Source organism: Lygodium microphyllum, chromosome 16 (genome assembly GCF_053477565.2).
Source record: "Lygodium microphyllum isolate KBCC chromosome 16, Lygodium_microphyllum_v1.1.10, whole genome shotgun sequence".
NCBI classification, from domain to species: domain Eukaryota; kingdom Viridiplantae; phylum Streptophyta; class Polypodiopsida; order Schizaeales; family Lygodiaceae; genus Lygodium; species Lygodium microphyllum.
Genome location: NC_141150.1, coordinates 136376368 through 136448456, shown reverse-complemented (window position 1 = coordinate 136448456; position 72089 = coordinate 136376368). Strand labels below are relative to the sequence as shown.

At 41.5% G+C, this 72089-nt stretch overlaps 1 protein-coding gene and 1 long non-coding RNA gene across 3 annotated transcripts; one reads left to right on the top strand and one right to left on the bottom strand.

Annotated features, from left to right (window-relative positions):
* Positions 1-20801: 20801 nt before the first annotated feature.
* On the top strand, positions 20802-69830 carry LOC148023477 (triacylglycerol lipase 1-like). 2 transcript variants are annotated; one of them, XM_087696464.1, is made up of 9 exons: positions 20810-21504; positions 21593-21694; positions 21801-21941; positions 24087-24197; positions 24520-24669; positions 24760-24800; positions 24909-24994; positions 69215-69310; positions 69446-69830. In XM_087696464.1, the coding sequence occupies exons 1-9, from the start codon at positions 21289-21291 to the stop codon at positions 69751-69753; spliced, it is 1251 nt and encodes a 416-aa protein (XP_087552590.1). In that variant the 5' UTR covers positions 20810-21288; the 3' UTR covers positions 69754-69830. The 2 variants fall into 2 exon arrangements, with proteins under 2 accessions (XP_087552591.1, XP_087552590.1); XM_087696465.1 differs by lacking the exon at positions 69215-69310 and having other exon boundaries at positions 20802-21504.
* LOC148023476 (uncharacterized) lies at positions 24664-71039 on the bottom strand. Its single transcript, XR_015693652.1, has 3 exons — positions 70268-71039; positions 70039-70181; positions 24664-25030 (listed from the first exon to the last, which is right to left on the bottom strand). It is a non-coding gene; the product is annotated as an uncharacterized LOC148023476 (long non-coding RNA).
* Between the last annotated feature and the right edge of the window lie 1050 nt (positions 71040-72089).

The following is a 72089-nucleotide window of genomic DNA, read 5'->3' as shown; positions in this document are numbered from 1 at the left end:
TGCATCTTGGTGGAAAATTGTTTGGGAACAAACTGAAGAGCAAAAACCAAGAGAATGACCATCCATGGAAGATTTGGCATTCATTGAGAAGTTTCCAGACATCATCAAGTGGGAGATTGTGAAGAAGCTTCAGGACTCGTGGTCTGTGGAGGTTCACGAAAACAAGAAGGAAAAGAGTTGGAATTTGTTCGTGGATGCTCAACAGCAAGATACGTGGGATGCTTGGTGCACTAACAATCTTCTGTTTGTCCAATTAGCAACCCACTGGAAGTTGGTAGACATAGTGTTTTTCACAACATACACTGTTGAAACCCTTAGAAGCTGGCATTATTATAATGGCACAACAACGATCCTAAGAAGAATGAGTTTTGATACTTCCAGAATGGAATCTTTTCCACTCTGTAGTGATTTGAAAGCTGAATTCAGAGATGTTGAAAAGAAGGAAGTAGAAGAGATGTTGGTCAAAGAATCCCTCAGTGGACTGAAGCCCTCTCTGATACTATCATATTGATTACAGACCAACTGGTTGGAGCCAACCCCCTGATGAATGACTCAATAAAGAAGCAAGTGTTAGAATGAGTCCAGAGGTATGTGAGAAGAGAGAAGGCAAAAATCAAAGCTGAGAACGAGCTTGCAGCAGAAGCCTTCTTTGACGCCCTAAAAGCACTCTTTACAGAAGTCCCCATGGCGACTCAAGGTCCCCTTCCTAGTCAGATTTGTCCTAGAAATATTGATGATAGGCCAGCAAATGTAGTCCCATTACCAGTTTTTAAGGGAGAGTATAATGAAGACCCTGATCTTCATGTAGCAGAGTCCATTGTAGCATGTGTGGGTAACAATGCCAGAACCCCTGAGCATTGGTTAGCAATATTCCCCACCACTTTTAAGTGCACGGCATTTCAGTGGTATGAGAGACAAGCAACATGAACTTTTGGCATATGGGACGACCTGAAATTGGACTTCCTCACTAAATTCAGGCGTGAAGGTTTTGAAGAGCGGATGCGAGAGGAGTTCATGAACCTAAGTCAGTCCTCTGGAGAAAGAGTAGAAGCTTATGTTTCGCGAATGGAATCCATCCTGAAGAGATGGACTAACCATCATTTGGATGAAGGCATCCAGAAAGGAGTGTTTCTCAAAGGCCTACAACCAAAAGTTTGCAAGTTTGTGGAATTGAGAAGACCAGTCAATCTACAAGCTGCAGTGAAAGGTGCAAGATTGTATGACAAAGTTGAAGCAAGGCTATCAATGACTCCAGGAAGAGGAGTCTTACCTCCTCCCCTGCCAGGAATGGTATACCCACCAAATGCAGTCCCAGGGACAGTTCCCTACCCCTATCCCCAAATGCAAACAGTGTCGCAGTATAATGCACCTAATCCAGTGTGGTCACCGCAAACGACAATGCCCCAAATGATGATTCAACCACAACAACAGTGGCCTCAAACAGTTCCTCCAATGGCGACTCAACAACAGTGAAATCCTACAACTTGAATCAATAGCCCCAAGTCTCAATAGGAGCTCTGAATCAGAACCAGAACAGAGGACCTTCTAGATCAACCCAACCAATTTATGCAGTAATTATAGAAGCTTCCCAAAATCCCACTACAAGCACTTCAGGAGGTGAAAATCTGAAGGACTACTTATCCAACTCAATTGCAAGTATTAAGAAAGAGCTTCTGGATGTGATTACAAAGAAGTTACAGACGCTGAAGGTGAATACTGCCAATATATCCACTCCTGCGAGAGCTGGAAGAGATGTGATATGCTCTAATACATGGTGTGAAAAGTGTCATCAAGCGGGACATTTAGCCACTGAATGTACCCGAAAACCAACCATTCTTGGAGCCTTCTGTTCCTACTGTTTGCAGAAAAACCATACAGAGGATATTTGCTCTCTGAAAGAGATGCATGAATGAAGACAAAATGATGAAAATGCAAGATTCAACTTGCTGGAATTCAAAATGACAACACACGATATTGAACCAAAGCCTAGGGAGTTTGGTTCTAATTTCAATCCAAGGAGGTTTCCCTCTCAAAGTTATAGAGGACAACAGTCTGGCAGTGGTCAGAGATCAGAGGTGGAATGTTATAGGTGTGGAGAAAATGGTCATATCTCCCCGAATTGTCCAAACCCTAGATGATCTGTGGATTGCAAGCCCTTATGCAGCCAATGCAAAGAAGAAGGCCACACTGCAAAGGACTGTCCAAGTCCAGCCCCTGTAAAGGCCAATGGCACTGATAGCCAACAGAAGGTACAAGAGCCTGCCTCCAATTTGGTAGAGTTGGAAGTTGCTGTTGTTACGCACACCAAGAAGAAGGAACCAGTTGTTCAGAATGAAAATAATTCTCCTGCCAAGACTGTGAAGTTCAACCTACCCACCACAAAGGGACAGAACAGTACAGAACAGAACAGTGCAGTACAGAGCACTACAGTGCCACAGAGAGTCACAGAGACAGTTCCAGAAACAGGACGAGAGGCCCAGGAGATAGAAGAGCCAGAAGCGCTTCCAGAAATAGAGGAAGTACCGATGTTGCAATTATTAGAAGAAAAAGGAAAAATAAAAATGGATGTAGCCCCATTCCCCAGTAGGCTGGAGAAGCCTGTGGATCCTATCAAATATTATAACTTGGCCAAAGACCTAGACACTTTTAAACCAAACTTAACATTCCGACAGTTACTGATGTTGTCTCCTAGCTGCTGAAAGAGATTCAAAAGCATCTTGACAAGAAGACGTGGATTAAGGATCTCTCCTTCAACAGCAACCAAGACTAATAAGGCCCTTGAGCCTGTAAAGGAAGTAGATGTGGCTAATGCTTTCCTAGATCCTGGAACCCCCGAGATTAGTATATGGATAGAAGTATGCTTCATTTCAGATGCATTGATTGATGGAGGATCATCAATAAACATAATGATGGATGTGACAATGAAGGACTTAGGGTTACAAGGAATTCAACCTACACAGTGGCTTATCAGATTGGTGGACCAAAGCAGAATTAAGCCGTTGGGCATCCTCCCATACGTAAAAACAACCCTTGGAGGAAGAGATTATTGGCTGACATATCTGGTGGTCAAACCAAATTCTTATGGGACCTCATACCCTCTACTGTTGGGAAGACCTTGGCTTTTTGAAGCAAGAGCCAGGACAGACTGGTTCAAAGGAACCCTAACCCTAGGCAGAGGACCCAACAAAGCGGTGTTAAAGCTGTATGGATCGCAAAAGGACAATGGATCCACATCCATCGAAGTCATAATTGACTCCTCCAATGAGGTAACAGATGGTACATTAGGAGATGAAGAGGCTGTTAAGTAGATCTTTCCTAAGAAAATAGAGGCACAGTCCCTAACAGTGGGCAGTGTAAGCCAACTGCCAAGGGAAGCAAAATCCTTGTCCATGGGAGAATACCTCCTGCCTCAACTAGAATTAACTTTTGAAATTACCTCTGATAGTGAAATAGAAGCATGGATGTACTGTTCTCCCTATTACATGACAACCGCAGAGACATAATAGAGGTAGAATAGATACAGAGCAGATACAGAGACAGAGCAGAGATAGTACAGTTACAGAGCAGAGATAGAACAGAGACAGAGCGGATACAGAGACAGTAACAGACACAGAGCCAGAGCCAGAGCTAGAGCCAGAAGCAAAGTCAGAAGCTGTGACAGAAGCAGAAGCAGATGTAGAGGCAGAAGATATGTTCTTCTCTTACAGAGCCTCTACAAAAGCAGAGACTGAGCCTCAAGAGGAAGAGGATGAAAATGATGAGGAAGAAAATGAAGCACGTTATGAGAGTGCAGATGAATAATTTCCTCTGATAGCAGATGATCTTGTTGATGTCCCTACAGAGACCTTAGAGGTCGAAGATCTCAGGGTGCTAGATGGAATGACCATGGTTCCATTTGGGTTGATCAATGGACTACAAAGTATGCAGAATCTATATAAGCAATGGATTAGAAGCATAAAAATTAAGTTCACCAATGGCTCCTGTCACCCTGACCATTCAGTCCAGAGAAAAGACGATGATGATGCCCCCTGCCAACAGAAGCTAGAGCCATCAGAGCCACGGCCCCTAGAAGGTCCGTGCTATGTGACATTCCTGGACACATCCTCTGAATATGAATCCCTAAGTCCAGAAAAAATTACCACTCACACAGAAGCAAACAAAGCTCTGATACCCTTCCAGCAACCTCAACAGGCAAACGAGTCATCTATTCAGAAGGAGGACTCTGGTTCTAGCGGAACATCAGACAAGGATACTACTCGCTTGAAAGAGTCAAACCTCCATCCAAAAGCAATTCGTGGGACATTTATCTGCGAAGTGGAAGGTGAAAGACACGTAACATTCCTGGATACTGACGGTACTGAACGTTACCTAAAAGTGGGTCTCAATCTTCCAGAGGAAGAATTAGTGGTCCTGCGAGGCCTACTCAAGGAGAACTTAGATGTGTTTGCTTGGTCATACAAAGACCTAAAGGGAATTGATCCCACAGTATGTCAACATCACATTGACCTAGAGCCTGATGCCAAACTTGTAAGGCAAAGACAAAGGCGTATAAATCCTAATTATTCTACTCTGGTGAAGGCTGAATTATTGAAACTTCTTGAAGCAGAGTTTATTTATCCCGTGGCTAACAGTGAATGGGTTTCGCCCATTGTGGTAGTACCCAAGAAGAACGAGAAACTTTGAATATGTGTCGATTTTCGGAAGCTCGATTCGAAGACGAAGAAGGATCATTTCCCTATCCCTTTTACAAATCAACTATTGGACACAATGGCAGGCCATGAGCTCTATTCCCTCTTAGATGGATTCAGCGGATATAACCAAGTCCAAATTGCAGAAGAGGACCAATCTAAAACAACCTTCACCACAGAATGGAGGACCTATGCCTATAGAGTGATGCCATTTGGGCTCTGTAATGCTCCTGCCACCTTCCAACGAGTAATGATGGCTGCCTTCCAGAATCATTTGCATGATTTCATTGAGGTGTATCTTGATGACTTTTGTGTCTATAGTTTGATCCGTGAGTACTGGGGACACTTGGAGCAATGTTTTGACAGATGCGGAGAGTATGGGATTTCTCTCAACCCCGACAAATGTATCTTTGGTGTCTCCTCTGGAGTTCTTCTGGGCCATATTGTCTCTGCACAAGGGATTGCAACAGACTTGGCAAAGATTGAGAAGATTGCAGCCTTAACAACACCAACAAACCTCAAGCAATTGAGAGGATTTCTTGGCCATATGGGCTACTACAGAAGATTTATTGCACATTTTGCAACCAAGGCGGCCCCTCTACACAAGCTCCTAAGGAAAGATGCAGATTTTCTCTGGACTGATGACTGTGAAGAAGCCTTTAATACCCTAAAACAGTGCCTTATCCAAGCACCTATTTTGCAACCTCCTGATTGGACGAAGGAGTTCCATGTGCACATAGATGCATCAATTGAAGGGCTAGGTGTTGTCCTATGTCAAAAGGGCCCCTCTAAATTAGATCAACCAATATATTATGCAAGCCGAAAGGTCACTAATAGGGAACGGAACTACACAGTGAACAGAGCTTGAGTGCTTGGCAATGGTGTTTGCACTAGAGAAGTTTCGACACTATTTACTGTCAATGCATTTCAAGTTCTACGTGGATCATGAAGCCCTGTCCTTCTTGATGAACAAAGCAGATGTTAAAGGACGTTTGATGAGATGGTTACTCCTATTCCAGGAGTTCGACTTTGAAGTGGTCACTAAGCATGGCCGTTCCCATGTCCTAGCCAATCATCTGTTATGGATCCCTCAAACAGAAGAAGGGGAACATGATGATCCTGACCTTCCTGATGCTTCTTTGTTTCTAGTTGAAACAGTTACTCCCTGGGGGTATGCAGACATAGCCAATCTCCTGGCAACTCAACAGTATCCTCCTAGAATCTCAAGTCGTGAGAAGAAGTCTACCCCTAGTTAGATGACCCTAACCCTAGTTACCGTATCCTAACTATAGTTAACCTAACTCACCTTAGCTTAGTTAACTTATATTACTTATACTAACCAGGCTAACCTAGTTAACTAGACTAACTTAATTTATCAGACTTAACCTAACCAACTAGACTAACCTAGTTAACTAGACTAACTTAATTTACCAGACTTAACCTAACCAACCAGACTAACCTAGTTAACTAGACTAGCCTAATTTACCAGACTTAACCTAACTAACTAGACTAACCTAGTTAACTAGACTAACTTAATTTACCAAACTTAACCTAACCAACTAGACTAACTTAGTTATCTAGACTTAACCTAATTAACCAGACTAACCTAACTTAACAACTAACCTAACCTAACTAACCTACTTGATTTACTCAACTAAATTAACTTAATCAACTTTCTCCGACTAAGCTAACTTAATTCACTTAATCTACTCAGTTAGCCCCCGTTCGTGCCTTTTCTCTTCCGTTATTTTTCCGTTGTGTACGGGTGTGCTAACGAGCATTCACGTGCGAGGACGCACTTCCAACTTGTCCGTGCGGTGGCGTATTGTAGTCATCTGTTCACACGCAGTCATCCTTCGCTGTTCACACGAAGCCTAGGTACCGCCTTTTCTTTTCCAACCCGCAAATACATAAAAATACATTAAAAAATAAATATAAAATACATAAAAATTCAAAATTTCCAAAATTTTATTTAACATTTAAAAAATTTACCAAAAAATTTCTAAAAATTTTCCAATATTACTGAAATCATTTGGAATACTTTTTAAAGTGGAAATTTAAAAAAATAACTTGCAAAATTTTTAAAATCTGAAAATTCATTCAAAATTACATGTAAAATGAGTAAATTCATTAAAAATTAGTAAAAATTCAAAAATAAATCCCAAAAAATTTAGAAATTTCCACAAATTCCCTTGCCCTTTTTGTTAATAATTTTCCAATTAAAAATATTTCCATAAAAGGGCAGAATATTATTTGTAGCCAAAAATCCAAATTTTAATACTTCACTTTATAAAAATTCATTTTAAATTCTACAAATCTGTTGAAAAATCATGGATGAATTACAACACATTATTGACACCTGCTAGATAGCTGAAATTTTACTCTTACACTTCATAACATATTCATGTGTCATATATCTTGATTTAATTATTTTTAAAAAAGAAAAAAAATAAACTAACAAAACAACTAAACCAAACCAAACAATATACACAAATCAAACACACCTAAAATACAAATGAAAAAAAAACATAAACAAACAAAATACAAGAAAATAAAAATGAGATAAAAATCAACAAAAACACTAAGGTGCTTTATTTTTTTCAGTCAGTGGTGTTTGTTTTTGTTTGACTGGATTCCTTGCATTTAGGGGACTACTCCGTACGCCTTCAGTTTATTGCATACACACCCCTACTAGGTATTTATTTTGTGAGCTTTATTTATATTCACTATCCCTTAACCACAAGTAATTGCTAAAATGAACTATTTTTTTACCTACCTTTTCCATGTGCATTCGCGCTAAACACATAGTTTATAATACTCTAAAATCAACCAGCCATTCACTTTGCACGCGCTACATACGCTTAAGAGGCACCTTAATTTTTAATAAGAATGAACCAGCCATCATAAAAAAGCACGCGCTGGTAAAAAAATGCTCCACATCACTATTAATTTTTAATTAATGAATTTGCATTTAGAGACCCAGTTTGGGAATCGTAGTCCGGGTTTTGATAAAGCACCGTTTCACCCTAATAAATTGTAATTAAAATTTTAAGAAGGAATCATCGTTTTCTTATTAAGGTTTATAACCTAATAAAATGTCACCCATTGTTAATAATTTCTTGAAAAGAACCCTTCATTAAAATAATTCCCCCTCACTGCACTTTTTTTTCCTTTTAATAAACACGCTTGGGTACGTAAAGTCCTCTTAGTTGAAATTGTTGGTCAAGGTTCAGGTTAGGTCCTGATATACATTTTTATGGTATTATGGTTTATTTATGTGCTACGATTATGGGTACGGTTTGTAGTTTTTTCTTTGTTGCTTGCTTGATACAGGGTTTTGGGTGCCTGTTTGTTGCATCACATGAAGTTTTCAGTCGCATATGTGTAGAGGTCATGCCGAATTTTTTCTAGGATGTGGGTTATTTAGGGTGGTAAATTGGTTAGCTACGTATGTATGTGTGTCCTTCTTTGGATTGATTTCTTTTTTATAGCCCTTTGGTTATTTTGCAGGCATTATTTGTGATTGTCGGTGTTCTAGTGTGTGTGTTTTCCATCTGAATGGTGCCTCCTGCTCCTCCTCCTATCTAGTATGTGCCGCTGGTTAGTAAGGATTATTCTTCCCTACTGGCTTTTGAGCCTATAGCGAAAGCAAGACTTGCGACTTTCGTGGCTGCTTCATTCCCCTTGATTCCACATGATCCATCCCTGTGTGATGAGTCCCTTGCATCATATAGCAAGAAGTCGGGCATGGTTCATGGTGCTTCCATGATATTGACACCCCGAGGGTTAGGGAAGGCTTTGTCTCTTCCCTACAAAGGAGAGCCCTTTGTTACAGCTAGACAATTATTCTCCAACGATGAGATTTTCAAGCTATTGCAGAAGCAGACCAAGGAAATTCTGGATGTCAAGAAAGTGATAAATACTTCAGGCGTATCTTTTTCGATGATCACTGATCCTGTTTGGAAGTTAGTCTGCCAATTCCTCCAAGACAGGTTTATGCCTACCAAAACACCATCCCATTACTTGTCCAAAGAGCTCTTCACAACTTCCAGGATGGTGTTAAAAGGGGTGGCTATTGATTGGAGTACTTACCTGCTTACAAAGATGGATCAACATTTTGTCAAAGCAACCAGAGAAAATATCACAAATTTCACCTATAGATCCTACCTGTATGCTTTCTTGACATACTCCAACCTACAAAAGGGTGTGCTTCCACCTCCTCCATCTAATCCAATACCTCCCTCTCCACCTTCAGAAGAGTCAGAACCTATTAATATAGAGGATTTTGATTCCCCTCCTCCATTGGTCATTCAGCCAAAGCGCTTGAAGCGTGTGGCAGATAAAACTCCTTCAGTTCTTCCTTCGATCACAATTCTTGCTACATCTAGCAGTGACCTCCCTGCTTACCTCACATGTAACAATTTGTTCAGGGCACATAGAGAGGGTTCTTTGAACATATCAGTCTCTTCACTGAACAGTTTAGTGTCGGGAGATGCCATTCCATTTCTCTGTAAAGACATCCAGAGTTCGACTGAACTTTCAGTGATAACCTGTGCTCAACAGTTGTATGCTTCTTTTTATGAAGAACTGATGCTGTCCAAAGACCAGTTGCATAAGGCAACTACAGAGTTAGCCTCTGCTAAAGACACACTTGCAGATCTGTTTAAGCAGATGGAGCAGCAAACCCAAATGATTCAGACTCAAAGAGAAGAGATATCTTCTTTGAAGATTCAGTTAATAGAAGCTCAGGCAGAGGTCACTAAAGTCTCAGAGGAGAGGGAGAGAATGCCCAAAGAAACTCACGAGTTTCAGACTCTTTTAGATGCAAAACTCTTAGCCTTACAGACTGCTCATGACACAATGGAATCAAAATCTTCCCAAATCAAGCAATTGCAAGACCAACTGGCACAGTCACGGTCTGTTCTTCCAAGCCCCAATGTTCCTATTATTCCTTCTATCTCTAAGCAGGACTTGGCAGTTCTCCAGAGACAGGCCACCTTGTATCCATTGTTTCAAGATAAAGTGGAAAGATTACAGTCTAGGATGGATTTGTTATGGTCCACATTTGAGCACTTCCAAGAGTATGTTCCTCCAGACCATTCTTTTTTTGTCCACTACCAGTTGCAGAAATTGGCCTTTTATATGAAGCTTTCAACAATGGATTTTCCTCTTCTAGAGGATGGTTGGAGTGGGGCTTGGTCTCCTGAGTTGCTGACAGAAGTGGTCCGTATGGTGTTTCAAGATTCTGTGACGACGGATACCATGTTGCTGTCTTACATGTATCTACGGGAAGATCTGTTGATTCCAGATGAAGTAGATATGGCCTGGTATGTGGGGAATATGGTTTTGCAAGCTGTTTTGTATGTCAACTATTTGGAGTTGCGGATAGATGACATGTTCCAGTGTTACTCCTCAAAAGTGGCTACTTGCCTTGACAATTCTTGGCACTCAATGATTGATTCTATGGTCATGAATCAACGTCAGAACACAGCTTCTACCTATATACAGAGCACTAACCAACTGAGGGTGGATCTCTTAGCTTACCTTTCCAAAAACCATCCATTTGGTTCAACCTTTTTTTATGCCTACCAAAGAAGATCTGTCTTAGGTCCTCTGTTCCTAGCCTATTATACTATCAACAAATGGCTCATCACTATGATACCTATCTTTTCCTTTATCAAACCAATTCAGCAGCAATCTTACCTCTTCTTTTTCAACCTCAATCTTTTCCTCAAATTCCCATATTTACCTTTTGTTCTTTTATCGAAGATAGAGTATTTTCCCCTTCTCCATCTATCCATATACCTTCTACTTTTCTTGTTTATCAATTAACACATTTCCTAACTGATTCCCTTAAATTTTCAGCCACTCCTTCTTTAACTTATTCCTCCTTTTATGATTTTGCCTACCCATCTCTTCATCCTCTTTTACTTATTCCTCTTCCATCTCCTGCCACTTCTATTTCTCAATCCCCTCAGTTGGTTAGTGAATACAAAGGGTTTGATCAGCAGATTCCAAGAAGAAGAGGATGGAGCTCGACTGATTCTCTTACAGGACCACAAATTAACTGGCCAATAATTCCAAGGGATTAGACTACTACTAGTCAAGCATACCAGAAATACCTTCATTTTGCTCACCAATATTCACAATCTCTAGATCCTTCAGTGAGATTGACAGCTCATTTTGCTTGGTATCTAGCATACATGCATAGGCATTCCCATAATGATCAAAAGGCCATTCCAAAGCTTTGTATGAATATCAATGTGAACATTGACTCCCACCAGTTGGATGTCCTGTATTTTCATGTCCTATGTCTACCTAGCAGATACCTTGTTTTGCTAGAAAGGATGTGATGCCTGCAGTTCTTTCAAAATCCTCCAAAGACATTTGTAGATGAATCCTTCTCCATGGATCATTTTCGAAACCACCAAGCATTCAAAAGGGATCACCTTCATTGATGCCGTTGCAATGTATTTTGGATGATTCTTAATGATATATATCTCTCTTTTTAGAGGTATCATTCAGATGGTTGTGTTAGTGTTTATGTGTGTATTGTCATAATTGTATGTGATGAGTTCGTGCTAATTGAGAATAATTTGTTCGAGAGCTCTTTTCAAACTATTGATGGTGATGGTGGATGGAAAACCTATGGTGAAATGCTGAAGAAAAACCTCTTATATCCTTTACAAATTTTTTATGACTTTTAAATGATTATCAAATGAGTTAATGAATAACGAAGTTTTCCTTTAGTAGCTTTTTCTAAAGATACAGGTGATAAGTTGGGGTCGTGGTTTGGAAATATTATTGAAGATCCTACGGAAGATAAAATTGAGCTCTTTAATGAACTTATATTCTTCTTTTCCTTAGGTAGCGATGATGCTTCCTTTCTAAGTGTGGGGATATATTGAGAGTGGAAAAAGATTGAATTTTTAACTGATTTTTGTTGTTTTTGAGGTCTGAATGATTGATTTTTTATGGATTTAGAGTGATGTATGGTTGTTAAATGAAGTATTTGAGAGTGTTTTGGATTATATTGATTATGTTTTGGAAATTCATGATGATTCTCAGTGGAGATATGAAGCTCTATGATGTTCTAATAGGTTCTGATTGGTTCTGTATACCTTCTGTATAGCTTTTGTTTTGTTCTGATTTTCTTCTGTATGAAGCATGGATTGATGATTGATGAAGATTGAGATCTTTTGGAAGCCTATTGAATGTTTTTTGATAGTATGGAATGGTTTGAGTATGAGTTATGAGGTTCTGATGACCTTCTATAAACCTTCTGTAGAGCCTCTGTCTCTGCTCTATCTCTGCTCTATAACTGTACTGTAGTTGCTCTGGTACTGTACTGTAACTGTTCTGTAGACCTTCTATAAGTGTTCTGTAGCATGTATCTGTGACTTTAGGAAAGTTTTCTAACTTTTGGAAAGGATGAATCTAAGTTCAAAAGAGCTAAAACAAGTGGAAAAAATTGTTGCTGAAGACTGAAGAGAAGACTGAGTGACAGTGACAGTAGTGAGCTGTGAAGAGACACTGTAGTGGCTCTAGTGACGCTTCATATTAGACATACCTCTTGGGAGGTGCATCCACGACCTAAGAAGGATTATTGAGAGTTATTATGAGAGTATTATAGTGAGGATATGATGTACTATTGATAGAGAGAGAGAGAGAGAGAGAGCCAAAGATAGTCAATTTTATCAAAACAGTGTAACTGTATATGAGAGATTGAGAGAGAACTATGAAGACATTGAATATGAATACTATGTGACTGATTTCCATTCAAAGATGGTGTATTCTTTTATGTTCCTTGTTCTATTGATAGATTCTATGAAGATGTTGAAGATGATGGCTGATTCTATCAAATCCATGGGAGATATCTACTATGATGCTACGTGAAGAATTGTTGTTTACTTTGTTTTAATGATCAAAAGAATGAAATAAAAGCTTGTTGATGTTACAAGATAGATTTTCTTGTCGTAGAATCCCCTTTTCCTTGGTGTTCCTCTTGGGGCTCCAGTACGCAAGTGCAAACCTGATGTTGTTGGCATCCAAGTGGTAAAACTTAATCAAGCTAGTACACTCTCCTTTTACTTACCTAGCTACATATGCTTTCCTAATATCCATGGAAGAGAGAAGGGAGGACTCTTAGTCTACATGAAGGACAAGCTTTGTGAAAAGCTAGCATGCAATGATGGTAAAGGCAATGTTATGGGCATCAAGTTGTTTGTGGCAAGTGAGACTTTGGATTGCATGTTTGTGTGTGTCCCCAATGTGTCTCGTATGAGAGCAAACATGTGACAAATGGATCAAGTCACATGTGTTGGATGACAACGCAATGCTATTTGGGGATTGAAACATGACTGTTAGTAACGAGGATCACTCACATGGCATAGGAAATATGATTGAGGAGGAAAGAGAATCATGGAATGACATGCAAACCTCTCTTGGCATGGTGGATGTCACCTTGCTACTAGCCGACAATGATGGTAAATGTATCACCTCGCACAGCATAGGCACCATGATGGATCATGGCATGATGCACATCTCAATGATTTTTACCTCAATGATAATGCTATATGGACCTCACTTGACATCAGATGCAATAATTTTGTTGAGTGCTTTGATTGTGGCCATCTCCTTATAATGGTTTCTTTCAATATTATATGTGCAGGTGGTGTCAATAAAGGCCCACTCCCCTTAAGGCTTAGCACCAACCTTTTGGTTGATAAAACATTAGTTCAAAATGCAAAAGAGGCATATTGTTCTTGTGGCTCTGCATCTAGTTCTCTTGCTACACCATCGCATGAAAATGGTTATTATGCATTGCAAGTGGCATGTTAGATATAAGGCTCAAATGGGGTAAAGACCACTCGGCAAAAATGAGCAATGTTAAGACTGTATGCTCTCTACTCTACTATGTGTACCTAAAGACCTCGTGCTACTCCATATCTTGCAAAGGTCCAAGCCATATGTACGCATGGTGTGCCGAGCTGGGGTGCCTCTTGCAGTTCACTACAACACCTTGTGCCACAATGATTGTCTATTTCGACCACTTCCTAAATGGGCCAAGTATTTCTAACCCTGCTCTTGTATATATGTGTCTATGCTATGTCTTAAGTGTGGGGATGTCAGGGTCTCAACATTTACGCATGTATATGTCCTATAGGTCATCATCACCTAATCCGGTAAAGTCATAAGTGTGGGGACGTGTCCCTGCACACCCATCTTGCATAAATCCATGCAAATATTATTTTCATTTGATCGATTGAACATTTTTCTTTTCTAAACCATGTTGGGGTCCTTGCTCCACCAATCCATAATGTCACACCCCACTCCCAAGGGGTTTTCCCTTTCTTTTTGCAATTTTCTTGTTTTGCGCATTTTCCATGTGAATGCACCCTAAGTTTACCAAAACTAGATCTAATGTCATCCTATTTGTCCCTTCAAATTGAACACTTTTTCCTTGTACAACCCTCTAATTTAAGAAATGGTTAATAAGCTATAAATTTTTTAAAGATTTTACTCAAATCACAAAGATTTGATATGGTTGCCTTAACCTTTGCCTTTCTCTAGACATTTTTTCTTTTTACAGCATGTGGTGGTTATTAGTTTTTGCTTATTCGCGGGTAATTTTATTACATGTTTTGGCTATTTTTTCATTTGAACATTGTCTATTCTCATCAGATCTATGTTTTGACGATATGATAGCCCTATGCGGCTCATTATATCAAACATTTTTCTTTTTTTCATGCATCTTGTTCTAGCACACAGATTTCTTGTTATTAATTTTAGATTTGTGTTTTCGTATGCATTTTTGCTTTTTTTCCATGTAGTCATGCTCCATTGCAACCAAGATCGCATGTTCACTTGATAGTCCTATCAAGCGTTTCAACCCCGATATTTTTTCTTTTCACTACACTTTGTTTTGACTCATGAATCTTCTCAAAATAATTTTGATCTTGCTTACGTGTGCATTCTTTTGAGGTTCTTTCATGTGAATCCACCCCTTGCACGTCCGAACTGTGTTTTGACTGAACAATCATGTGCGGCTCATCAAACTATGTATTTCTTCTTTTCACCACACTTTGTTCTAATAGATGTATCTCTCGACATTAATTTTCAAGCATTCGTACGTGTGCCTTTTTTGGCCTATTTTCAATGTGAACGTGCCTTTATATCCATCATGTTTCTCCTGTCACCATGCCTACTTTTCCTTTTTTATGCACTTTAATCCGATGTCAAGTTTGTTTGGCATTTATTTTTCTACACTTTTGCGCATGTCGACTTCTCGTGTTCCCAGTTTTTTGCCTCATATCACGTGTTATCATGTCGGATGCATCATTTACATCCCGTCCTACACTCCGTGTAAAAATACCCTCCACTCATGCGCAAGACAGAGAATCCTTGTTCTTTAAACAAAACAAACAACAACATTAATTAATTTTCCAAAGAAAACCACCCACTCTCCCCTCGCGTGTAACCACCTCCTTTCCCCCTCCCTTCTCTCTCCTTCCCCCTCTCTCTCCTTGCCATCCCCTTTACCCCTCCTTCCTTTTCTACTAGACCTAGATGTCTGCTGAATAGGTTTGAGCTCTCTATGGATTATGTTATGATGAATAGGTTTGAGCTCTCTATGGATTGTGTTGAGATTATCTACTAGACCTAGATGTCTGCCGAATAGGTTTGAGCTCTCTATGGATTATGTTATGATGAAAGATTCTTGTGAGCCCCTCACTTATGATGAGGAGGCCATGTGCAGAGGTGATAGTCACTCTTGGAAGAGGGCCTTGCAGTCAAAGTATGATTCATTACAAAAAAATCATACATGGGATTTGGTTTATTTGCCTAGTTGCAAACATACATTGCCATACAAGTGGATGTATAAGTTGAAGAGTACCCATAGATAGCCCAAGCTCGCATATAAGACAAGATTGGTTTCTAAGGGTTTTAAGCATGAGTATGGTATTGAATTTGATGATAGCTTTTTTACATAGGGACTTACATGAGAATATCTATATGTAGCAGTCTAAGGGCTTTTAAGAAAAGTGCAGAGAACATCTACTGTGCAAGTCAAGAAAGAGCCTTTATGGCTTTAAGCAAGTACCTAGGGAATGGTACCATAAATTTTATGCTTTCATGCATTCATAGGGATACACCCACTGTGATATGGATCCATGTTTATACAAGAAGAAGGATCGTGATGGCAACCTTATTATCTCGATACTCTATGTGGATGATATGTTGATCATTGGAAGAGCTCATATGATGAGCTAGATGCCTTGAAAACTCAACTCAAGAAGAGCTTTGAGATTAAGGTTGGCTATCCTTTGCTTTCTTATATGAAGGTTAGTTAGAATGATTGAGAAAAAGGCCAAGATGGCTAAGATTCCATACGTATCCATAGTGGATACTTTTATGTATACCATGATAGCCACTTATCTTGACATAGCATTTGCAGTAGGAGTTGTGATACACTATATGGCTAAACCTACCAGATGCAGCATTAGGATATCGTAAAGGGTATCATGAGGTACTTGAAGGACACTATAGATATGTTCATATATTATGGTAGCTGTGATACAAAAGTCGTGGGCTACACTAACTTTGATTACGCAAGACATGTAGACATTAGAAAGTCCACCTCTAGCTATGTCTTTATCTTTGCTAGATGTGTTGCTTCTTAGATGTCCAGGTTATAGAAGTGGATGGCCCTATCTAGTATAGAGGCAAAGTATGTTGTAGCCATCAGTTAGCTAAGAATCTGGTCTTCCATGTGAAGATAAAGCACATTGAGATACATTACCACTTTATCAGAGAGGTCATTGAGGACAAGTCTGTTGAGCTTGTCAAGATCTCAACTAACCAAAATCCTACAGATCTACTCATAAAAGTCTCTCAACATAGCATTTTGTCTTCTTTAGGAAGATGATGGGCATTGGATAAGATGGCGTCTATCCCTTATCCTATTGTATTGTATGTACGTGTTGTACTTTTTTCTTTTTATTTTCACTCCTCACTCGAGGTACATTCACCTTTAAGTGGGAGGTTGTTGGGTGTAAAGGCACCTGTGCCTAACCACCCATGTATTTACTACACTACAATGACCGCACACTTGTCCACTACAAGTGGCAAGTGCCCATCACTATCACTTTATTCTTTATTCTTTCAGTGATAATTGATTAAGGGAAGGCCAGTCACACATTGTGAGTGTTAGAGTTCCCATATCCTATGTCTCTCTCACGCTCTCTTGCTCCATCCACCATAGCTTGCATCTTCGTTATCAGAATTTTTATTCCCCAATCAAGGATCATGAGATGCTAGCTTAATCAGATTTAGTGCACCAAAAAGATAACTCTATCCATAAATATGAATTTTTTCTCATGGAATGTCAAGGGTTTCTCCTCTAATTTATGAAAGCAAGTGCCATATGGTCTAGTAAGGAGATGCAAGCTACACTTGCTAGCTCTACAAGAGATTAAATTGGGGGAAGAGGCTTGTAGAGCCTGTTTTATACTGGGTTACATATCCTATTTTGATGTGACATCTAGAGGAAGAGGAGGTACTATGCTTCTAGTTAAAGAGGAATTAAAGCCCTCTCTAAAGTTTACTATTGGGGATTGCTTTGTTGTAGTACTGATGGTCATGATATGTCAGAAGGATTTTGTGGTGTGCTCCATCTACGTGGCAAACTATTTAGCTCAAAGAGCAAAGTAGTGGCTCTATTTGATGCAGTACAAAAAAGGCTCTAATGCTATAATTGGAGGAGATTGGAACATGAAAAATAGGGATGAGGATAGATCACACAACATTGGGACAATGATTATTGAGGAAAGGGAAGCTTGGCATCACTTTGTAACCGCATGTGAGACTGAGGACATTGCCCTGCTAGTCACAACAAATCAAAAGCCCAAATATACTTGGCACAATAAGCACATTAGCACCTCCTGGAGAGGCAAGAGATTGGATAGGTTTTATGCCATAGAGGGAGCATGGTGATCGAATAGCGAGTTGAAGTACTATGCCTTAGAGGATGTTGCTACCTCAGATCATACTCCATTCAAAGTCATCCTCATGGCACTTGTGGCTAGTAATAGTGGTGGTTGCATCCTCTGATTTTAGGTGGCTGATGTGTCATCAAGGCACGAAGGTCCCTCCTCATGTCATCTCTGGGAGACTCTCACCACTGACAAAAGATGGTGCAAGACTAGAAAGCCTTGTTGACATAGGTGTGGGATTGTCTCTCAAAGCTAGTCCTGGATATGCCTTCTTCAATTGGATTATCACTTCAAAGATCTAGGGGGAGTACATGGCCTACTACTAATTGGCAAGATATTATCACTTGCCCTCACTTGTGCATGTTAGATCCCACAATGATGTTTGGCTCAAGCAATGCTCATAAGTTAGCAGAAGTCCCTGGCTTAGTGCTTCTAGTCCTTGAGGTGTAGGAGGTCAAGTGATTCATCATTGACGTGCACTTTTTGGTTCTCTTCCTTCCCTTATGAGCCAAAGGTGGCCCCGCTTCACCAAAACCCCAAGTTGGCAAAGGCATTATGTGCCAAGGGTGTTTCTACTTGGGAGGACTTGCGGGATCTAAAGAAATCCCAAGTCATGCCCTTAGTGTAGATAATTGAATGGTATTGGCTTCTAAACATAATCTTTCTTGCCAAATTATTAGATTTCTTTGGTGGCACGAGAATGTCGTAAAGGGACAAATGTTGCACTAAACTAGGTGCCCACCTCTCACATATAGTGCTTACTTAATTCAATGCTTTAACAACAAAATCAAATCTTTATTATTAAGAAAATGGCATAAGAATGCTTTAACAAGAACCAATGTTGTAGTAAACTAGACACCCACCCTTTGCATACAATGCTTACTTAATTCCTTCATTCACCAACAAAGTTGGATCTTTTGTACTCAGAAAGAAATATGGATATGAGTGATACATGTGACTTCTAAGGACCTTTCTTAACCAAAGGACAAAGTTCTTACATTATTGATTCTTTTCTCATTTTAGCATAGGGATTGTGGAAAAATCAACAATATAAGAGCTTGTTCCTATCCTTGTATAAACTATGGAACGGGTCTTAAGACAATCTAGCCTTTTTAATCAGTCATTGTAATGTTCTATAGAAAATTGGATAATGTAGCTGCTAGCATCTTACCTATCACCCCATTATAATCTATAAGAATCAAAGACTTGGGATACTATAAAGTTGAGGTAGTGTAATGACTTGCTCATGGCCCATTATAGTTGAGAATAAGCACTTTAAGGCTAACTTTATTTCTTTGAATCAAGAGGCTTAGCATTCTTAGAAGATTCAATAGCATAAATACTCCCTCATCATTCTATTATTAAATAGTATGAAGCACTTCAAAACAATCTTTATTTTATAAATTAAAATCTTATGATATTTAAGAATATTTATGCAATTTAATGACTTTCTTGTTGTATATTATGAATGATAAGAAGCATGTAAAAGCAAATGAAACTCTCTCTATAGATGACAATCAAATGAGAATTTCAATAACCCAATCCTAGCTCATGCCTTAGTGGGGCTTATAAGAAGATTAAAGGAATGAATCAATCAATAAAATCAAATTAAATAGAAAGTGATATGTACCTCAAGAGATGGAATAAGAAATGGAGGTTTAGGAAGAAGGATAGGACTCCATGTTGAATGTGATGATGCACATAATTTGTCCTCATTTCTACGCTTTACTAGAGTGCTAACTTCACTCCTTATTCATGATGTAATAAGCACAACTTAGAACTTCGATGGAGTCTATGCATGAGCAAAAAGAACAAATGGGGGGAAAAAACGAGAGCAACATCTAATCTATAGTTTTTCATAAGTAAATTTTAGCATGCACTATTATTCCTAATTTTGGATTATGAGTCAACATTTGACTTGACTATTTGAGAGTGAAACTCTCCAAAAACTTGCATCAAAGGCAACTTGGTCACATATCATCATTAATTTCACATATGAATTACTAGCTTGATCACTTCTTGATCATTCCTATGGACTACTATGACTTGTGGGTGCCTAGATTCCTCATCACTAATCTAATTAGTCAAAACCAAGGGTAAGCATGGCTTACAATCTCCTTGATATTTTTGGTTGTATCTTTGAGTTTTTGGATGTACCCTCATACAACCATTCATCTCTAAAACAATCGACGGAGGACTTGAGATTGCTTTTGGAGAGAGAGTTCAATTCTAGGTATTCTTTTGAACCAACCTCTAATTCTATACACATAATCGTGGGTCAACTCATCTCCATGCCTTGTGTTCGTGAATTTAATTGTGATGTTATCCTCTTGGCCAACGTCATTAGAGAGTTGCTTTATAGAGAGGTCCTTTAGCATGGAGAAACTCCCCATTTCTAGTCAGTCCAAGATGGTGAATCATGTTCTCTACCTTTTGTTCCTAGACATAGGCTTAAGGCCTACACCAACTTGTCTTTTGCCATGAGGTTGTTAGCCTCATAGACCTACTCAAACTCTCTATGAAGCTATAAGAAACAACACCAAATCTATACTTATCTATTTGCTTGCAAATGGGATATTGATTGGTTCACTTAAAATGGTGCCCACTCTAGGATGCAAGCATGCTTATTATCATTCTAATATTGCCTTCTAGAGTTTTATTGCAATTGAGTTTTTTTTTCAATGAGGTTCACGAGATTCAGTCTTAGGACATGCTAGCCACTCTGGCATTTGTCAGCCTTCTAATATTCTCAATTTCATCTATTGGCTTTTGGATAGCTTTTTGATATCTAGTCACCACCTTAACTATGGTCTCAAAACTTTGTTGCTTGAGCACCTCTAGATATATTTCTGCATTTCTAGTTCAAACATCTCAAACAAGTGACCTATTCCAACACTAGAATCTAGTTCAAACGTCTCGTGTGGCACCACTCTAAGAGTTTCATCTATATTTTGTAACTTCAGTCGTAGCTCTCTCGCTTCTCAAAAAACAATCAAGGCAAACGAGGCCAAGGCAGATTTAATGCTGGCCAGTGGCATATGTGGAGCCAAGACGAAAGCTTTTAAAAAGATTACCAATCTATATTTTGCATCTCTTTGACATGGCGAGTCGCGACTCGCGACAAGCAATCTATACATTGATGGGGGGATGTACGGACTGTCGTTATTGTTTGCAGCAATGAAGCGAGGCACTTTGCAGAGAGATCTCTAGCTACGCGCGTTGGAAGTAAATGCAAAGCCTTTGCATCGGCATGACAGCCTTCATTGTGTGTATATGCATGCCACCATACTACACATGACACAGACACGCACTAGAATTCAAGCTTGGCAAAGGACGACAGGTCACAGCTTCTCCCTGCCATGAAACATGCGATATGTTTGCGCTTCCATTACTACCTTGTACCCCAAGAGTACTGTGTATATTCACATTTGAACATGGTTTAATGAGATTCACATCTTCGCGTCGCTCTCTTTCACGAAGGGCGCATATACGTCATATTTCGGACTCATAAACTGCTGCGGCAGCTGGTGGTTGTTTGTGAATATTAGTAGTGCAGCAGGTTTTTTCTTTCTTTTTTTTGGTTCTGTGGCGGTTAGGTAGAGACAATGATTTGGATTACACCGACGCGCTGCACCTTGCGGGGGCTGGGGTTAAGCTCGATGATCATAGGCATTATCAGTATATTAATAATACAATGTGCTATCATGACGGCCGCTGCAGCCGATCAAGTTGTGGGAGCAGGTGTTAGCGTTCCCAATCCCAACGGTATTTGCGCACTGCTGGTTCTGAAACGTGGATTTTATAGCTGCCAAGAATTCAAGGTACTAAATCGTGGCTATGGATATTGATTCTTATGATATAAGTCGCGTGCTCCTGGGATAGGAGTAAGGCATGTGTATAATGGTGCAGGTCCCAACGAGAGACGGGTACGTGCTGGCGATGCAACGGATTTGGAGCAGCAAGCTGAGACCCACGAAGGGACCTGTCTTCCTGTATCACGGGATGATGCAGGTATGATGTAGATCGTGTGCGCTATGGTTCTAATTTTGCAACTACGATGATCAAGCTGGATTAGTGATGTAATATTAACCGCGAGATATGATGGATTGTAAATCAGGGCGGTGATATTTGGGTGCTGAATGGAGCAAAGGAATCGCTGGGATTCATTCTGGCTGATGCGGGCTACGAAGTGTGGCTGGGAAGCACACGATCCTCCAAGTTCAGCTATGGCCACCTCACCTACAAGCCATCCGACCCGGTACCTTCTCTCTCTCTCTCTCTCTCTCTCTCTCTCTCTCTCTCTCTCAGAGAGCCCCACAAGACACGCGCCAATGACTTTTTGAGCTTTCCATCCTGGACCTTTTCAATGGTCCTTGCTCCTGTACTTCATTGAGGGCATTCGTCGTGAGCAATCGCTTGTTTCATTTCATTAAGGTCTTAATGTAATGTAATTAGCAAATTGTTGAAACTAAAAATCAAGAAAAACCCTCCTATTACCCATCCCATTTCGGAGGCTCCTTTAGGCTACTTATTGATTTCTTAAAATAATAACCACGAGCATATACTCCCTCTGACTGTATATGTTCATTCATGGTTGCAATGGGCATTCGTAACCAATGTCTTACCCTTAAAATGGCAAGTCATCAAAACTAGACCTTTAGATCCTTGGTAATGGGGTTACTAGAACTTCCTAGGCTTTCTATCCAATTCAAACCCTCTCACAAACGTTCCTCAACTCTTATCTCATAACATCTTTTCTCCAACCACATGTTAAAGTTGATCGTCAATGTTTGTACTTTGAAAGAGATGGTTCCTCCCAAATTTCTTGCAAATCCCTATTATCAACCCAAGGCTACAAATGTCTCAAGGTTACGATGACAATCAGCTATTGAAGCCAAAAACAAGACATTTGGATAGTTTAAAAATGGTTTATTTGAAAGAAATTATGTTTATTGATCCCTTAGTTCTCTTACTTAGAAGATTCAACATCAATGCATGTAGCACCCATGCAACAAGGCCTTCTTGATGCAATATGCATGTAAGCTTAAGAGAGAGAATAGCCTAAAACAATGCATCAAAGTATATTTCTATCAACCTTCCCTCCTAAAAAATTGTGTAATCTTGTTTTATGGGGAGTTGAAACCTAAATATCCTCCAAGTGGACAAAAATGGTCCAAGATTCATGATATGTTTTCCTAAAGTTTTTGCAACTGAAGTACCCTATGACTAGACCTAGATGTTACTTTCGAGATTTAGTGGAAGATTTTTTGGGATTTCCTCAATTGGCAATGGTGTCATAGCTCAAGTGGTTTCGAGTGTCTATGAGCTAAATTAGTGCTTGGGTTCAAGCATTAACACCTCTAGATATACGTATCCAAAAAAACATGGGCTTTAAAAAGACACAAGTCATTTTTGCAAGTGTTGACAGAAATTAGGCATTGCAAGTGGAAATTTTATGTTACAGTGTACAAACTAAATGTTTTCCTTTTTTTAAATGTTCTTTTCATCAAAAAAGAAGACACAAAGGTCAAGAACTAGAAACTTGGTAGAATACCTACAAAATTCTAACATGTGAAAACAACCTTTGCAAATCGGCTGTCTTTGAACAACTAACCATGTGAAAACAAACTTGTATCTTCCCTTCCTTTCAAGGACAAAAACTACAAGCCCTTTTTCCTTTTAAGATGGCCCCACAATTCACTTTAGAGGTGAAAGTATAGTTGGAGGAAAAAACAACTCTTGGATGTGTGCAATGGAAAGAAGCAGGTTGTGGCATGATGCATCCTCTGTTCTTCTAAACACAGAGAGCTGCAAATTACAAGGCCTTCCAATCCAAATAGGGTGAGTTTACAAATTACACGTTTTAGAATCAAACATTCTAGTGCATAGCAAAATATCCATGAAACAATCACATAAGTTGCGTGCCCTAAAATGAGGCAATTATAACTAATGAACCATAAAGGACAATCATAATTTACGAATCATAAAGGATAATTATAATTAATGAACCATAATAAAGGACTAGGAGTCTATCTTTAAGACATCCTTGAAAACTATGAGAAACTTCAATCTTCTAATAAAGGAGTTCAGGATCTTTGAGGGTGTCAATTAAAAACCTTAGAACAAAAAGGGGGGCTGGAAGAAGCAATTTGGGAAAATCCACCCCTCCAATTACATGCAACTTGCAAGTGATGCCGGCTCACGGGCCCTTCCACTTCCAGTGAGTAAATAGGTAGATAGAGATGTATTGTATGTGTACTGCTGCGGCACATGTGCACGGAGAGGGTATGTATGTACGACCATGGAAAGTTGTAGGTGACAGTGTGTCTTCTATTGAATGGACGCACGCATGCATGCCATGGGCGATGATGGATGGATGGATGGATGGATGGATGGATGGCAGGCGTACTGGAACTGGGGCTTCGACGAACTGGCGGCTCAGGACTTGCCTTCCATGCTACGCTTTATCTACGCTCAGACCAACGAGCTCATCTACTACGTCGGCTACTCACAGGTGCTCTCTCTCTCTCTCTCTCTGCAAAAAAAAATCTGTATACATGCCATGCCACATAAGACATACACATGTCTCTGTCTCTCCAAAAAAAAAACTGTATATATGCCACATTAAATATACACATCTCTCTCTCCGAAAAAAATCTGTATACATGCCAAATTATACACATCTCTCTCTCTCTCTCTCTCTCAATTAAAAAAATAAAAAAAATGTATATATGCATAATGCCACATTAAACATACACATCCCTCTCTCTCTCTCTCTCTCTCTATTCCATAATCTGTCTATAAATCACATTAGATATACACATGTTTCCTTGCAGGGCACAATGGCAGCCTTCGCTGCCTTCAGCTCCGGCGCTGGCAGCGTCGCAAGCTTGATCAAGAAAGCAGCCATGCTCAGCCCTGTCGCATACCTTAACCATGTCCGCTCTCCTGTAGTCTCAACGGTCGCTTTGCTGTTCCTTGACAAAGTAAGAAACAGGCATTTCAAGTCTTCCGAGGAAGCTGATTCTTTCTTCATGTTCAGTTTCTGACTTGATCTTCATCTTTTGACCACAAAGGTGCTGCTGGGCGCTGGCATTCATCAGTTCAATCTTTCCAAGTAAAAAAGAGATGCTTCAACTCCTTGTTGTGAAACAGTCAGTTCTGTTAAGGATTTTGGACAATTGCGTTTCTACATATTGATTCTTCTGCTCTGGAATTTGGACAGTAACGCGGGAAAGCAAGTGATCGATACCGTTTGTAAGCACATCAAGCAGAGTAACTGTTACAATCAACTGCTCAGTCTTGTCACAGGTATCCTTTGATTTTTACTGCCTGGTTTCCGTGAACCTGGGGAAGCCATGGATGACAGTTCAAACTGGCTAGAATATAAGCTGTTTTCCGAGATTTCTAAACTAGAAATCTCCAAATTTCAACTGGAAGAACAATTTTAGGTTGCCATACTGTAAAAAGTATAGTAGGTCCCCCACTTTAGACTGAAGGGTAAGAAGTGCACCATGTAGACCCAGGGCCCAAAAGCTGTAATTAATGAGAATCTCGACTTTATTTAAGTGCAACTCAATGTGGGTCTCATTTGTTTGCACTTAACTTTGTTTGAGTTAAGTGCAACTCAATGCGAAACTCATTTCAAGAATGGGAGCCAGGAGTACATGTACATCTGAGCTGAGGCTGGTTACACATCAAATGGTGGATGCTCATTTGTTAAGTTTTAACCAACCAAAAGCACTTATTTAGGGGTTGGGTGTCTGCTCTTCTTTACACATTAGAGAGGACATGACCTGTTGTGTTGAACACCCCCCGCCCGGTTTTGGATGGGGTGATCTTCCTTGCCAAGTTTATAAAGTGACAGACAAGAGTGCACTTTTTGCAAGTGCAACCAATTTTAAAAAATTATATGTTTATTATTTTTCACTTTCTTGAAAAGTGTGTCTGGCTAAAGGTATTGCACCTAAGTCCAAGCCCAATTTCAAAAAGAGTATGCCCACACACTGGGGGGGTTAGGCATCCATCACTTGGTGTGTAACCACCCTGAACTAACAGAGCACGTACTACCAATGTCCACCCTCATGAAACAGAGCCTTTGCCCTTTGTGGAAATTCAACCAGATACAACTAATGGACTCTTTGCATGGATGGTTACATCCCTGGGAAACACTTAGACCAGGTTATCATATGTAATTGCACAAATAGCTTAAGCAACCATAACAAGTCATTCAGCAATAATATGTTTTGCAGAGGCAGTAAACACAGTGAGACATCAATAGACAGCTGTACCATAATAAACAGCCAGTACCCTAACAAACTAGCCAGGTTTTGCCACCTGAATGTATTTTGGCTCAGAGTACAAAATACACCTTGAAGACCAAGCAGGTGAAGTTTGGATGCTGATCTAGATGTGATGATGCCTCAAGTGAGCTTGACCAATGCTGATGCAACTAATAGTCTCCTGCTGATGCTGTTATCTGCACGCTTAATCTATAAACAGAATTTCTGCACATATACAATTTTAGTGAAGATAGGCTGCTGCAGGACTCCAAGACAATAACTAGTGACATATTCTTGCCAATAAAAAGAAAGTATTCTAAGGCGTGTCAGAAGTTCTAGAGCACATGCCACTGAGATCAATATAGCAGTTACAATGTAGGAGTATGGATCTTTACAATTAAACGAGTCAGTCATATTCTAGGGCAAGTACCAAGTTATGGCTCCAATCCAGCTCGTCCAATGCTCGGCCCTCACAAATTCTAGCCATTGTGCACCTCCTTTCTGACAAGGAACAGAGCTTGTTAGCAGTGTATTCAATGTGGCCATTTGCTGTCTTTAAGCCCCATCACAAAATCTGCAGTGGAAAACAGGAGCAGCTCTGACTTGTTTTACGCATTTTGGTTTTGGCCATTTTCACATTTTGGATTTATTTGGGCAGTGATTCATGACTAGTCAGTTTTAGTGACTTACAGGCATCTTGCCCTAAGGGCCAAGGCGAGCTGCATGATTTGTTCCCGTCTGGTTGAGGTGGTCTCACTGATAAATGCTGTTATCTATGCCTGCCATTTTGTTTTTCATCTTCTTGTATTTCCACAAGTGCTCTCTTATTAGACTGGGATGATTTTTTGTGATACATTTTTTTCACGATGCTTCTTGACACAACAGCTCTACCAAAAAGCAAGGCTCAGATGTGTGTCATATTTGAAAACTAATGAAAATTTATGACCTGACAAGGTTTATAACCTTTGCTTTTATGTCACATAGGCCCATTGGCAGTTGGGACTAATGTCAAGTTAGTTCAAAACCTTAGTCCAAATGGTATTTTGAAAACATATGGTGTCAAGATATGGAAAGGTGTACAAGAGTTAGAAAGGTGGTTCTGTAACTAGACAGTCCATTATCTAGCAAGACATGTAATGAACAAACTCAAAGAATAGGAGAATGAGGATAATCTATATGATAGATGAGAATTGAAATGATCATGGAAATGAATGAACTGAAGCAATGACCTTAGCAAGATACAAGGCAGTGAAATGAGAGTCAATTATAGAAGGAGCCCAAGCTAGAGTGAAGGCTCTATCCAAAAAGGTGTAGAAGAGATGCCATGACCAATAGAATGGAGTATGTCATCATTGGTGTGGATCCCGAGTAGGTAGGGGTCCTAAAATAGGAGAAGACTGGCTATTGTCTCAACTCCAAACGCATAATAGGAGAAGATTGGCTATTGTCTCAACTCCATACGCATTATCAACTCATGTTTCATGGCTGCAAACTGCAATTTCTGCAACAAAGAAGAGAAGAATGGTTATCTCCAAACTTATGCCTCTCAAATAAGAGAGAAAGAGACCCCAAATAGCCAAGTTGAAGTTTCTAAATGAGTAGCCGGTTGTTGCTTAATCCAATCTTATTTTTTATTAAGGGCTAATTAATGACTTGGCCATTAATCATAGGTGAGCACTCAAGGCCTGCTTTATAACTTGAGTGACTAGCTTATTGGATGAAACTTTCAAATGATCGTTATACCTAAGATACGAACTTTTAATCAATGAAAGTTTTACATCACACCTTGTGTCCTTTGCCCCATCCCTGTACCACATAGCCTATACACTTGTCCACTACATATCCCGGTATCAAATCCTTCACTACTACTAGTATACTGGTCACTATATGAAGAGCTAGGGGTACCAAAAGTAGAGTTTATTTTAAATTAAATCATCAAGCCCATTTCTCAGTTTGGCGATACTAAGGTAATACATATCAAGCTGGCTTGATTAGAAAGGGCTACAAAAGTTGCACTCTAGGTAGCAACAGTTGGATGCCAACAAAGAAGAAAAGTATGGGTTTTGAGTGTTGAAGTAGTCCAAAAACAATACAAAGTGCATTTAGTAGTACGAAAGCTAGATTTTGGCTATAGCAGTAGTGCGAAGCAACACAATTTGCATTTGTGACACAGGGGTTGAACATGGTTGCATGGCTGGCTGGAATGACAACCTAAGCAATAGGGAGTAAATGCCATGCAACAAACAGCTATATTTTGATGTGGAACAACACCGTGGAAAATCTAGAGCAATTGATTATGTGATAACACTATCAATGAACAACACAAACTTGCATTTGGCCTAAGGCAGTAGCATAGCAAACTGAATGAGTTGAAAAGGGCCGCAAAAGCTGTGTATTGGGTAGCAATAGAAATGCCAGTTGTGTATTGATGATGCAGCAACAACAACCAACGTTGTGAAGGGTGACAACAATCATAGATAAGGTAGGGACCATCTATGAGAAAGTAGATTTTGCAAAGAGAAAGCAGAAACATGTACAATAGCTAGTGATGACAAAATCTCTAAAACTCAAAGAACAAATGAATAATGAAAAATGAGATACAATGGAAAAACAAGGTAGTATGCTCCAATTATTATATTCGTTTGTCTTCAATACTTAATATTTCAAGAAATTAAGAAAACAAATTCTTAAAGCTGAATATGATGATAAATCAAAAAATTACAACCATAGAAACGTAATAGTAATGGAGACAAGATTGATGGTTGAAGATGGGTATACCACCCTCCATCCCCTCCCCTGAAGGAATGTATATTCTTACTCAACCAAAGTCCTTTAGGAAAGAGCTCAGTTACAGTCCTAGATAGTGAAGAGTAGTAGTTTTCACTCTCACAAAATCATGTTAAGATGTACATACACATACATCACTTACTATGCAATAAAAACGATTGATTTCATTACAAGATGAGAATAGAAAGAAGAAAAATCAACCTGTCTCTGTTGATGAATAGCAATAGATTAATATGACTTGCTTTTTGTTCTTGAAATGGAAGAAAAGCTTGAGGAGGGCTTATAAGGAATTTGCAAGTCTGTTGCCTTGTAAAAAAAATAATTTTAAAAAAGGGAATATGGAGGTATTCAATGGAGTGGAGGATGATGATGTATATGAATGAGATAAATTTAGGCTATCTTCAACTATACTGTACAAGAGTTTACCACCAAGAAAATTTAGCTAGATTCTAAAATAAGGCAAAATGAGCTCTCTGTATTTAAAAAAAAAAGGAGAGCTTGTGCAAAAAATAAAAGTGGAGTAACACAAGACAAGTGTCCCAACCATATATCATTCACAAAACTTACTATTTTCAAAACATCATCCCTAGTTTTTTGGACTAGCAATTTTAGACCAATCCAAAACTTATAAATTTTAGAGATCTCGTAAAATTTAGAGATTCCCTAAAATTTAGGGACGCCCCTTATATAGATGTCATGTGAAAGCTCTTTACGAGTACATTATAAAAACATTACTAAAATCTTCATAGGTGTTTTATATATGCATTTTAAGCTTTCAATCTACACATGTACATTGTTGAAACATGTCATCGTCATGTTATCTTGCTAATTGTAACTATTTGTTCGAGCGGATCTAGCCCATACTTCAAGGTATTAATCCTTTCTGTGTGTAAGTCTCATCCTAATATACTTGAGTTTTAATCAAGTGCCCAATCAAGTCATATAGATAGAAGTGTGTTCTTTCTTTTCTTCAACCCACTATGTGGATCCACCATAACTTATGAGCGCTCATCAGTGACCAGCTCTAATGCACTTTTATTTGTATCTAGTAAGTGAAAAGAAAAGAAATTTAATAAACAATTAAATAATAGGAAGAATACATTAGCAAGACTTCTCTTCGTTGCTCCTCGTAGTAGGCACAAACAAAAGAGAAGAAGATTGTATTTCTTAATCATAGTGATCCGCACCACAATGTCTATGCAATTTGCCAATATCTTGCCTTTATGCAAGCTTGGAAAAAATGCAGCTGGTTGTTGTAACTTGTTTTTTTTTAATTTTGCAAACAATCCACCGGTTTTTATTTGTCACATTAATAAGTATGATATTAATTTTGATCATGCCTTCAAAACTATTTTAACACTAACACCTTAGACCATCACTATGACATATTTCACCATGTTTCGTTAGTGGTTGCACACGTGATATGTCTTCCGTGTAAATCCTTCTATCCACATGACTCACCTACTATATTATCACCCTTGCATGTCCCATCACTTGCCTTATATATGAGTACAAGTATGTGGCTAGTGCGCACATGCATTACACATTGGATCCATGGAAGCAATTAAAGCATTTCAGGTACATTTGGGGAGCCACTCTAGAGTGTTCACCTAGCACAAAAGGATATCTTGGCTAGGTGGCTCCACTAAGAAACGTAAGAGAATAAGGGGCACCTTGAGGCTATGTGGGACTTCCCTACCATATGGCTATCTAAGGATTAGGATAAGGTAGATTGTGCACGTGCAATTTTTAGCAACAAAACACTATAAGGTAGAGTGACACTTGCCCAAGACGATGGTGCAATGGGTATATGTAAGGTGCATTGTGTATGGGTGTTCTCGGCAACAAAGCACCATAAGGCATAATAATGACACTCACCTGAGGTTAGGTGAAGCCTTAAGGTGTAGGTGGTGTTCTTGACAATGAAGCACCTTAAGGTATAGTTGTACTTGACTAATGGGTACAAATAAGGTACATTATGTAAAGTTGAAGTTCCCCACAAGGAAGCACCACACATGGTCACTTGAGGATAAGGTGCATTGTACATGGGTGGGATTCCCATCAATGTAGCACAAAAGGGCCAAGCAATAGCACTCCGCAAATGAACACAATATATGCTAGATGGCAATAAGACTACAAAGTGTGAGTGTATAGAATGAAAAACGGAAAAAGCTTGCTAAGGATTCTAGTAGATAACTAAGCTAAATGTCCTATATGATGAGGAAAGGGTGGGTGTGGTGAGTTTTGAGAGTGGGATACACCTAAAATATGCTTATATGAAGCAAATGTGAACTTTGAGATATGCCTAATTGAGTTCTTGTACCTCTAGACAATTCACATATTGCTATAGATCTAGGTCTAATCGAGATGACTTGCTACCTATACCTACATATTAGTTGGAGCAACAAAGAGAGCATGTGCCTCATACAAAGCAAAAGGCATATACAGAGCATGGCTGAGATAAAGACATTGGATTGCTAGTCATTCCAAAAGTGATCCTCTCCCCAAGCTGAGAGTTATGCATTCTCACTAGCTAGCTACCTCAATTGAAGTGCACCTCCCTCTAGCCACATATCACATTGGTTGAGATGCTCTAATGGGAGCGATAGTAAGTGCTCCGATAAAGTGTGACCTTCTCTCCACGATATGTGAGAGATGAAGGAAGCAATTCATGTGCAATGATCAGCTTAGATGGTCCACAACAGCTCAAACATGAACATTATGCTCTAATACCATGTGAGGATTTGATATCGTATGTGGACAAGTGAGTTGTAATTATAGGCACAAACAAATAAACGAACTCAAGTGACACGAGAAGGATGGTGGTCTATATGATAATGGACAATTAAAATGATGATGAAAATGAATGAAACGAAACAATAACTTGAGTGAGGTACAATGCCGTAGAATGAGAGCCAAACATAGAAGGAGCCAAAGCAAAACATATAATGCTCCGCCCAAATGTTCCATGGCAACTCAAATGTGAACATTGCACTCTGATACCATGTGAGGATTTGATACCAAATGTGCCACTTCTCCAACGTCATCCAAGACTGCATGTGGCATTTCGGAATCCATTCGAGGTAGGAAACATTCTCGAAGCTGTCATCGGTGTCTCCAACTCCTCCAACACGCCTCATCCTGAGTCCACTCAGGACACGAAAGTTTGAGGCCCATTGTATCATACCCGCATAGTCTGATTCATTCATTCATTCACTCTTCATTCCGAGTTCTCTTCTCCTTGAGTTCTATTGCTTTTACTGTGTTCTTGTTGTTCCCTTTTTGAGTTCTCCTTCCCTATTTAGGCATTTATTTACACCAAAGTCTATTGCTTATGATCTTTTCCCAACAAAGTGAGTGACAAAAGAAGAATGAGCTACCATCTACTTAACTCCTATCAAACTCCTCTAGGGACCACACAAATTGAATGCATGCTAACTTCATCACATGGACATACTCCTAGTACACACTACTTCGAAAGCATACAAGAGAAATATTCATCTAAGGCAAGTAATTCTACTATGAATTAGATGACATAAAAGCTATCCAAGCACCAAGTATTCCTTACAATTGGAGTAAATGCTTTCCTTTAAACATGGACCATCACGTACTCTAGGCATTCCACCCTTAGCCCCAAACTGCCTACTGGAATAAGCAAACCCCACTAAGATGTAAAATTGTTAGCTCTACCTCTCACACCTCCGAAGAGACATTTGGCCCCATGCAAGTTTCTTGGACTTGATGACTAGCTTCACAAATGGAACTACTATGTTTAGTAGCCATTGAGCAACAAACTGCAAAGGAGAACAAAAGTCTTGGAATGCACCAAGTGCCACCTATCTATACGTATTAGAGCTCAACATCTCCCTAGACAGGCAGTCCGCATGGCAGCACAGTAGGGGTCCCCTTGGCAGTTGACGCAGCAAGTCGAACGGCTTTTCTATCCAATCGCCGACTTGGTATTTCTAGCCATTTTCTTGCTGGCCTATTTATTGGCCTCACTCTTCACATTCTCTGTCAGTTGTGCTCCCAGTTTTCAAGCTGCAAACCATGGAGATTGCCCTTGGGGTTCACAGAGAATTCAAGGTGGGGACATACGCAAACATTCTCTCTACATGTGTGTATATTTATGCATCCTTATACAGCATTCTTCACTGCAGATTCTTTTTTTTTTTTTTTCGTAAATTCACTGCACATTCTCTCTCTCTCTCTCTCTCTCTCTCTCTCTCTCTCTCTCTCTCTCTCTCTCTCTCTCAATTATTCACTTCCACACTACTTCACTCTGACATGGTATCAGAACATTGAAGGACTGACCTAGGGTGGACCAACCTGAAGAGGAGATTTCAATGCGACACAAGGCTGTATTTTCAATGTTGAAGGGCGAGCAAGAAGGCTACCTATGAGAACAAGGCTGAGGAGAGCGCGGATGCGCAAGAAAGGAGAATATTTACTAAAGCTACTACTGGTTTTTGCTGTTAGAGAAGGAAGAAGGCTGTGTTTTGGACCTTCAAGTGCAAATATTACCTTTTCATCGCCTCCGGCGAGTGAAGGAGGAGCGGAACGAGCGGCAAAGAACCCTAGTAGGCTGCATTCTCACAATCAGAGGTGGTTGTTTTTGGTGTTTTGCGCAAGCATTGTCAATGAAGATGTTTTCTGAGACCAAGACAAAGTTTCAAGCAATCATAGACCGGAAGGTGCCCGTGTTACCGGCTCTTCCATCAGATCAAAAGCTCAATGGCGAGAATTACCGCATCTAGTGGGTCATGATGCTTGTCATTTTGGAGTCCTATGATTTGGCGAAGCTTGTTACGGAGGCTATTCATCGTCCTTCTTTTTGAGACGAGTCCAGACTCTCTTCCAGTGATAAGGTAGAGTTGGCAAAGACATTCGAATAAACTCAATGCTTGCACTCGCCCATTTTTATTTCTCTCATGCACCACAGCTGTAATCTCTCATATTGAGCATTTGACAATTGCCTGAGAGATATGGCTGGAGCTTGATCAGATGTACAATCGCATGAATGGCATGAAACGAGTTTCTTTGGAAGTGTAGATGAGAACCATGAGTGTCAACAAGTCATCTTCCATGCGGAAGCATATTAACAAGCTATGGCAGCTTCAGATGCAAATACAAAACACAAGAAAGATGATCACTTCTGAAGACATGGCGATAACTCTTCTTTCACAATTACCGCCCCATTTCAGTGGTTTTTATTCTACTTTGATTGCTTCAAGGCGGTCTGAGACTCTTCAGTGGGAAGAGTTGGTTCCTATGGTCTAGGATCAAGAGGTGAAATTGAAAGGAACCAATGCTTCTGAATCTGAGGCTTTGGTTGGTCAGTCCTCTCAAAAGAAGGGAAATGACCAAAAGAAGGAGGAGGACAAATCCAACGATAAAGAAAAGGAGTCCACTTTGTCACATCTGTGGCAAGACAGGTCACTGGAAGAAGGATTGTCTCAACAAGGAGAAGAAGGATAAAGAGAAGAAGAAGAAATCTTCAAAGGATTTCAGAGCAGTGGCTACTCCCTCATCAATTGCTTTCCTCTACTTGGAGATGGTTGAGGATTTGACTCTAATGGCTTCTAATGCTACATTGATGGCCCCATACACTTGGAAGTGGATTGTTGATAGGACACATGACTCCTTCTTCAGCAGGTGTTGCTCATTTGTGGCCGTCACATAGCCAAATTCTCATTGGTAATAGTTCGTCTATTCCTATTCAAGGACAGGATAACATGCATCTTATTCTAGATGGGCGAGGCAGTGCCCATACATCTAAGGTACTTTATGTGCCGGGACCTTGGGTTACCATCTTTCAGTGCACAAGATTTGTGCCCTCCGCCTTTTGGTTGAATTTGATGTGAATTTTTTTCAAATTCTTGATCGTGGATCAAGACGGGTTCTTTCGTTACGTTATGAGGAGAATGGAGTCTATAAGTTACAGTCTTCTTCTGCCTTGATTTCTCTTTTTCTTACCTCACAAACTCAATCCGAGCTTTGGCATGCTCGGTTTGGTCACTTCAACTATGATTACCTTCGAAAGGCATCAATGGGACAACTTATTCGAGGTTTGCCGGATATTGTAGTGAGCCAATAGCCTTGGGTATCTTGCATTCGTGGAAAGCAGACTCATGATGATGTTCCCAACAAGGCTTTGAGGCGATTTTCAATACCCTTGGAGCTTATTTGCACCAATCTTTGTGGAACAATGAGAACGGAGTTCCTTAGAGGGAGCTTGTATTTCATGCTAATTGTGGATGATTATAGCAGAATGACATGGGCTTATTTCTTGAAGCTAACGTCGGAGGCTTTCTCCAACTTTAAGGATTGGTTGCTCTTTGAGGAGAACCAATCTTTTCTAAGACTCTCAAATCAGTGTGTCCTTGATTTTTTTGAGTAGCAGGAGAGAGAAAATGAAAGAAAAATAGAACTTGAAGTTGCAATGGCTATGGAGGGTCTATCTAGGGTTTCCTGGCCAACTTGTTTATCGTTTACAGTAGCGTATACAAGCGATTATTTTAAAAGATCTCTGGTGGGTAAAAGGCTCATAAAGTGGGCTTAAATTGCCCTAAGATTGCAGGGTAGATCTCGGCGTGTGCTGGTCGCGTCGACTATACGACCACGATAGGACACAGATATGTCAACGACGTTGAATTTTCAAAATGATGGGCTTATTTTGCATTGATCACGTCGATTTTTGTGCCATGTTGTGTCAAGAAACGTGTGGTGGGAAGACTTGCTCAAGATGCTGCGCCGAACACACACAAAATGCACAAGGAGAAGCTCACTCAAGAGACAAGAAGAGAGATGGAGGCCAAAACGTTTTCTTGCTGGTTTCTTCTTCTTCTTTCACACACTTTTACAATGTACACAAAGTATAGATAAGATACAACATAAAGGAAAGTGGCCTACTAAGTCAAACAATGCATAACCGACTACACTAGTCAACTGGCGCTATAACTATGCCAGCTGTAAATAGGTGTAACAACCTGAATATAATAAGTAATGAGTCAGTGGCCATGTGAGAGTCATAATGACCACCGACGTGCTAAGTGTAGACGTGTGGATCTATCTAACCAAGCAGTCCATAATTAATGTCCGCATGTGTTGAGCTTGTCATCTCAACACTCCCCCTCAAGCTCAACTGTATCTCTGTAACTCCAAGTAAGCTTCGAAACTTTTGAAGCTTCTCTGTACCCAATGCCTTCGTGAAAATATCAGCTATCTAATCCTGTGTGCTGACATACACCAAGTCAATCTCACCTGCTAGTACCCTCTCTCTCACAAAGTGATAGTATACCTTAATATGTTTTGTCTTGGCATGGAACACAGGGTTCCTAGCTAACTGTATACTGCTCATGTTGTCACAATAAATGATAACTGGACCTTCCGCCTGCACATCTAAATCAGCCAATAACTTTTGCAACCCTACTACCTCACATGCTGCAACAACAACACCTCTATACTCAGCCTCTGTACTCGACAAAGCAATTGTAGATTGCTTTTTGCTGCACTACCAATAGAAAACATGTATCCGCTGGTAGATCTTCTATCAGACATACTACCAGCCCAATCTGCATCTGTGTATCCAAACACGTTTACATCTGTACCTGCCTCATAGAAAAGTCCATAATATAATGTGGACTTGACATATCTCAATATGCGTCTGACTGCATCCAAATGTGGCTTTCTAGGTACTTGCATAAACTGACTCACAAGACCAACAGCGTAGCTCAAGTCTGGCCTTGTAATGGTCATGTAGATCAAACTCCCCACTATTCTCCTGAACATAGTAGGGTCTTCTATCTCATCCCTAACATTAGCACTCAACTTTACATTCTGCTCCAACGGGACTAAAAGTGGTTTGCATGTTGTCATACTATACTTGGACAATATATCCAAGCCATACTGTCTTTGGGACAGCCATATACCAACATCACATATGATTATCTCAATGCCAAGGAAGTAGCTCACCTAAATCCTTCATCTCAAACTTCTTCTTCAAAAAGTCCTTGACTTCAGTAATCCCACTATCACTATCACCTGTAATAATCAAGTCATCCACATAGATGACTATAATGACCAAACATGCATCTCTCTTTCTCACATAAAGTGTGTGATCAACATCAGAAACATAAAAGCCAATATTGACAAGATACTCTCTGATCTTGTCAGACCATGCTCTAGGTGCTTGCTTAAGCCCATAGAGCGTCTTCTTCAACCTGCACACATACGTGGGATGCTTTGAATCTTCATAACCTGCTAGCTCATCCATATACACTTCTTCCTGCAAATTACAAGGCAAGAAGGCATTCTTCACATCCATTTACTGTAACCTTCAACCTTTGGCTACTGCCAAAGCAATCACACATCTGACAGTTGCCATCCTAGCAACTGGATTGAAGGTTTCTTCATAATCTATGCCATATGTCTGGACATAGCCTTTTGCAACCAGCCTAGCTTTGTACCTACTAATAGAACCATCTGCATTGTGCTTAATCTTATAAACCCATTTACATCCAATAGCTTTCTTGCCCTTTGGCAATGATACTAGATCCCAAGTCTTATTGGCCTCTAATGCAGCCATCTCCTCATCCATTGATGTATCCCAATGAGTATGACCAACAGCATCCTAAAAGCAAGTGGGCTCAACATCCTCAACTAGTTTCACGATATAAGCATAATGGTGAACTGCATAACCTTCAAAACCAAATCTTTTAACAGGGTATCTGACCCCACTAGATCTATGTACCACTGGATCACTCAATGGAGCCTTTACATTACTATGAGCTCTCTGTATACCTGGTGTCCTGACAGAAGGAATACCAAGCTCATCATCCAAGCTCTCTGAGCCACTGGAGTCTCCATCAAGAATTGCATCAATATCATCTAACACTTTATTCTTTTCTTTGTCTTTACCTGTAGTGCTACTAGATGCACCTAAAGATGTAGAGCTACTCCTTAGTCTCCGAGACCAAGGACTACCAGATGATGTCTCTGGTCCACTAAGAGTCCGTGATTCTTGCTTTTCAGTCTGCACATGAGTGTCATGATCATCATCATCATCATCCAATGCATCACAACTACATGCATACCAACTGCTCATTTCATCAAAGATAACATCCCTGCTCACTTTGAACTTACATGTGACAGGGTTATAACAGCGATACCCTTTCTGCTCTAAAGAGTATCCAATAAAGACACATTTTTCTGCCTTTGGATCAAGCTTCTTCCGTAGCTCATCTGGCACATGAACATATGCAACACAGCCAAATACCTTCACATGCGATACATCAGACTTCTTGCCAGTAAAGCATTCTTCAGGAGTCATCCCATAAACTACAGCTGTGGAAGTTCTATTCATAATGTAGACAGCAGTATGAACAGCCTCAGACCAAAAATGTTTGGGCATATTCTTTTCAGCCATTAATGCTCGTGCAACTTTCACAATATGTCAGTTTTTTCTTTCTGCAACACTATTTTGTTGTGGGGTATACCTGCATGTAAACTGTCTCTTTATCCCATGAGACCTCAGAAAATCACTAAACTCATTCGAGAGGTACTCTCCCCCTCTATCTGACCTCAAGCACTTTACTTTCAAGCCTGTTTCTCTTTCAACTGCAGCCTTGAAAGTTCTAAAGTGCTCAAACGCTTCACTCTTTTCCTTCATAAAATATACCCATAACTTTCTAGAACAATTATCAATGACTGTGACAAAGTCCAAGAGATACATTTTGTATAGGCCCCAAATATCTGTATACACAACATCAATGATATTTCTGCTTACATCTCTGTCATGTGAAAAGGATTGTCTTGCCTGCTTACCAAACTGACATGCTTTACATACCTTATGAAATTCTGCAACTTTAAATATAGGCAAACTTGTAACCAACCCTTTGGACTGCATTAATTTCAGCCTTTGTACATTTGCATGTCCAATGCGTTTGTGTCAAATCTCAATATCTGCAACAACACATTTTCCTTTAGCATACATAGTAGCATTCATAGTAGAAATTCTAGCATCCAGAGTAAACATATGTCCAACTCTGCTTCCCTTTGCAACCAACCTGCACTTGTCATTGAAGTCTTCTACAAAGCAACCCTTTGCATTAAATCTGACTTGCAACCCTTGCTCTACCATCTGACCGACTGACACCAAGTTCTTTGTAATAGATGACATATGTAATACATCTGAAAGACTCTTTGTCTTACCATTATGCAAGGACAATGGAACTTTTTTAATGTGTGAAATTGAGTAGCATGAATCATCACCCATCTGCACATAATCTATATTTTGCAAATCTTGTATCTCTCCAAACCATTTCAATGTGTGAAATTGAGTGGCATGAATCATCACCCATCTGCACATAACCTATATTTTGCAAATCCTGCATCTTGTCATTGAAGTCTTCTACAAAGCAACCCTTTGCATTAAATCTGACTTGCAACCCTTGCTCTACCATCTGACCGACTGACACCAAGTTCTTTGTAATAGATGACATATGTAATACATCTGAAAGACTCTTTGTCTTACCATTATGCAAGGACAATGAAACTTTTTCAATGTGTGAAATTGAGTAGCATGAATCATCACCCATCTGCACATAACCTATATTTTGCAAATCTTGCATCTCTCCAAACCATTTCAATGTGTGAAATTGAGTGGCATGAATCATCACCCATCTGCACATAACCTATATTTTGCAAATCCTGCATCTCTCCAAACCATTCTACATGGCTGGTCATATGATTGGATACACCTGAATCAACATACCAAACATCATGTGTTCCCTTTCCTATAACAGCATTCAGCATATGCTGCATAACAAACAAACGTTCATTTTTGTCTTCATTCTGTCGTGAAGATGATGCATAGTTCCCTTGCTGCAACTTACCACTGCGAATATCATCTTTCTTAGCATAATATTGGACTGCAATATGACCTGTTTTGCCACAGTAGTGACACACAATACCAGAGTTGTTAGAACCTCTATTCTGCCATCCACCTCTTCCTCTAAAGCTCCCCCTGCCTCTAAAGTTACCACGACCTCCTAAAACCTGCATATCGCTAAATTGTTGATTCAATTTGTTTTGCTGGTTGTCACTACCACGTCATGTACCACGGCCTCTTGAAGAGAACTTGCCACGTCTCCTTCCTGAACTGGAGTAGAAAGCTTGGACTTGTTTACCACTTTTTTCAGATGTCTCACTCTGCATGTTGATCTCTTCAGTGATCGTAAGGGAGACCAACTCATCGAAATCTGAAAATGACTTTCTGATATATACACAAGTTACAAAAGACTTCCAAGCCTTTTCATTGTTAAGTCCACCCAAGGTAGACAATACCAAATCATCATCATCAGGCATTGTATCAATCGCTGCCAAGGCATCTGCAATGCTCCTTACCTTCAGTGCATACTCATTGATAGACATCTTCCCTTTCTTCAATGTATTCAACTCTTGCTTGAGTTGAATCTTTCGTACCTTTGTATTTACGGAAAACATACTTTCAAGTATAGTCCAAGCTGCATATGAATTCTCTGCATTTCTAATATATCCCAACATATTATTGTCAATTAATAGCCAATACATGATCTTTTTGTCTTTTGCATTCCATTGCTTCCGTGCCTTTGTCTCTTCTGCGATTGAAGGATCACTCACCTCCGGCTCCTTTTGTTCACCTGAAACAAACTCGTAGAGGCCTTTTTCAATAAAAAAGTTTGTGACACGGAACTTCCATGAATGGTAGTTTTCTTGTCGAGCTTCTCAATGATGGGGTTTTCACTGTTCTCTGCCATTATCACAAAACTAATACCAAACAGCAAACAAATCTTTTGCAAACCTCGACCTGTAGTGCACAGCAATACACCAGACAGCCTTTTTCACTGTCTGCTCAACAATACATGTAATCTGCAACCAGTTTGCAGATAAACCTTGTGTTTATTTGCTGGTAAACACCTTTGAACTTATAGATCTGAAATCTGTAACCTGTGCACCTGTATGCGACACAGACAGCTGAAATTGCAAGGTATCTCAAACTGCTGTCCGCAACCTTGCAAGTCTAAAATGAGGCCTGAAATAACCTCGGATGGCCAAAATAGCAGCACTAATGGGCTTATCTGCAGAATACACAGCGCTCTTCGCGCATACCAAATCTCACTGCAATCTGAGATTTTTGCTCTGCCCTGCTTCCAGTACCTCCATAGACACTGTCCAAGAGAAGAAGTAGAGAATGGAAGAGCTTCTTACCCGTTGCTTGCTTGCTCGAATCCTTGTCTCCTCTCCTTCGCTTTAGCCTTCAAAACTAGCCTCAATCAGTAGTGCAGCTCTGATACTATGTCAAGAATCGCGTGGTGGGGAGACTTGCTCAAGATGCTGCGCTGAACACACACAGATTGCACAAGGAGAAGCTCACTCAAGAGACAATAAGAGAGATGGAGCTCTCCTTCGCTTTAGCCTTCAAAACCAGCCTCAATCAGTGATGCAGCTCTAATACTATGTCAAGAATCGTGTGGTAGAGAGACTTGCTCAAGATGCTGCGCTGAACACACACAGATTGCACAAGGAGAAGTTCACTCAAGAGACAAGAAGAGAGATGGAGGCCAAAACGTTTTCTTGTTGGTTTCTTCTTCTTCTTTCACACACTTTTACAATATACACAAAGTATAGATAAGATACAACATAAAGGAAAGTGGCCTACTAAGTCAAACAATGCATAACCAACTACACTAGTCAACTCGCGCTATAACTATGCGAACTGTAAATAGGTGTAATAACCTGAATATAATAAGTAATGAGTCAATAGCCATGTGAGAGTCATAATGACCACCGACGTGCTAAGTGTAGATGTGTGGACCCATCTAACCAGGTGGTCCATCATTAATGTCCGCATGTGTTGAGCTTGTCATCTCAACATGCTGAAGCGCCTCGAGTAGAGGAACAATTGTGTAGAAGAAAGCGTGAAGAATTATGCCCTCTATTGCAAGATCTAGTTTCTCAAAGTTGGTTGGGTCTCTCTAGCTATGGCTGCCACAAGCTTTGACTGAAAATGAAGTTGAAAAATGAAGTCCTGAAGCTAGATGTGAGCTAAGCAAAGATAATCAGAGGTGATAAGAGACTGGAGAGGGAGTGCCATGCTCAGCTGAGCTTTGATACCATGTGAAAATACGCAAGATCTAGAGCATGGCAGATAGAGAAGCTATGGAGGTTGAAAGAAGAAAAAGAAACTCATGAAGACATTGACCTTGATAAGGACAAATTGTTACACAAGTGAATTAGGTTCCAAGATTGAGACTTGGACTCATAAACGCAATCTTGTGTATTAACAGTGACATGACACTTTACTGGAAAGAAAAAAGTACTATTGTTTTATTAAAAAAAGAGTGCAAGTACAATGCTTTATAGGAATTGAGTGGTGATACTTTGTCATATTGTGCATATGGGATTCTGGTGATGAGCCCTCATTGCTTCTCACGAAGGGACTAAAGTAGGTGCGGTTACAAAGTGGATCAACTCCATTATCACGCCACTTTAATCCGAAGAGGGAACTTCTCAATTCATGGGCCAAAGGTCGAGTGGTGAAAAGGCCAACCACGGGAATGATGTTTCACTCCTAGACAGATTACGGGTCCGGTGGAGCTCTGGGCACCCCTTGCTAGGTCTAGAATGGAGTTGAAGACCTTCGTGGCCCCCAATGTCTGGGCATATTGGGAGATCCTATTCTAGATAAAGGATAGAAATTGTGGTGCCATGTGATTTTGACCAGTTACTTCTGCAGGGCAGAAGGGGTACTTCTGTTGGATAGAAAGGATACATAATTTTTCTGTATGAGCAAGAGACAAAGATTAATGTGAAGATAAGTTAAGGAATTTTCTTGAACTTGTTTGTCAATGGAATGCTTGCTTTGTATTTGTGTTTGTGCTATAAATTGCGGGAATGAACCCTGATCCCTAAAAGGCTTAATTAAGGAAGCTAATTTTAAATGTCACACGCAAATGTAATAGGACCCAGGTGTTTCCCAATACAAACACCCCTCAGGAGAATGGCATATTGGAGCGGAAGAATCGCAGTGTGATCGAGATGGCCCATACCATGTCATCAAACACCTCAGTGTCTATGGACTGAGGCTATATCTACTACAGTTCACATCCTTAATTAATCATTTACTTCCACTATTGTTGGTATGACTCCCCTGACCGACTCAACATACTGAACGATTGGGAAACTCTCTCTTTTCAATCCGGCGGTTGAAATTTTTACTAAAATCCTCAACCACTTCAATGGTCGAAGTTTTGTATTTCCATCTTTCTTGGTCTCTAAAATTGTCGTATCTTCATGTTCCACTTCCATCGGCTTTAAATTCCCGCCTAAAATTTGCATATATCCGCTTCTTTTCTACACTTCACCGAGCTTTAAAATTTGTTCTCATTGGCGACCACAGGATAGGGCGACTCAGCCCATCGAATCCCATAAACTGATATGCACAAACAACAACCAAAGCCTCTCAAGCCCAAAACTCAAGCTAAGAAGCGATTGTTAAGAGAGCTCAAGCAGAAATTGTCTTTTAGCCCAAGGCGTACTTTGGATCTAAGCCAAACATTTCTTATTTCAAGGGTTTTTGGGTGTGATATGCCTATGTTCACATCTCGAAGACCCATCATGAGAAATTTGAAGCGGTTTTCAAAAGGCAAATGTTTGTGGGCTATAGCTTGCAGTCTCAAGCCTACAAATTGTATGATCCCATTAAGCGGGATCTCTACATGAGCCATGATGTTAGGTTCATGGAAGTTCCATCCTCAAAGGGAGGTGAGGAACACCCTGTTCTTGGAGATCCCAATGATAGTCGAGTGCTAGCGACTGTTCCTTTGGTGCCTGTGCCTCTTGAGGACTCTTCTTCGGATGAGAAGTCTAGTTCTCCGCTACCACATTCATCGATTACTTCCCAACCGTCGATGAACCTTTCAGAAACTTCAATAGATGGTGAGCGAAGAGGCGAGATCCGACCTCCTCATTGGGCTCGTTGTCACCAGATGGTGATACTTTTTGCAATTGCTTTCCTTATTTACTTGTATAAATATTTTATTTTATTTTTATTTAGTTGTTGTTGCTTTTTACCCCCATAGTTCTCCTGGATTAAGCTGGGATCTTTGCATGGCTAGAAGAGGCAACCATTGGGACAAATTGGACTAATGGTTTGTCTGAGCCTTAGGACTGGTTCCATATTGAATGGACACTAAAGAATAGAATGCCAATGGTTTGGGACTATGTGCTTAGCCACTAGAGATGGTGCAGGGCAATGAGCGTGGCCAAGACAGAAGATATACATGTGAGAATGCCCACGGAATAAAAGTCACCGTAACTGAGCCATATTACACTTTTTGATATGGTTGCAACGATAAGAGTTGCTTAGAACAACTTAAGGAATGCAAGGGTCGCCATCCCTAAAATTTAGGGAGTTACTATTTTTGGACTCAAGCATCTATTCGCGTTATTATCTTCGTTTTTGCATGAGGATTAATTCTCTGGTCTATGCCAAAGTCAAATTTTGCACCAATCATGGAGAATTTTAGACCGGAAGGCTTAAACAGGAAAATTGTTACATGTATACCATGTGGCACAAATTCACGAGAGAGAGAGAGAGCATTTTAAAAAAATGGTAATAGGCATAAGGAGCAGATCTGAGAATGAATTTTTAAGGAGCTGAGAGCAGATTGCTGCAAGTTTATCAGCCATGGAGAGTACTTCTTCATCTCTGACTCATGTACAGAGGTAGAGCTTGCTCCCTCTAATCAACTCTCTCTCTATTCGAAATGCAATGCATGATGGGCTGATTCCATCGAAGGTACAATTCTGTGTTTTCTTTGCACTTCTGTTGAGGCAAGAGCCTCACTGTCCAGGTTCAGGAGCAGCTGTTGACTTCTCCAATGCACAAACTAAAGAAAGTGATGACCACGCCACACATGAACACGGTTTTTCACCTCTGATTTAGTGCTATTTGTGGGGCTGTTTTACTACTGGAATGATGCCAAGGTAAAATGGATGTTGTTTTGGATATGTTGGACAGTAAAAAACAGTAAATACAGAGTTCTGCAGACTGCAATTCTGCACATGAATCATTGAGTTATGGTCACAGAAAATCCTTTCCTAAAAGGGATGTTGTTTTGGATATGCTGAACAATAAAAAGCAGTAAATACAGAGTTCTGCAATCTGCAATTTTGTACATGAATTATTGAGTTATGGTCACAGAAAATGCTTTCCTAAAAGGGATGTTGTTCTGGTCATGCTGTATTGTCCTTATGTTGCTGGGATTTACTTAGAAAAGATGAAAACCAACTGTTCACAGGTTATGTATTTTGGAACATTTCATTTTTGTAACTTTCCATATTTTAATTGATAAAGAAATACCAAGAGGGGCGCTGGTCTTTGGGGCCAATCTGGTGTTGAGCGAGGGAGTGAGGTCTCTATTTGTGTGTGTGAAAAGACCAGGTGTTAATTGAAGGAACTACCGCTTTATGTGAGTCGTAAACCGATTTCACTCGTGACACTCTTCGTGATGCACGGATTGAGAAAGTCCCTGAGGAGTGGCACGCACAGGATGGCCCGCAGTGTTCTTGGAGGAACAAAGAACACCACACCAAGCTTGTTTACACTAATTACTATTTGATGACTCATGTCATGTAGGATCGGAAGGCCACCTCCGTGAAGGAGGCTTTGCAGCATGATCATTGACGGAAAGCAATGGAGCAAGAGATGGAGTCTATTGAGAGAAATGGTAGTTAGTATCTTATAACAAAGCCTCCCCATAAGAAGATCATTGGAATCAAACGGGTCTTCAAGATCAAGTATTGCAGGGATGGCACATTGGACAAGCACAAGGACCACCTTGTCACTAAAGGTTTTGCCCAGCACCCCGACATTGATTTCCATAATACTTTTGCCCCTACAGCTTGGATGGCTACTATGCACGCAATTCTTACATTCGCTAGCCATAGGAGATGGCCAATCTATCAACTAGATGTGAAGATTGCCTTCTTAAATGGAGAGTTAAAGGAGGAGATCTATGTTGAGCAACCTATAGGCTTCAATTCTTCTAATGGTAAGGTGTACCGGTTGAGAAAGGCTCTCTATGGCCTTAAGTAGTGTTGGAAAATGGCAGTCAGCTATGGAGAGAAAGAGGAGAGACAATGACAGCAAGAGAGTAAGCTAAAGCAAAAAGAAAAGAGTGTACTTGCTAGAATGAAAGAAAGAGTGAAAGTACAACTTATGTTTAGGTCATGGGTTGACCTAACCAGCCTTCCACCGACTTAGAGTTAAATTTATTTTACTCTAGAGCCTAGTGTCACTACTTTAAGTTTCTAAGACACTAAGTGTACACACCTTACATTGACATTTTAATAAGTGTCCACACCACACAAATTACGTTGGATGCTGCCCATAGAATCGGTAAATTCTAACAACCCCTTGCAGTGCCAATGTGATGAAGTACAAGGATGATCAATCACCAAAGGGTAACAAGTTTAAGGACTTTCGAAAAGCCTCAAACTTCTCGCGTGGTAGTGCCTTGGTGAAAATGTCTGCAATATTTTTCTGTGTGGGTACATACATCAAGCTGATCTCACCTGCATAGCATCTCTCTCTGACATAATGGCAATGCACCTCTATACAGGCTTTCGTGCTACTGCAATAGCACTTTGACTATCAAAAAGAATGGGTGTAGGACCCTCCAATGGTAAATGTAGATCAGCCAACAATCTGCGCAACCATACACATTTTACTGTTGCTGTGAAGGTTGCCCTATACTCAGCCTCACAAGACGAGGTGGCCACTGTCGGTTGTTTCTTTCTTAGCCATGAAATGTATGAACGGTCTAGAAAGAAACAATGTCCACTAGTAGGCTGCCTAGTGTCTGCATCACCAGCCCAATCTAAATCACTGTAAGCTTGTAAGTGCAAGTCCCCCCCCCCAGGAAATAATAATGCATGTGATTGAGTACCTTGCAAATATCTAAAGATCCGCTTAACAACTTGCCAATGTATGGTCCGTGGGCTATGCATATACCTGCTCACCTAAGATACTGCATATTGAATGTTAGGGCGTGTGTTGCAAAAATAAATAAGACAGCCAATAGCCTAGCTGTAAATTGCAACATCACACATCTCTTCACCATCATGCATAGACAGCTTTAAGCCTAGCTCCATAGGAGTGCACATAGGTTTGCAATCTTGCATACTAAACCTATGTAACAGCTTATTCACATATTATGACTATGACATGATGATACCATGCTGATTTTGGGTAAATTGAATCCCCAAATAATAGTGTAGGCAACCCATATCTAACATAGCAAATGCGTGTTTTAATTCAGCCTTAAAATCTGCAATTTTTCCTTCTATAGGTCTGGTGAGCAGCATGTCATCTACACAAAGAATGATAATCAGCAAGTCTCCCCCCCCCCCCCCCCCCTATTCTTAATGTATAGAGTGGGAGCAATTGGACTATTTTTGAACCCTCTGCTAGCCAAATAAGCATCAATTTTGGAATACTATGCACGAGGAGTCTGTTTGAGACCATAAAGAGCATTATGCAACTTGCATACCATGTGCTCTTTCCCTTTAACCACAAACCCTAGAGGTTGTAACACAAACATCCTCGTGCAAATCCCCATTCAAGAATGCTGTCTTAATGTCCAACTGATGTACTTTCCAACCATAATTTGCAGCCATAGCAATCACATATCTCACCGTACTCATACGGGATGTAGGAGCAAATGGCCCTACAAAGTTCGGAAAAAACTAATTTTCTAGAGGACCCCCACTTCCTTCATAATCTATGCCCTTCTTCTGTGCATAGCCTTTTGCTACCAACCGTGCTTTGTACCTGTCAATTGTACCATCAGCCTTGCATTTGAGTTTAAAAACCCATTTTGTGCCAGTGGCCTTCTTGCCAGGTGGTAAATCCACAAGATCCCATGTAGAGTTAGTGGCAATAGAGTCTAACTCATCCTACATGGCCTGCATCCAATGTATATCTTGCTGAGCTTCGTCCAAGGAAGTAGGCTCATCATCGTCCAATAGTGAGCTCATAAACACATGCTCATCACAATCATCTACTTCCATAAAATCAATCAAATGTGCCCCCCTGCATCATTTGCTGCATTTCTGGCAACCCTTCTAGTGCGTTGAGGTATAGGAGCATCCATTTTACTCTCTTGGAGAGTCTGTAACAGCCATCTTGGGATTGTTTTGGCTGCATTTACAAAAGCCCTTTCATGTTGTACAGCTTCTTCCACTGCATGTGGCAAACCATCATCGATACTCTACTGTTCGAGAGCATATGGTGTAGCAACAACTTGCTATATTAAGTCTCTGTCCTGCCATTTACACCAGGCACAAACTCCAAAGTAAGTGGCAAAAGACCCTCAAAGACATCACCAATGTCATGGGTGACTGGCATTTGAAACTGATCATGTGAAAATGCAGCATTTTCAGCAAATAGGGCATCCCTACTAACAAAGACTTTCTTCGTGCGTGGGTCATACAAGCGATAGCCCTTGCTCTCCGAACTGTAGCCAATGAATATGCATTTTACAGCCTTGTCATCAAGCTTCTCACAAAGCTCTTTCGGAACATGTACATAGGCTATGCAACCAAACACCCAAAAGTAGTCTCCTTTGGGTTTCTTGCCATGCCAAGCTTCGAACGGTGTGATCGTCTTTAGTGACTTAGTGGATGCACGATTCAACACATGATTTGCACACTGAAGGCCTTCTAGCCAAAATTTATGAGGTAGCCCCTTACTTTTTAGCATACAACGAGTCATCTCCATAAAGTCCGATTCTTCCTTTCAACAACGCCATTTTACTGAGGAGTCGTTCTAACAGTGGCTTGATGCATAATGCCATGATTAAGCAAATATGTCTCAAAAGCACGAGACATATACTTCCCCCCTCTATCTGTGCGAAGTGTCTACACTTTTAAGTCAGTTTCAGCTTCAAGCTTTGCAACAAGATGTTTGAAATGCATGAACACATCAGATTTTGCCTTCAGCCCATACACCCATGTATACCAAGAGCAGTCATCAATAAATGTAACAAAGTACTGATGACCTCCAAGTGCACGTGTCCTCATGGAACCACAAACATCAAAGTGAAAAAGCTACATTTTTTAAACAGCATGCACTACACCATCCTTTTTGAAGGTAAACCTATGTATCTTGCCCAAAATGCATCCCTCACATGCAAGAGGAGGTGGAGTCTCCACTAGAGGCAATGCATCTACCATATGACATCCCTGAAGAGTCATCAAACTCCCAAAGCTCATGTGTCCATAGCGGGCATGGCATAGCTCCGCATTTTCCATAGCGGGCGAAAGAGTAGTGACTACTAAAGCATCATGAGATTGTATGTCATTGCTGGACAGCCTAAGTGCATAATCCATCTCTCTGTCTCTAACAATGCATTTGTCATCCTCAAAGATGACCTAAAAGCCATGCTTATTAAAAGCAGAGATAGACAACAAGTTCCTTGTAATGCCAAGCACAAACAAGACATCTAGAAGCATGAAATCACAACCATCTACAGCAATAACAATGATTGTCCCAATGCCACATACATCATAACTGTTGTTGTTCGCACATGTAATACGCTTCCCAGCCGGGGCTGAATGCAAAGAGGTAAACAAACACTTCCTAGAAGTGATGTGCTTTGATACCCCACTGTCAAAATACCATATTTGCTGCATTTCAACAGCATTAAATGCTGAATCAGCCCATTGAAGAATCATAACTGCATGTGAGAAATGCATAGTCCTCCTCTACAAAGTTGGCTGAAGTATCATCATTGGTAGATTTGCTGGCTATGGTTCTTGGATAGCCAAATCGGAGTTCTTTTTCTTCTCTTTGGCCAATCTCTTTCTACATTCATCGATATAGTGACCGGGCTTCTTGCAATAATAGCATTTTCCCTTCTTTTTAGTCTTTTTTGTGTCTTGAACAACCTTATTTGATGCTGTCTAGCATCTCCCTTTTGCTGATTTTTTACATTTTGCTTGACTTTTCCTTTGCCTTTGAACTTGGAAAGCATAGCCACATCACTTGAACGCAATGCCACATTCTTTTGAGTCTATTCCTCTTGCAGCAAGAGGCCTTCCAACTCCACAAATGTAAGAGACTGCTGCCCCCTCGCCCCCCCTCAAAGACAACATCAAAGAGGTGTGGAAACCAAGATATGACTCTCGAAGAGAGTTCAATGTGATGTTTACCAATTCAGCATCCCTAATGACCTCATCAACATTGAGTAGTTACGCATGCAAATCCTATATGTGAGTAAGGTGCTTTGTCATGCTATCACCTTCATCCATGGTCATATTGGCCAACTCTCTACGGAGATAGGATATCCTGGCCTCATTGCGTGCTCCAAACATACGCTCAAGTACATCCCATGCTGATTTTGAGGTCTTACAAGACCGAATGTGCAGAATAATTGCCCTTTTCACTGACAAGGCAATCAAAGAAAGTGTCTGTGGATCTTTTGAGTCCCATTTTCTCTGATCCTTGATAGGAAGGAGAGGAGGGGCAGCACCAGTAGCAGCACCAATACCACCACCACCAGCACTAGCAACTTGTCCTCGAGCGTTACGCTGAGGTGTCTAAGATGCAAGACCTCCTGGTCGCTGCAAATCACCTGTAACATAGTTCCACAAGTCCTTCGCTACAAGAAGGTTACGAAGCATAAAACTCCACAATGGATAGTTTGAGCCATCAAGTTTGTCCTCCTGAGTGAGGACACCAAGGATGTTGCTCTAATCATTATTCCCCTAATATGCCATACTGTCAATGATAGACAAAAATCTGCAGCCAAATATTTCAATATTGTCACTCAAATGTCAAAATGTGCACAATGCTACCCAAATCAGCACTCAGCCACCAGTAAATTACAGTACTATACTAATATACATAAATTACAGCAACTTAATGCTGATTCTTACCAAAATTTACTGAATTTTCTCAAAATTCTATGCCCAATCTAACTATATCAGCAATTAAATGCTAATGTACTGCTTGTCGCTTGCTTTGGAGTGCGTATCGAGCAAAAGCCCTAAATTTCTTTCTAAAATTTCAAAGAAATTGAAAAAATTTGTATCTTATAGTTGAAAATTTTGCAAAAATATCACCTCAGGATGCATATCAATAGTGAACAGCAGCTGAAATCTGCCTCACGATGCGTGCTGGATCCAAAAAACTGAAAAGCCCCAAATTTTCTTGAGGCAATGTGGAAGAAATTGCGCAATGTCTATGAGGTTGGTAACAATTTGCTCAAAGGGCCTCCAATCGGGCAAAAGCCCCAAATTTTTTGTGGGAATGTCCAAGAAATTGAGAAATTTCTTCGAATTGGTTATCAATTCGAAATCTAGGAGCAAAAATTAGCAAAAGCCCCAAATTTTTGGGCAGCACGAGCTGAGATTCGAGAAGAGATGGCTGAAATAGACTGGAAATTCCAGAAATTTCGAGAAAACCCCAAATCTGAAAATTAAGGTTCTGCACTTTTTAGGGTTTGCAGAAATTGGCAAGCAAGACTGAGAAAATAGCAGGTAGAGCTGAAAACAACAGCAGCTCTTCCAAAACAGCAGCTCCTTGGGTTGCACGCAGGGCTGCATGTGGGACTGCACGTTGGACTTCGTGCAAGGCTGCATGCAGGCTGAAAACAGCAGATCTGGAGCAGATGACTGAGCTGGACAGATTTGGAGCTAATGGCTGAATTGGACAGATCTCAAGCAAATAGACAGATCTGGAGTAGACAAGAGACGGCTCAGCTACAACTCCTCCTCCACTTCAGCAGCACCTCACAGCAGCTGAAAACTCTTCCTCGAGCTAAGAACCAGCAATATGACCTTGGGCGGGATGGCACTGGCTGATAGAGGCTGAACGGAATCTGCATGTACGAGCTGCTCTGATACCAAATGTTGGAAAATGGCAACCAGCTATGGAGAGAGAGGAGAGACAATGACAGCAAGAGAGTGAGCTGAAGCAAAAAGAAAAGAGTGTACTTGCTAGAATGAAAGATAAGAGTGAAAGTACAACTTATGTTTAGGTCAAGGGTTGACCTAACCAGCCTTCCACCGACTAACTAGAGTTAGGTTTATTTTACTCTAGAGCCTAGTGTCACTACTTTAAGTTTCTAAGACACTAGGTGTACACACCTTACATTGACACTTTAATAAGTATCCACACCACACAAATTACATTGGGCGTTGCCCATAGAATCGGCAAATTCTAACAAGTAGACTCCCTGTGCTTGAAATGAGAAGATTGACTCATTCCTCCAAGAGAAATTGGGGTATCGGCATTCCACAATCGACCCCCAACTTTATATACACCTCAAGTGGAGGTCATGTGTTATTTGTCCTTTATGTGGACGACTTGATTGCAACAGGTGACCATACTCAGATAGTCAAGCAGACAAAGACAACAACACTTCATGAGAAGTTTGAGATGATGGATATGGGACTTCTTCACTTCTTTCTAGGTTATGAGATCTATCAAACTCCAAGGGGATCTTTATTTCCCAATGGCGGGTTGTCTAGGAGCTCTTGACTACGTGTGAGATGGAGGGATGTAAGTCTCTTACGACTCCTATGGATTCGAATTGAAAGGCTAATGCTCATTCAGATTCTCCTTTGGCGGATGCTACCTGTTATAGACGGTTGGTTGGCTCCTTGATTCGGCTTCTTAATACTCGTGTTGACTTATGTTATGTTGTAGATGTGCTAGCTAGGTTCATGAGTGAGCCCAAGATGGTGCATTGGCAAGTTGCTCAGAGGATTTTGCGGTTCCTATAGGGGACTCCTGATCTTGGGATCTATTATCAAGCAGGTACAAGTGATGCAAACTTGGTACTTACAGGATGGAATGATTCAGATTGAGTTGGCAATGTGAATCATCGGAAGTCCATGACAGGTTATTGCTTTACCTTGGGTGCTAGTGTTGCTTCATGGAGCAATAAGAAGCAACCCACGATTGTCCTATCTTCAACAAATGAGGCAAGCGGTGTCTTCTACTACATGTGAGACTATGTGGCTTCACAGGCTCTTGGAGAAGCTTAGCTGCCTGCAGAGAGGTCCTACTATTCTTCAGTGCCAATTCATTTAGGAGAAGATTTTGGATGAGACTATTTCCTTGGTCTATTGCAAGACAGAGGACAATCTTGCAAACTTGTTTACGAAGGCACTTCCTTAGGATTTACTTCGACAACACTCCAAATCCCTAAGCCTTCTGCCATGTCCAAGATTTGAGAGGGGGTGTTAGAGCTTGACATCTCTCTGGACATGTAGTCCTCCTAGCAGCACAGCAGGGGTCCACGTGGCAACTGACGTGGGAGGTCGGACAACTTTTCTATCCAATCAACCTGATATTTCCAGCCATTTTCTTACTGGCTTATTTATTGGCCTCAATCTTCAAATTCTTTGTCAATTGTGTTCCCAATTTTTAGGCTGCAGACCATGGAGACTACACTCGACGTTCATGAAGAGAGATCTTTAAGGTGGAGACATACACAAATATTCTCTCTACACCCGTGTATATTTTAAATTTTTGCATCCTTGAACAGCATTATTCACAATTTTTTGTGTTTCACTCTCTTTCTCTCTCTGTTCACTCTTTGTCTTGGTCATTCGCTTCTGCACTACTTCACTCTAACAATAGGATCGTCATGGATAGACTCTAATACCAAATGTAAATAACCTACCTCCTAGTGCACAACACAACATAGTTAGGGTTGTGTAAGATATACAACAGACGTTGTGGCGGTGTTGTTTCTAGCTAGACGGCAAAGCCGAGCCTATTTAGCGTTCTGTTAGTTATAAATATAAAAGAGAGTACTCTTCTCACCTGAATTTCAAGGTGGTATATTGCATGGCTCAGTTCCATCACCTTGTAGTATACACTTGTTTATTGGTGTCTTTGGTGAGTGAGCATTGTTTTTTGCCTTCATGTCTTCTACTCTAGTGCAAACATGCTGTAGTTTTTCTTGGGGAGAAGTTTCCTATCATCACTAATCTCCCACTCATACAAGGAAAAGTGGCCTAAGTGCGGGGCTGGGCAGGTCCAAATTGCAGCCTGGCACCTTGTAGTATACACTTGTTTATTGGTGTCTTTGGTGAGTGAGCATTGTTTTTTGCCTTCATGTCTTCTACTCTGGTGCAAACATGCTGTAGTTTTGCTTGGGGAGAAGTCTCCTATCATCACTAATCTCCCACTCATACAAGGAAAAGTGGCCTAAGTGCAGGGCTGGGCAGGTCCAAATTGCAGCCTGGCTAACTGGTTCTATCCTGCCTAACTGGTTACCTCATGCACTAACAACTGATGTCTTGCCAGCTTGTGTGACTGCCTACCATTTGACTACCATGTGGCTGCCCTTTGTAGCTGCCATTTGGTGCCTATCACCTCTGATTCCTCATCGACAAATGCATTGCACTGTTTTTATGCAAGCCAAATAGGTAAGAAGTTGCAAGCCTATCGCTACATGTTCTAAGCTCACCGTTACATTGCATGATGTAGGTGTCAGAAGTGGATGCAATGATGGAAGGGTATGGAAAATTGTTGTAATAGACTGTTGTACACAAGAGACAAAGAAAAGAGAAAGAGAAACATTGCAAGAGAAAACAATGCTGAAAAACACAATACAGATGAGAACTCAGATGTATGATCGGGAAATGGAATCCATATATCCAACACGAGACAGTCGCATACAGCAATGAGTCACTGGCTGTGTGGACACCGGTGCCGGTGCACTGGCTGTGTGGACACCGGTGCCGGTGCACTGGCTGTGTGGACACCGGCACCGGCACCTCTCTCTAGCAGGAGATCCACGCATGTGATGGTGACTGAGTGACTGAGGAGGAGGAGCCTGAATAAATAGGACAAAAATATGTCCTCAATATAATCAGGTCGGCCAACGATAAATGCTAAATGTGACCAAAATAACGACCATTAAAAATGCCTCAAATAATCTAACTAATGCCCATCCCTAAAGCATGCACAAACTCACACATGAGCTAACATATCTGCTAACACCCTCTCTCAAAACATGGGTGATCTGATACAATATAATCGTACAATGATAATGAATCATAAACCATACAACATAGAATCACCAAGTAGAACCATGGATACCCAAGCAATGGGTGCACAACTCACCACCAAGGTGCCTCAGAGAAAACCGGATATCGATATCAATCGTACTAGCACCTGAAAATAGAGAAGATCATAGCATATCTCTAAGTTTGTCACAATGTCTCGCAATAGCATACATGAACATGCTGTCAAAAATGCCTCTAGAACATACGTGACCATGGATTCCTCGCCTTCGGCCAAACTGCCAAAGCGTCTCTTCATGTGAGCTCAAACTAGGAGCTAATCCCGCTCTGTGTCAAATAAACAACTTATCATGAACCTAGATGTCAATCCCATGTCGAGGATTTGAATTTGTCAAATTTTGGTCAGTGCATCAGGAAAACCCCTCTCTAGAATCTGTGTACCTGTATACCTATATAGATGAGGCTCACCTACTCCATCATACCACCCTCTCACACTCCCTCTCGGACACTGGAGAGGTGTGAGGGATGGCCCCATCACTTGTACTAGTAGCCTAGAAGGAAGGCCCTTGCAGCCATCGCCAAGATCACATGCATGAAGCCTAAACATGGACCTGAAGAAGAGGAAGACTTACTGAGAGAGTCATCACCATCTGCACTTGCTCCTGCAAAGTTGTTAATGTCTTGTAGTCCTTCTAGAGATGTCCCTTCTTGCCGTAATAATATGATTGAGACGTTTTCTTTGGCCATATGGCACCCCTATCTAAAACTGGAACCTCTGAAGTACCAAGAGATAGCATCCTCACAGAAACATGAAGTTGAACACAACAAGCATAGAAACAGGAAACGGCCGGAATGGCCCCTCGGCACGTGGAATCACCGTCTCCGGCACGAAGCCGTCATGGGATGCATTGCGAATTGGTGGAACGTTCCTTATCTGAAATAGAACAAGGAACCCACTTACCTTCGGCCAGCCGTTGCTCCCGCCCGATCGTCTGCAACTGCGTGTTTCGCCCGCTTCTCTCCTACCTTCTGTTCCCGCCGCCCGAGATTATCTGCCCGTTCTGTCAGAGTGCAGCGGTGCGGAAGCGTAGGACTGAGAGAGAGAGAACGCAGAGAGATAAGGGAGAGAAAGAGACAGTGGACGATGAAGATCTGCTGTATAAAGAATGCTGAATACAAAGATATACACGGGCACAGTGCGCTGGACTGCGTGTCTCCACCTCGACGATGCAACCTGCTGTCCACCTCGAAGTCTGCTGCAGTCTGCACTGTCTGCTGTCTGAAATCTGTGAACAGAGACAGAGACTGCGCGTCACCGGTCTGTAATCTGCGTCAGAGAAGAGTGCGAGAGGTGTCCGAGACTGCTGGAGACGTCGTGTATAAATAGCCGAGAAAACTGCCAAAAATAGGACAGGTCGGCTACATAAATGCAGCCGACTGGGCTGCAGGCAGTCGGACTGCCACGTGGCAGTCCGACTGCACAGTCCGACTGTGCAGCCCAGCTTGCCTGCCTGGCAATGATCTCTAACACCCCCTCTCAGAGCCTGGGCAGGGCAGAAGCTTGAGGGATCTGGAATGTCTCCGAAGTAGAGCCTGAGGAAGCGCCTTCGTAAACAAGTCCGCAAGATTATCCTCCGTCTTGCAATACTCCACAGTGATGGTCTCATCCAGAAGCTTTTCTCGCATGAAGTGGTACTGGATCTCAATGTGCTTCGTCCGGGTATGAAAAACAGGGTTCCTTGCCAAGGCAATGCAACTTTCATTGTCACATCGCAGCAATGTAGGACGAGTCTGGGGGCACCCAAGCTCCTCCAATAATCTCCGAAGCCACGCAACCTCGCATGTGGTGGAAGACGCGGCCCGATACTCCGCCTCAGTAGACGAAAGGGCTACCGTGGGCTGCTTCTTGCTACTCCATGAAATAACACCTGCACCCAAAGTAAAGCAGTAACCTGTAGTAGACCGCCTGTGGTCCACGTCACCGGCCCAATCCGAGTCGCTCCAACCTGCAAGTACAAGATTTGACCCATCTTTCCCTGCGGGGTAATGAATCCCCAAATCAGACGTCCCCCTTGGATACCGAAGTATCCTCTGAGCAGCCTGCCAATGCACCGTCTGAGGTTCACTCATGAACCCTGCCAAAAGCCCAACAGCAAAACATAGATCAACCCTGGTGTTGAGAAGCCAAATCAAAGACCCAATCAACTGTCGATAGCGGGACGCATCCGCCAAAGGAGAAGCTGAATGGGAAGTGGCCTTCCAGTTCGGATCCATACGAGTAGAGAGGGCCCGACAGTCTTCCATCTCAAAAGACATCAAGAGCTCTTGTACATATCTCTGTTGGGAGAGAAAGATCCCCCTCTGAGACTGATAAATCTCATGGCCCAAAAAGAAATGGAGTAGACCCAAATCCGTCATCTCGAACGTCCGATGTAAAGCTGACTTTGTCTCCTGGACCTGCTGTGCATCATCACCTGTGACAATCAAATCATCAACATATAAGACAAACAGCACACAACCATCCTCGGAAGTGTGTACATACAGCTGCGGATCGGCCTTGGACCGCCGATATCCCAACTCAGACTGGAGGAACGAATCAATCTTCTCGTTCCAAGCTCGCGGGGCCTGCTTGAGGCCATACAAGGCCTTCTTCAACCTGTAGACTTTCCCATCTGAAGAACCAAAGCCAGGAGGTTGCTCAACGTAGATCTCCTCCTTCAAATCACCATTCAGGAAGGCCGACTTCACATCCAACTGATAAACAGGCCATCTCCTATGGCCAGCCAAAGCAAGAACAGCTCTAATGGTTGCCATGCGAGCTGTGGGGGCAAAAGTGTCATGACAGTCAATCCCTGGGCGCTGTGCAAAACCTTTAGCAACAAGGCGAGCCTTGTGCTTATCCAAAGTACCATCACTGAGATATTTGGTCTTGAAGACCCACTTGACTCCAATCACCTTCTTCTTCGGGGGGCGTGGCACAAGTGACCAAGTGCCATTCCTCTCAATAGCCTCCAACTCAGCTTCCATAGCTTTCTTCCATGGGGCGGATTGTAAAGCCTCCTTCACGGAGGTGGGCTCTCGATCCTGCATAACACGGGACATCAAACAATAGTTGGAGCAAACAAGCTCCGAAGAATGCGCCTGGTGCCTCCGTGACCGCCGCGGACCATCCTGCGGTCCCCACTCCTCAGGAACCCCCTCGATCCCTGAATCACGGAGTGTGTCACGGGCCCAGCGAAGAGGAGGCCGAACCTCCCCTCGTCGTTCTCCATCAGTAGAAGACTCTGGAATCTCCACCGGTGGTAACCCCTCAGAGGTGTCCGGTGGAACAGTAGACTCTATGTCAGAAACAGAATCATAATCAAAAGGCACGGGCTCCAGTGGAACTGTAGAAGGAGCCCAACTCTCCCCTGGATCTCCAAGAACGGGATGCTCCTCACCCGTGGAAGTAGCTGGAACCTCCACAAACCGCACATCACGGCTAGTGTACACATCCCGCTTGACGGGATCATACAATCGGTAGCCTTGGGACTGGGAGCTGTAGCCAACAAATACCTGTTTTCGAGAAGCCGCTTCAAATTTATCACGGTGAGCCTTGGGAATGTGAACATAGGCATCACACCCAAAGACTCGAAAGTAAGAAACATCTGGCTTCGTCCCAAAATAAGCCTCAAATGGAGTCATCCCTTCCACGGCCGAAGTAGGGGATCGATTAAGGATGTGGATTGCAGTAGCCATAGCCTCGGCCCACAAAACCTGAGGGGTCTGTCGGTGCTCCATCATGGTGCGCGCCATCTCAATCACACTGCGGTTCTTCCGTTCAAGAATACAATTTTCTTGAGGAGTATTGGTATTGACAAACTCCTGGTGAATTCCTCTATCTGCACAAAACCGAGCAAACTCATTAGACACAAATTCACCTCCCTTGTCGGATCGCAAGGTCTTCAACTTCCGGCCTGATCGGTTCTCCTCAAAGAGAAGCCAATCCTTGAAGTGCGAGAAAGCTTCTGACTTTAGTGCCAAAAAGTAGACCCATGTCATCCTGCTATAATCATCCACGATCAGCATGAAGTACGAGCTCCCACGCAGGGACTCATTCCTCATAGGGCCACAAAGATCCGTAGATACTAGCTCCATCGGTGAAGTAGACCGCCGCAAAGCTGTGTGGGGAATGGCATCCCTATGCTGCTTCCCTCGTATGCAGGAGACACATGGCTGCTGGCTCACCACTATATCCGGCAACCCTCGAACAAGCTGTCCACGTGACGCCCTCCGAAGATAGTCATAGTTCAGGTGACCAAACCGAGCATGCCATAACTCAGACTGTGACTGTGAGGTAAGAAGAAGAGTAGAGAGGGCAGTGGAAGACTTCAGTTTGTAAATGCCGTTCTCCTCATATCCAGATGAGAGAACCTTCCTCGATCCACGATCAAGGACTCGCACCGTAGAACTGTCAAACTCCACCAAAAGACCAAGGGAGGAAATCTTATGAACTGAAAGGAGATGGTACCCTAATCCTGGTACATGCAAAACCTCTGAGGTATGGGTACCACCTCGTCCATCCGGAATAAGCTGCATCTTACCCCGACCTGCAATAGAAACAAAAGAGCTGTCTCCAATGAGAATCTGCCCACGCGAGGGTCGTAGCTGGGCAACACCATCTGAGAAAGGAGTCATGTGCCGTGAGGCACCACTATCAACAATCCACTCTCGAGCCTGGGGAGCCGTCATCGCAGCATCAGAAGCATTCGGTGAAGCGTCCTCAATGACAGCTAGATGAAGAAATGCAGCTGATGAGGGTGCAGCCACCGCTCCAGAATCCTTGGTTTCCTTCTTCTTGGTGTCCTTCGTGTCTTTGTCAGGGCAATCCTTCTTCCAATGGCCAGTCTTTCCACAAATATGGCATGTGGAGTCTTTGTCCTTGTCCTTGTCCTTGTCCTTGTCCTTCTTGGACTTGTTATCCCCCTTCTTCTTCTTTTGGTCCTTCCCCTTCTTTTGAGAGGCTTGACCTGTCATCGCCTCCATCTTGAAAGCATTCTGTCCCTTTAACTGTTCCTCTTAGTCCAAGACCATAGGAACCAACTCTTCCCACCGAAGAGTAGACTCTCGCCCAGAAGCAATGAGGGCAGAGTAAAATGTACCGAATCGTGGCGGTAACTGGGACAGTAGTGTGATTGCCATGTCTTCGGAGGAAATCGGCTTCCCCGCATTCTGAACCTGCATCTGTAGCTGCCTTAGCTTGTTAATGTGCTCCCGTAGCGAAGAAGACTTATTTACGGACAAGGTCCGCATCTGAACCTCCAAAGAAACCCTCTTCATCAGGGTCATCCGATTGTCCAGCCATATCTCACGAGCCACCGTCAAGTGCTCGATGTGAGCGATCACGGCTGTAGTGCAAGATAGAAAGAGAAAGGATCGAATCCTGGCATTCAGTTTGTCCCAATGAGACTGGGCCCTAGCCAACTCCGCACGAGCATCGGAAGAGAGTTTGGACTCATCTCTTACTAAGGGCCGGTCAATCTCCTCCTGTACCAACTCCGCCAAATCATAGGACTCAAGGATGGCCAACATCATGACGCGCCAAATGCGGTAGTTGTCGCCGTCAAGCTTCTGATCTGTAGGAAGAGCCGATAAGACAGGCACCTTCCGGTCCATAATCGCCTGGAACTCCAAGTCCATCTCTGTAGACATCTTCACCTGCAATGCCTTCTCAAACGCAAAAGCAGCCCCCTCTAACTGGGAAAACTCAGCCTGCTAAGGCTCTTCCGCGTCCTGGAGCTTCTTCACCCGCCGGAGGCGATGAAAAAGCAAAACCTGCACTTGTAGGCTGAAAACTCAAACTTCCTCTACGTCAAACAGCAGTAAACAGCAGCAAATCCACCACCTGTACTCCTTTCCTGTGCGCCCACACTCATTTCAGCCTTGTTCCAAGGCGCAGCCCTCCTGTCTGCCCTTAAACGCAAAAAACGCAAATTTGTGTCGCGATGGAAACTCCTCTTCAGGTTGATTCTGTGCTCAATCAGCCCTCAAACACTGCTCTGATACCATGTCAGAGTGCAGCAGTGCGGAAGCGTAGGACTGAGAGAGAGAGAACGCAGAGAGAGAAGGGAGAGAAAGAGACAGTGGACGATGAAGATCTGCTGTATAAAGAATGCTGAATACAAAGATATACACGGGCGCAGTGCGCTGGACTGCGTGTCTCCACCTCGACGATGCAACCTGCTGTCCATCTCGAAGTCTGCTGCAGTCTGCACTGTCTGCTGTCTGAAATCTGTGAACAGAGACAGAGACTGAGCGTCACCGGTCTGTAATCTGCGTCAGAGAAGAGTGCGAGAGGTGTCCGAGACTGCTGGAGACGTCGGGTATAAATAGCCGAGAAAACTGCCAAAAATAGGACAGGTCGGCTGCATTAAATGCAGCCGACTGGGCTGCAGGCAGTTGGACTGCCATGTGGCAGTCCGACTGCACAGTCCGACTGTGCAGCCCAGCTTGCCTGCCTGGCAATGATCTCTAACACGTTCCCGCCCCCGTGACCAGTCCGCACAGCGCCCCAACGCCCATTCCCTGTTGCCCCGTCAGTGGCCAGCCACCAGTCCCCCGGTCTCCTCCCACCTCCAACCTCTCTTCTTTCTTCTTCCTTATCTTCCTTCTCTTTCTTCTCCCTTCTCCCTTCTCTTCATTCTTCTTCCTTGGATCTTCTCCCTTCTCTTCCTTCTTCTCCTTTACTCTTGAGTCTTCCTCTTCTCTTCTTCTTCTCCCTTCTCTCTCAACTCTTGACTCTTGAAGCTTCTCCCTTCTCTCAAGACTCGAGTTCTCACTTGCTCTCGAGCCATTTTTATTTCAATTTTCAGCTTGAAATGGCTTCATCTTCTTGCCCCGCTCGTCGGGCTGGTGGTCGAGGAAGAAGGTCCGACGATTGGTCATGGTGGGAAGAAGTAAATGCTAACAGCCCATTGAGTGATGGAGGATCTCAACCATGGACTTGCAAGCTTTGCCCATACAAGTGAACTAGTGGAGCAAACAAGGTAATCCATTGAGCCGAGCATTTGTATTTTGAATTTTAATTGATTTTAATTTTTCAAAGTTACTTAAATATTAAAATATGGAATACCAATTGCCACTTGTTCCATATTTATGCATAATCAAGTCCAAGCTCATCTCCTACATGAGCCAAATTCAAAGGTACAATTTTGTCTGAATGTGACCTTGGAGAAGCAAAGGGAGCTTCGTGACCGTGTAGCAGGTCAACAAGCTTATCTTGCATCTAGACCACGACGTATTGCAGTTGACCTTACAACTTTTGTGACACCATCCCCATCAGATGTATTTGGAGCAGGGTCAATATCAGGAAGTCCTACCTCCATATCTACTGCAGGCATTGCATCGCCATGGCATCCACAACGTCACATGTTGCACGTAGATAGAGCACACTTGATGCTAGTTGGGATCCCAAGAAGAAGGAAGAGGTGGATACATCAGTGGCATGCTTTTTTTATCATGACCACATTCAATTTTGTACAGCCAGGTCTGAGTATTTTAAATTGATGTGCAAGAAGATTGGTGAGTATGGCCCTTTATATGTACCTTCATCATCAGAGACCTTATACACCACTTTGCTCGACAAGGAAAAGCGCCTTGTTAAGCAAGCAGCAGTGACTAGAAAGAGCTTGTGGGCTAAAAATGGAGTTTCCTTGATTGCTAATGATTAGAGTGATACACGCAAGCGATCCATTCATGGTATGGTTACTTATTCTCGTAGGGAAATGTATTTCATATCTTCACATTATGCATCGAGGACAAGAAAGTCAGCAGATGTACTTGCAGTAGAGTGGGTTATATGTATTGAGCTTATTGGCCTAGAGCATGTTGTGGGATTTGTTATAGATGGAGAGCCTGCAAATAGGGCAGCAGGTGCTATTATCCATGGATATTATCCACATATCACAGTTTCATATTGTATGGCTCATTGCTTGAACAACCTACTAAAGGATATTGGTAACATGTCATGGATTGCACCTGTCATAGAGCAAGGAGCTTAAATGGTTAGCTTTGTTTTGAATCACCAGTTTCTTCGCCATCACTTCTCTTTGCAATCGAAGAATACACTTTTAAAATACTTTGATACCAAATTTGCCTTTAACTTCTTGATGCTAGGTAGATTAAGAGAATGTAGTGGTGCCTTGAGCCAATTATTTCTTAGTGATGAGTTTACCTCATCAACATTAACAGATACTCCTACAGGTATCTTATACTTGGAGAAAGCAAATAACTCCACTTTTTGGGATGATGTAAAGCGGATAGATGCTATGGTATCACCTATTGTGCATTTATTGAGGGTTATGAATGCTATGCAACCTTACATTAGCAAGGTATATGAGGCTATGGATAGGCTAAATGAAAAGTTGCAAGAGTTGGCACCAAATGATAAGGCGTATGAGGAGATACGCCATTTAGTTGTGATGAGGTGGAACTCCTATAGCTCACCCATACATGCAATTGCATTTGTTGTGGATCCTGAGTTCCAGGGCAAGGTTCAGGAGAATGACACTGAGGTTATGGATGCATGGAGACTTATATTGTCTCGTCTAGTGCCTAATCATGGCACTAGATGAGACTATGCAACCTTACATTAGCAAGGTATATGAGGCTATGGATAGGCTCAATGAAAAGTTGCAAGAGTTGGCACCAAATGATGAGACGTATGAGAAGATACGCCATTTAGTTGTGATGAGGTGAAACTCCTATAGCTCATCCATGCATGCAATTGCATTTGTTGTGGATCCTGAGTTCCAGGGCAAGGTTCAGGAGAATGACACTGAGGTTATGGATGCATGGAGACTTATATTGTCTCGTCTAGTGCCTAATCATGGCACTAGACAAAAGATCAGAGATCAGCTTTCATGTTATAGGACCTTTCAGGGTTCTTTTGGTTGTAGGGATGCACAGGAGGATCGTTGTAAGATTGGGGCAGCTTTGTGGTGGGAGGACTATGGTTCGGATGGTCCTGAATTGCAACAAATAGCCATCCGTATTTTGAGTCAGTTAGTTAGCTCCTCTTGTTTGAAGCAATTGTGGAGTACATACGCTCACATTGCTTCAAAGAAGCGGAACCGTCTTGGTGTGGAGAGGGCAAACGATCTAGTATTTGTTAGTGCTAATTTGAGGATGTTATGTAACAATATGACAACAAAGCCCGATTCATTCACAGAGTGGGAGATGCAACAAGAAGAGGAGACACATGCTGATGTTGAGGGAGATGCGGCAATTCATGGTACACATGATGATGAGGCTGGCACTTCAGGAGTAGCTAGAGCAGTCTCAGATCACGATGATGATCTTTGATTTAGTTTACTTATCATGAGTCTCATGATACATAACATATGTACATTGTATAAGATATTATGATCATTGATGACAGTGTGACACTTGGGCTGTTGTGCCATACTGATATTATATTTGTACTTGAGTCGTGCACTTGCCCTTTGAGCTATTTTGGCATGTTGCATTTTGTTTCAGTCTAGAGATTAAACTTTATATTTGTAGTCTTTTTTGGGCCAATGAGCATGTTCTTTCAAAGATTAGACTTCATATTTGTAATCTTTTAAGTTTTTTGACAATGGGACCATAGACATGTTCTTTCAACTTACACTTTAAAGTTTAGTTCATTGTTCATTGTTTTATCATTTATGGCATATGTATTATGCATTTTATTATTTATAATTGAATAACTTACCTCTTGAGCCTTGTAAGTTGCAATTTAATTTCTAATGAGTAGTTTTAGAATGATGCACGATATCTTAAAGTTAAAACTTAAAATGATTTGTCCTTGTGGATTATATACCTTGGTTTTAACACTCCAAAGTCCACATGGATTATGAGTGAAATATTAAATTTTTTCATGAATTTTAATTTTTTAAATGCCGTTCCCATTCCCACGTCCCCGTTACCTAGGTTTGGCGTCCCCGTCACCGTCCCCATCCCCATTCCCCATTCCTGTTACCCATTTCAAGTTTCTATGATAGCAAGTCTCCAACATAACACTTGGTAGATGAAGAAATAATGTCGGTATGTTGACCATCAAGAAGAGATGCCAAGATAGCCATGAAGAGGGAGATACAAAGAAGATGAAGAAAGAGAAGGGATCTTAAGGGAGAAAAGTATGCCAAAAAATACAAACTCACAAGATTTGCACAAGTTCCAAGCAATAAAGAAAGCAGATAGAGAAAAGATCAATAGTAACCAAAGTGTAGTGACAAGAACACAACAACCGGATGCATATGAACCATAGAGACAGGGAATAGCCGTTCTGGCACATAGGAACGGATTAACACGTTCCGAGAGATCCGAGCCCAAGAAACGTTGGCAAAACGTTCCAGCACGTTCCATGTCCCATTCCCTCTCATTTCGGGCCGTTCTAGAGCCATTCCCTATTTGGAACAGCTGTTCCAGCAATGGACTTTTTTTAAAAAAAATCGTTTGCTCGCACTCGTTTAGGGTCGCGATTCGCTAGTGGCCCAACGACTCCCACCGCTCCTATCTCTCTCGCTCGCCTCGCCTCTCTTGCCTGTCTCGCTTGCCTCACCTGCTACTCTCATCTGCCCCGCCTGCCTCGCCTACTGCTCCCGCCTGCCCCGCCCGCTTGCTCCTGCCTGCCTAGCCCGACTCCCGCCCGTAATCAGCTGAGGAATCTTGTATAAAGCACCAACCAAAGTGTTTATCTACTTAATATTGATTTTTTGTTCAGTAGGACCATTATCTCCCCCAAATTTGAGGCATTTTGAATCAGTTGTTGGCAATTGTCCCAAAATTTGGGGCTTTCTCAAGTTGGGGCCCAAATTCGACTGCAATGTCCCCAAATTTGGGGGATTGGGATCCATCATCCCAGGATCTAAAAGAGCCCCCAAATTTGGGGTATTTTGAATCAATCATTGCCCCAAATTTGGGAGCTGAAAATGTGCCAAATTTTGGGACATTTTCAGCAAGGGAATGCAAGCTGGAATGCCCCAAATGTGGAAGCTAAAAATATACCAAATTTTGGGGCATTTTCAGCAAGGGAATGCAAGCTGAAGTAGCACCAAAGTTCCGGCATTTTTAGCAAACATTTAACACATGCATGTTGAAATTTTGGTTGCAAATTTCTGTAATTTCATTGAACTTTATTGATTATTTGTCACTTTTATATAGATGGCAACATTGACATCTATGGGATCTTCATCATCCTTAGCAGGTACTTCGTCAACAACTTGACGAAGTCGAAGCACTACTTGGCCATGGTGGGATGAGGTAGATGCAAGGGTGCCATTGAGAGGTGGAGGGGCTCACCCTTGGAAATACAAACTTTGCTCTTATGCTTGCACTAGTGTGGCTGATAAAGTGAGATTCCATCTTCTACATGAGGAGGGGAAAGAGGTGTGTTTTTGCACCAATGTATCAATTGAGAAAAGGCAGGAGTTACTTGACCGCATAGCCGCTTCTATGGTAAATTCACATGCCAGGAGGACGCCAAATATAGCAGTGCAGAAGACCACCAGGATTAGTGGCTACGCAACCTTCTCATAGGCCATCAGTGGCAGCAAGTCGTGGTGTTAGACAGAGTTCATTGCACACTTCATGGGAACCAAAGAAAAAGGATGAAACAGATACAACAGTGGCACGCTTTTTTTACCATGGCCATATTGCATTCAAATCAGCCAGGTCACCTTATTTTTTAAGTATAGTAACAAAGATTGCAGAGTATGGACTCACATATAAGCCCCCTTCATCGGAAACTATCAGGATTACATTGCTTCAGAAGGAGAAAGAAGCCATAGAGATTGCAATAGCAAATGTTTGCAATCAATGGGCAAGAAATGGAGTGACATTGATAGCAGATGGATGGAGTGACACACGCCATAGGTCCATACATGGTGTTGTCGCATATTCTCGTGGGGATGTATACTTCATTGGTAGTCATGATGCTTTAGAGACTGTAAAGAGTGCAGATGTATTGGCATCCGAGTGGTGCGAGGCAGTGCAGGCTGTTGGGACAGAAAATGTAGTGCAGTTTGTGGCAAATGGTGAACCTACAAACAGGACAGGAGAAAACATTTTAATGGCAATGTATCCACATATCACCTTTAGTCCATGCATGGCACATTGCTTGAATAACTTGTTGAAGGATATTGGGGACTTGTCATGGATTGCATCTCTTGTTGTGAAAGGCAATAAGATTATCACATTTATATGTAATCATCAATACTTGCATGTTGAGTTTCGCAAGAGGAAGTGACAAAGAACTTCTCAAATACTCAGATACACAATTTACATATAACTTTCTGATGCTTGGTTGATTGCACTATTGCAAAGGTGCAATTAGAGAGCTATTTGCTAGTGATGAGTATGAAAATTGGACTGGGGCTACCACTGCTAGTGCCGTGTTATGTAATGCATATGTCTCTGATAGAGATTTTTGGAATGAGGTGAATCGCACCAACCAAATGGTTGATCCTATTATGCACATGTTGAGGCTTGCAAATGGCATGGATCCATGCATTGGAAAGATCTATGAAGGTATGGATCGCATGATTGACAGGTTGGAGAGGTAGGAACCAAATGCAGACAAGTATGAGCAAATCAAGGAGTTATGCATCAGCAAATGGAATGAGCATGACTCTCCTATGCATGCTGCAGCATATGTGCTTGATCCTAAGTTTCAAGGAAAGATACAAGAAAGAGACCTTGAGGTGGTCAAGGCTTGGAACTGCTTGCAAGGCTTTATCCTAGCTATGAAATGCAACGCAAAATTAAAAATCAGCTCTTTTGTGTATCGACAAACATTAGGGATGTTTGATACAAAGGATGCACTAGAGGACAAGACAAATATTGGGACTGCTTTATGGTGGGAGGACTATGGGGCAGAAGCTCCAAAGTTGCAAAGTTTGGCTATTCGTATTCTTAGCCAAACAATTAGCTCTTCTTGTTTAGAGCAACTATGGAGCTCCAAAACCAGCTTGAAAATACTATCCCCTAGCCTTTCATAGGAGCAAACAACCAAAACACAAGTGTTGATCAGTAAAACACAGGCAGTAGACGCCAAAACGCAGATTTGGAAGGGTCAATAACAAGTCCCCATCTTTGAAACAAGCCCAAAAAGCTGAAACGAAAATGGCAGTCTACAAAACATTTAAGAAATAGGCCGAAAATGATCAAAAGATGGTCACTTAGGCTTAAAATCAATCGCAACAATCAAAACAGGTCCATTCAACAAATGAAAAGTCAAAACTCAAACCTGAAATGGTGTAAAATAGCAACAAGAACAATGAACCTGCAATTCGATACCATGTCAAAAGTGGATGCAATGATGGAAGTGTGTGGAAAACTACTATAATAGACTGTTGTACACAAGAGACAATGAAAAGAGAAATAGAAACACTACAAAAGAAAAGAACACCTAAGAACACAATACAAATGAGAACTCAGATGTATACTCGGAAAATGGAATCCATATATCCAACACAAGATAGTCACATACAACAGTGAGTCACTAGCTGTCTGGGCATTAGCAACAACTCCTCTCTCCAGCAAAATATCCACACATGTGATGGTGACTGAGTGACTAAGGAGAAGGAATGACCAAAATGAAGACCATAAAAAATGCCTAAAATAATCTAAATAATGCCCAGCCCTAAAGCATGCACAAACCCACACATGAGCTAACATATCTGCTAACAGTAGGTGGACATTGTGATGCCATTTTCTATTGTCATGTATGTTTGGGTTGTTCTAACTAGCAACTACTTGTCACTTGCACTACGAACATGTGAAATTGGTGCATTTCATCTAAGCAGCTTCTAGCTAAGCACAGTGTAATTGAGCCCCTTTATATTGTCAAGCTACATTCAATTGTCCAACAAGATGTATGTGTTGGTAGGCTGTTGAGAGTTCTTTAAATCATAAGGTACTGTTTGGGTCCAGCTAAGCATGTTGTAGGTGAACCTTTGAAGCTTTGTCAAGCATAATGCATGTTTTTGTTTTATGCTAACAAGCTAGGAAGGTACTGAAATTGGAGCCAAAACTTTGTCAAGCATAATGCATGTTTTTGTTTTATGCTAACAAGTAGGAAGGTACTGAAATTGGAGCCAAAACTTTTGGCCATCAATTTAACGAACAATGTCAATTTCTACTTGCTTTTCAATCATGAAATTTGATTCACATCACAATGGAAGTCACTTATGGATCGGAAATGATTGAACCTTCCAACATGCATCCATATTTTTGCATGTATACTTGTCAAACATTAGGGATCTTGCCTCTACTTGAATTATTTAACTTCTAGAAACTCACTGTAGGCTAACAAGATAATGTGTGGTTAATGAAACTGTGGATGTGGCAGGCCCTAATTGCTGCATGGACAAGTCTCTGATTCCATACTATGGTAAATTTGAACTCCAAGCAACATCGATGAAGAACTTGGCGCAAATGGCCCAATGTATGCTTGAATATGGCCTTGTTGCTTGAGCTGTTGCATTTCGTTTTAACTGCTAGTTTCTGATTGGGTTTGTCCCGCAGCTAAACAATTGACACAGTATTATCTTTGAAATAGTCTTCTCTTCTTCCTTGACAGTTGTACGAACAGGCAAGTTTGAGATGTACGACTATGGATGGGTTCGCAATTTGGCACATTATGGTGACTTCTTCCCACCAATGTACAACCTCCGAGCCATCCCCCAAGCCTTGCCACTGCTACTTGCATACGGAGGAGAAGATCAACTGGCAGATCAGGAAGACATTCAAGAGCTCCTTCAACAACAACTCCTTCCACCCACCACCCAGCTCTTGTTCATACCCCAATTTGCCCATGTTGACTTTGTCTTGGGGGGTCTCTCTGCCAAAACACTAGTCTACGACAAGTTGATCCTCTTCTTTCAATGAGCTCTCTCTCTCTCTCTCTACATACCATTATCGTTTGCCGTAAATTACATGATTATTCTGTTTCTTGAACGTCAAAAGTTTCCGTTGTTTTGACTAAAAACAGAGGACTTGCTATTGTGGTTATGTGATCGGTAAATTTTTCCTTAGCCAAAAGAACCCCAAAAGGTAAACACAACCAAGCAATATTTGCAAGAATTTGCACACCTTTTCCAGAAAATTCTCTCTCACTTTACTGCTTTCCACTCAACACTAGTAAAATCCAAATGCCATAAGGTCAAAGCTTACCAAAAAGCCTAACTCCCGCTGAAGCAACTCCCTCAGCACACTGCTGCATGTATCACAGACCCGTCACCCCATGTCCTGAATATGTAAGCCAGTAAATGCCTATCCAAGTACCTAGAACCTTGTCGCAAAATGTATGACTGAAGCTGCAAGGCAGTCAGTCAACCGAAACCTTGTAACAGAAGAGACACATTCCATCAAGCAAGCGCCTCTCGAGTCTCAGATAGTTTACCTGCACAACTAGCAGAACACATCTCTAAATGAGAGTTTGAAGCATGAAAGAGGATAGGCGAAGAAGACCAAGCTTCTGTAAATCGAGCCTTCCCCTTTGAAGAAGCTTTACGAATTGACCCAGAGCTCTGCCATTCTTTACTTCTTTGTGGCCTTTGACGTAAAACCTTGTCCAACTAGCACTCGATCCAGGAAAAGGGCCAGTCTACGTTTTATTTTTGAAAGGGAAGTAGCAATTCCAAACCATACCTCCGACTTGGGACACGAAGAGATGTCTGTCTCATTATGCCGCTCAGCAATTTGTGGATGCTGAAGTGGCTTACGGGACTTTCCCACGGTCCCTTTTCCCAACAGCCTGACACAGAGTAAGGGCTCGGCTCCAGCTAAAGGCTCAGGGCATACTTAAACGGATAACTCGGGCAGGCAATGGTAGGTAGTCGCAGAAAGAGGAGAATGCGGGTGTTGATCAGGAGCAAAATCCCGACATCAGGAAGTGCTCTCAATTGGTTAGGTTCTGTAGGGAAGAATGACTGCATTGGAGGCTTCGTCTTCTCAATGGCTGATGCGGATACATAGCCTACAGGACAACTTTACTCGATATACAATATAATGAGCATCTAGAACAGGATCTGGCCATGACCTGTGTGGAGCAAAATGCAATGTGCATTGTTTAAACTCACACATCCGTAGGTAAGGGGAACGCTTTAGTGACAACTATTAGCCCCCTGTCGCATTCTCATATCCCATATAATTTCACCATCATAACTATGGCACCATGCTCATTCGCTTGGAGCAAGGCCAAAGTCGACTTTTTAGATGGCAATTTTTTGCTATGCCGATTTGTGGGGCTTGCAAAACTAATCCTTTGGTGAAAATATTGCCCAAAGTTTTGTGACAGGGAGGAGAGGGAGAGGACATATGTGACACCAAGATACCTTGAGAAAGGGTTGGATCGAACCAATCAGAATTTAGATAACAAGACCAAATGCGTCACAAAATGGACTGTTGAATCAAACATGATAGGGGGTTTGATGTTATAGTGTCAGGGGCTGTCATTCAATCAACCCCCTTGCCCTATTTCCTCAACCCACATTCGACCTAGTATGCTATGAGCCCCTTGGCAGTACCACTGTTTCTAGCTTCTCTTAACCTAAGCAATTTGTTATGGCATTCAAGAAAGCGCTTGATCTAAACACGCCTCTATGAGAAATTTTACAACCACTTTTGGAAAAACACTAATTTTTCATACTTGTACGATAAGTTTTACAACCACTTTTGGAAAAACATGAATACTTCACATCAAGTTACCTCTCCAAAACACAAAAGACAAGTTCATCATATGATGAGTATGGTCCTACTCTTATTTAAATACAAAGATATTTAAGTAACGTAAATGTAACTATGCAAAATAGATGATATCTATTAACTATAAGATTAAATGAGGTGATACAAATAAAGGTCAAAGTAGTTCAATTACATTTACTAGCAGGCTTGGCTAGCATTGTTGGTGGCTAGGCCCACTAACTACGCTTCACATAGTTGGCATCATTGCAAAGCTTGCAAGGCTATGCCTTGCTAGCTTTACAAAATTTGAGGAAAGGGAAGCAACTATCTATTTCAGCTTTGCAAAATTTGAGGAAAGGGAAGCAACTATCTATTTCACGGTTGCTTCCATTTGCCCAAAAGAATAAAACAAAAAGTGTATTTTGTACACAATAAATATAACTATGCAACATAGATAGATAGATAGATAGGTCGATATATATATATATATATATATATATATATATATATATATATATATATATATATATATATATATA

What these genes read in the sequence shown, in the direction of transcription:
- LOC148023477 (XM_087696464.1), top strand. Translation starts at nt 21,289, where the DNA reads ATGATTTGGATTACACCGACGCGCTGCACCTTGCGGGGGCTGGGGTTA. An exon ending in ATAGCTGCCAAGAATTCAAG is followed by an intron (nt 21,505 to 21,592) that starts GTACTAAATCGT and finishes ATAATGGTGCAG; the next exon opens with GTCCCAACGAGAGACGGGTA. An exon ending in CTTGGCGCAAATGGCCCAAT is followed by an intron (nt 69,311 to 69,445) that starts GTATGCTTGAAT and finishes CTTCCTTGACAG; the next exon opens with TTGTACGAACAGGCAAGTTT.